Consider the following 72089-nt stretch of genomic DNA (forward strand, 5'->3'; position numbering starts at 1 on the left):
AAAAAGGAAATCTTTAAGAAGCCTCAATTCAGACATGCTTTAAGTTAATGCAGCAATAAGATGGCTGGTGTAGTTTTTTATTTTTTAAAATACTACTTAGTTTTTATTTTTCTTTTTTTAAGTTCAGGGGTACATGTGCAGCTTTGCTACACAGGTAAACTTGTGTCATTGGGGTTTGTTGCACAGATTATTTCATCACCCAGATATTAAGCCTAATACCTATTAGTTATTCTTCCTGATCCTTTCCCTCCTCCCACTCTGGTACACAGTTTTAAGAGGCAGAATATGTTGACAGAGCTGACAGCTTCCTCCATAGTGCCTTCCCTGACCTCTCCTTGACTCCAGTCACATCAGCCATTCATCAACCCCATAGGCCGTTGGGCAGGAGTCTGTATAACTTGAGTTGGTTTTGCATATTTTTATGCCCTGTCTGGGAGTTGGAAGGAACTAGAGAGGTTGTTATAGAATAACCTTGATTTGAAGACAGGAAGCCCTTCTCATACAGAGTAGGCATCTCTTAATCAGGCATTAGGTTCTAAAGTCAGCATGTAGGGCAAAATCAGGTGTTGTCAACATCACCTTTGACAATCCTGGCATGAAAGACTTGTAGGAACTGAAGCAATGAAGGTGGGGGTTGGGTGGGAAGCAGAGCTGTTTCCCTGGTCTCACTCTTACCCTTGGGCATAAACAGCCTTATAAGTGGAATGGCAGGGAGGATCATCTACACTATTTAAGTTTTAAAAAATTTTTATGTCAAAGTTACTCATGTGTATTTTATTAAATTAAACGATTTCACCAGGTTTGTCACAAAAATTATCAGCTTCCCCACCTTCACTTTCCCTTTCCCAGAAGCAATGATTTTCAGCTGAAATGACTGTCCATACATGGTTGTATCGCTACTTTTGGAGTTTTCATTTTTCGGCATTATTTATTGATTTCCTACCATGATGGAAGACAGAGAATTTAGTTCTCTTTCATCTCCCCTCCCACCAACCACCACACACTTTTCAGTTTCCCCATCCTTCCATTACAGTTATAATTTTGGTTAAATCAATATTCAGGGTTTACATTTTTATAACTATATAAATGGTTTCCATAGCTGAGCCATGTTGTAAACATTTTTCCTTTCCTGAACAACCTTTTATTTTCCCTAGACTTAATAATTATTTTTGGTCTTTTTGCTTGATTTTGATATACTTACATTAAAGTAACTTCAAACTCTTCACCAATTGTCCAAATCTCCTGCCAATATGTTCAAATATATTGATAGTCAGTCAATTTCATCTCAGAGAATCTCCTGGGGCCTTCTGGCCTGTTCCTATATGGTCTGGTATTATAGCTGCTGTCCTGGCTCACCCTTCCATATCATCCTGGGCATATCTTTGGCCTTTATCCTGTGTTGGATCTTCCCTTTCCTGTACCTCATATCCATTTCTTTTTGGCTTAATCCCCTGTTTTGATGGAGCACGCCCTACAGAAACTTCTTAAGAAAGGATTGATAGTAAGTACATTTTTTGAAATCATGCATGTCTGAAAATGTTCTTATTCTATCCCATTTTACTCATGGTTTGTCTGAGTTAGAATTTCAGGTCGTAGATTGTTTTAGCTCAGAATTTTGAAGGCATTGCTCCGTTGTTCTAACTTCCAACATTGCAACTGCAAAGTATGATAAAATTCTAATTCCTGTTTCTTTGTAAGTGTATTTTCCCTCTGAAACCCTGTTGTATCTTTGTCCCCAGCATTCTAAAATTTCATAATAATTTACATTGATATGGGTATGTTTTTATTCATTGGGTTGGGCACTTGGTAGTTCTTTCAATATGGTAGCTCATGTCATTCAACTCTGGAAAGTTTTCTTAAATAATTTCTGTGTTGATTTTCTTCCCTTTATCTGTGTCACCCATTGTTTGCATATTGGACTTCTTAAACTAATCTATTTTTTCTTTTTTTTCTTCTATTTTCCATCTCCTTATCTTTTTGCTCTATTTGCTGAAAGATTTCTTCAATTTTATCTTTCAATCCCTCTGTAGAGTTTTTTAGTTTGATTCTCATATTTTTAATTTCTAAGAGCTCTTTTTTTCTTTATGACTGTTTCTTTTTAATAAAACATCCTGATGTTGTTTCATGATTGCAATATCTTCTCCCTAAAGATATTGATATAGGACTGGAATGTACATATACAGTCATGTGTCACTTAACAACAGGGATATATCTGAGAAATGTGGGTGATTTCATTGTTGTGAAAACATTGTAGAGTGTACTTACACAAACCTAGATAGTATAGATTACTATATACCTAGGCTATATGTACAGCCTATTGCCACCTAGGCTACAAATCTGTACAGCATATTATTGTACTGAGTACTGTAGGCAATGGTAACATAATAGTGTTTGCATATTTAAACATATTTATACATAGAAAAGTTACAGTAAAAAAATACATAAGCATTATAATCCTATGGGACCATAATGACATATGCAGCCTGTTACTGACCCAAATGTAGTTATACAGCACATGATTGTACTTATACTCTTTTCTCTTACAAAATCTTCACTTCCTCTAAATTGATTTATTTATTTTTTGTTTGTTTCCATCCAACAGAAGCAGAATACACATTCTTCTCAAGTGCACATGAAACATTCTCCAGGATAGATCAAATGTTAGGCCACAAAACAAGTCTCAACAAATTTAAGAAGATTGACATAATATCAAGTATCTTTTCTAACCACAACGGTATGATAGAAGTTAACAACAGGAGGAATTCTGGACAATTCACAAATATGTGGAAATTAAATGACATGCTCCTGAACAATCAACCAATGGATCAAAGAAGAAATGAAAAGGAAAATTTAAAAATATCTTGAGACAAATGAAGATGGAAACACAACATACCGAGGGTTATAGGATGCAGCAAAAGCAGTTTCTAAGAGGAAAGTTTACAGCAATATATGCCTACATTAAAAAAGAAGAAGGATCTCAAATAAATGACTTAATGTCATACCTCAATAAAGAAGAAAAAAGTAAAAATTAAACCCAAAATTAGAAGAACAAAGGAATTAACAAAGATCAGAGAAGAAATAAATGAAATAGAGACTAGAAAACAATAGATAAACAAAGTGAATAATTGGTTTTCGAAAACATAAACAAAATTGACAAAACTTTAGCTAGATTAACAAAGAAAAATAAGTAAAATTAGAAGTGAAAGAGGGAACATTACAACCGATACCACAGAAATACAAAGAATTATAAGGGATTACTATGAATAATTACATAGTAGCAAATTAGACAACCTAGAAGAAATGGGTAAATTCCTGGAAACATATAACATACTAAGACTGAATCATGAAGAAATAGAAAACCTGAACAGATCAATAGTGAGTAAGGAGGTTGAACCAGAAATAAAAATATTCCATCAAAGAAAAACTCAGGGATTGCTTCAAGGCTAAATTCTACCAAACATTTAAAGAAGAATTAATACCAGTTTTCTCAAGCTCTTCCAAAAAAATCGAAGAGGAGGGAATTCTTCTAAACTCATTCTACAAGCCAACATTACCCTGACACCAAAGCCAGATGATGACACAGCAAGAAAAGAAGATTACAGGCCTATATGCCTAATGAACAAAGATGCAAAAATCTTCCACAAAATATGAGCAAACCAAATTCAGTAGCACATTAAAAAGACCATTCACCATAATCAAGTGGGATTTATCCTTGGGATGCAAAGATAGTTTGACATATGCAAATCAATAATTGTAATGTACTGCATTAACCGAATGAAGGAAGAAAACATATGATTATCTCAGTAGATGCACAAAAAGCATTTGACAAAATTTAACATCTTTTCATGGTACAAACTCAACAAACCAGGTAATGTACTTCAACACAATAAATGCCATATATAACAAGCCCACAGCTAACATCATACTAGTGCAAAGTTAAAAATTTTTCCTCTAAGATCCAGAAGAAGACAAGGATGCCCACTCTCACCATTTCTATTCAACATAATACTGGAAATCCTCGCCAAAGCAATTAGGCAAGAAAAATAAAAGGCATCCAAATTAGGAAAATGTTAAATTGTCTCTTCTTACAGATGACATGATTTTGTTTCTAGGAAACCCTAAAAATGTCACCCCCTCAAAAAAAAGTTAGAATAAATGAATTCAGTAAAGTTACAAGAAACAAATCAACATACAAAAATCAGTAGTATTTCTATTGCTCACATTAGAAGCTTTCCTCATATGTCTGATGGTCTTTGGTTATGTTTACATATTTGAGGCACTAAAAAACTGATTAAAGGCTTCAAAACATGGGTGGGTCTTGTTGAATATGAGTTTCTTTATAGGGCGATCTGGCTGGAACTCTCAATGTCAATATCTTAAGATGTTTCCTCTTGAGCTAGTCAGGTTTGCCAGAGAAGGTATGTCCAATCTTCTGCCTGTAAGGTGTACTCCTGGATTCCAGTGTTCTTGCAGCTGATTGTTTTGGAAATTTTGTAGTGTAAATCCAGTTCCCTCTCTGCTTTCCCAAAGCTGCCCAAAGATGTAGTTTTCTCAGGTTTGTTGTTATTTACCACATGCTTCCAACACATTGCTATAATTGTCTCTTTTCTCATTCTTCTCACCCTTGATTTAAAATATCCAGGAGTTTGGGATGGAGTGAAAATAGCAGAATGCATTCAATCCACCATCTGAACCAGAATTCACAATTTGTGTTCTCTCTTCATTTTTGGCTTAACACAAAAATTTGATTCATATAATTTATACAGTCATACACATTTTCTTTCCAGGGGTTATAGTGATATTTGTTGAGTATCCTGCAGTTTATAATTTTTTTCCACTCTTGATCCCATTTGGTTTTTACTATGTCCTAGTGTTATAGAAACTATTATTCCTCATTTTTAAGTATGAGAAAACTCAGGTTTAGAGAAGCTGTACCCTATTCAATTTTCATTACTTGGTAAGGAGTTGAGATAAGACTCCAAAACCAGATTTTCTGACTCCAAATTTGACTTTTCTTTTGTCACCTGCATCAGGCATTTTTTTGTGAACAGTTTCTGTGAGTTGAACTAGTCAATCTGCAAGGCAGTCTTTTTTGCCAGTGGATGGATGGTATTCAGCTGTCATGGATGAAGCATAATGGGGTTGTAAAAGTTGAGGAATTCTGAGTCTACGATGTTTGATGAGTGTTGAAGTTGTCCTTGGTGATGGCAGGTAGCCTGTGAGTGAGATGCCAGAACTCCCAAAGAAGGATGGTGGTGACTGATGGGAGGTCAATAGATGACAGCAATGAGGCAGGCAAAAAGAACATGGTGTATCTGAGCAGCCTAAATCTCAAAGGAGGAAGAGATCTTAGTTTGGGTAGATAGTAGATGTGTAAAGAGAAGACTGGTGCAGGCTGACTTTGCAAAAGGCTGACCCTCCCTCCTGGTCCCTGTAAGAATGAGGTCTGTCACAGAATTAGGTCTTATAGAATCCAAATAAGACAGGGAGGGGGAGGAAACATTGGGTATATAGACTGAAGATGTAGATGGGATAATGAGAGAATGAGGTTTGGAAAGAATTGGGATGAGATTTAATGAAAAGAAGAGTTGGGAGAAAGTAGGTTCAGAGCAATTCAAAGTTGTGTATGTGACCTTGAGTGAAATAATAAAAAACCTTGCAGCTAGGGTAGTTGAGGATAGCAGCAAGGCAGTTAGAGCTTTGTTTCAGTCTCTTCCTTTTTCCACTGGAAGCGTATCTGTCTTCACCTGTAGCATGTCCTGGCTTGCCAGCCTGGCCCATAGGGCTCTTTCTTGTCTGTGACCGCCAAAGGCATTGCGTGAAGGATTTGGGCTGAAGCCAAAGTAAATAGCAGCTGAGAGACACACAACAGTTGGTGTCTGGCTCAGATGACTCTGGCGCCTTCCTAGACAACCCTCCTCCCCACAAAATGTCTGCTTGGTTCAATGAAAATGAAAATTAACATTTGTACAGTGCTTTGGGGTTTACCAGCCACTTCTACAAACAGCACTTCATTTCATCCTCCCAACTCTACTGGTGGTAAGTATTATGATTCCCATTTTACAGGTGGAGAAAGCCTCAACTCCCTCCATTATAACTGATTGACATTCAGTAATTCAACAACTCACCCTGAATATCAGCTTTCTTAGTAATAAAATGGAGATAAGACCTATCATGAAGTTGTTTTGAGAATTAAATAGGATTACATGTGTACAATGCTTACACACAGTTGACATTCCATAAATGTTCATTCTATAGCCCCACTTAGATGAGTCATGCCAATTGGAGTCTCCATCTGCCCTTGCCAATAAGGAACAAGCCATTTCTAAAGGGTGAAAGGAATAATTTATAAATATGCAGCTTTAGTGACTGTGATATATTATGAGGATGGCCCCAGAAATTTCTTCCATTCCTAGATACATACTTCTTTGCAATGTTAATTTGTCATCCAATAAAAGGCAGAGTCTATTTCCTCTGCCCCTTGAATTTGGGCTGCACTATGATGTGCTTTGATCAATGGAATGTGGCAGAAGTGACATTGAGCTCTCAGTGTCTGCTTTCACCTTCTTGATGCCCTGTGACTTCCAGGCTTAAGAAAGCCCAGACTGGTCTCCTTGAGGATGAGTGATCACATGGGGAGAGTGTCCTACTCCTCTCAGTAGTTCCGGCCATCTCCACTGAGGCCTGAGACATGTGATGGAGGCTGGCTGGGACCAGTTAGTCTTTCTCCAACTCCCCACCCCTTCACCTGCCAACTGACTGCAGTGTACATGACCTCAGGTGAGACTGGCAGAGGAACTGCCCAGCTGAACCTCGTCCAAATTATAGAAGCATAAGCAAATACATGGTTTACATGGTTGCTATTGTAGGCCACTAAATTTTGAGGTAGACTGTTGTGAGGAAATAGATAAGCAATAAATGATTAAGGTGAGACAGAAGGAATACACTTAGAGGCTAAGATTGTGCAGATACTGAACAGGGGTAAGAAGGGAGTTCACAGCATCTTTCTCCTGTAACTATGGTTGATTGTTATGAACCTAATGAATTTGTGAAGACCTACTGCTCTGACACATGTAATTCTTCAGATAAACAGATATACTATAATCTTACATCCAGGGAGTTCCAAGCTGAGAGTCTCATTAACTTCCACCTCATCCTTATGACCAATAAAGGGTCAGACCATCTTTGTCTGATAGAGGGTCTTGGGAATATCCCCGATATCCTCAGTCAAGCTTGGGGCCAAACCTCTCAGTCCTTGATCTCTATCAATCCTCGCGGCCATGTGGTGAGAGCATGCTCACCTCATCATCATGTAATCAGCTCCTCAGAGATCTCTAAATGGTTCTGGAGGAAATAATGCTCAGAAAAGTGGATATGGAAACAGGCAGGATAGAAATAAGGTATTTCAGCATAAGCTGAACTGATTATTCCAGACCTGACCCTGTCTGGGCCAATTTAAGCATTTCAGAGGAATTTTGGTCTGAAGAGGCTGAGATGATCCCTGAAGTCCTTTACAACCAAAGTGAAACGTCAGAAGCAGATTGTTCTTCTCTGAGCAGGGAAGGCCATGGTGTAGTTCTCAGAGTATCTGGTAGTTTCTACCCTAAACTTGCCCACAGACAGGGAAGAAGGCCGAAGTGACTTCGTGCAGTGAAAACCAAACCTGAAGATCAAAAAAAGAAGCTGGTTTCTGAGAAGTTAGTCCATGGGCCAATGGGAAAACACTAATAAAATCCACATGCTTTGGGACGCAGGTTGCGTGTAGATTCTAAGAGTCCTCCCTTCCTTCTTAGGTTCAGTCCCAGTGCCACCATCCCTAATGCACTAGGATCCATTTTATTAGGTTGGTGCGAAAGTAATCGCGGGTTTTGCCATTACTTTTAATGTAACCCATGATTACTTCTGCACCAATATAATAGTTAAATCTCTCTCACTGCCCCTCTTGTTCTCTTTGTCAACAGCAGAGATGAGGTGAAGGAGTCAGGGAGAGCAGAAATGGCTCTGGTTTCTGAGCTCTGCTTTCTCCACACAACTTCAATGTCCGTGAGTGTGGGGAGGAGAGAGGGTGAGACTGCCAGCTGAACCCACCACTGCTCAATGCTAAGTGCTTGGAGCGTGGTACGCAGTCCACCTATGTGCCCCGTCAGCAAGCCAGCGTCATTTATAGAGGCTCCCAGGGGACTCAGCCTGCTGGAAAGGACACCAGGGATAAGGAAATCTGGCTCCAGCACGGACCTGTTGCATGAATTTAAGCAGGTTAATTAAATTAGCGTTTCTGAGGCATGCCACAATTTACATTATGCTTTCAAAAGTACTTTTGAATGAATCCTCTCAAAATTCCCAACACATATGTGACATATGATGTATTTTTTTTCCTATTTAAAAGAGTAAGAAACGGAGACCCAGAGAGGCAAAGTGGTTTTCCAAAGTCACCACATGTCAGATACCATCAGAATCTGTTGCCTCCAAGCCCTTTGCTTTTCACACCACACTGAGCCACCTCTTGTGCATTTACTTCTCTGAGCCTGAGTTCTACCATCATTAAAACAACAACAATTTTACTGTGTGAGGTAAGCATGTTACCTGTGTTATCTCATTTAATCCTTAAAATAACCTATGGGCAGAAACTATTTTTATCCCTGTTTTACAGGTGAGAGAACTGGGGCTTAGAGAGATTAGAAACCTGCCCAAGCCAAAGCCCATACTCCTAGCCATCTTGCTATATAAGTTCCCCTCTTTCATATGGAATCCCTACCCACCTCACCAGGTGATACTGAAGATAAAATTAGGTGGTGCGTGGGAAAATGTTTTTTGGAAGTTAAACATGTGTAGCATAAATATAAAGAAAAATAAAAATCTATACTCCTGAAGATCTTATAACAAAGCTCAGAAGAACTCCCAAAAAACTGACACAACCACACATCTTCACTGACATTAAGTAGCAGAGACAGCTATATAAACAACCTGCAACAGGAGGGTCCTAGAGCCTGGAAGCATTAGTCCTGGAGGACTTCCTGAAAGAGGTGAGTTTTGGCTAAGTTCCTGGCAATGATGCTGGCATAGTACATAAGAGAGGGGCACAGTGGCTCATGCCTGTAATCCCAGCACTTTGAAAGGCCAAGGCAAATGGATCACCTGAGGTCAGGAGTTTGAGACCAGCCTGGCCAACATGGGGAAACCCCACCTCTACTAAAAATACAAAATTAGCCGGGTGTGGTGGCGGACGCTTGCAATTCCAGCTACTTGGGAGGCTGAGGTAGGAGAATCGCTTGAACCTGGGAGGCGGAGGTTGCAGTGAGTCGAGATCACGCCACTGCACTCCAGCCTGGGCAATAGAGTGAGACATCGCACCACTGCACTCCAGCCTGGGCGAAAGAGTGAGACTCCATCTCAAAAAAAAAAAAAAAAAAAAAAAAAAAAAAGAGACAGAGAGATGAGAAGAGAGGCATTCCAAGCAAAAGCTCTGGCCAGCAGGGCCACACTGCTCTGTCGAGCAGGTGTCCGGGCAGGAATGGAAATTCTGGTAAGAGTGGGTGGAAGTAGACCAGGCTCTAAGGCCATAGAAATATACGTGTGTGACAGATAGAGCCACTCGGCCCCGACCCTCTGCAGCGTTGTACACAATAGCTTCCACATTATCCTAAACACAGACCACAACTCATCCGCCAAGCATTTTTTTGCTGCTACAATCCTCAGTCTCCTCAAAAATCAAAATACACTCTCTGATTTTGGCACAAACACTTGCTCTCACTTGTGGGCCTTTTCCATGGACTTTTATGTCTCTGTTTATTTTGTGTGTTTCATGAGTGGCTCATGCCTTTAAAGGAAATGCACTAACCTTGGCCTGTCATTATGGTCCTGTGCTCACCCCGCTCCTGGGATGGGTGAGCCTGGGCTTTTAATTTGCTGTGATGGGAGATAATTGTTGCTTCAGTTTCTACCTCTGAAAATAAACCGGGGTGGTGCTTCCCGGCTGGAAATCCACAGAAGCAAGCTTACCCTTGGGGCCTGTGCCAGAGGAGGCTTAAGCCAGGGCTGGAGTGACTGATCTTAACATCCCTCACTCTTTTCCTTTTCTGGATTTCAAAACATACAATTAGTGTTTTCTTTAAGAGCACAAGATGGCAAAGTTACAAAAGTTCAGCGAGATTTTTTGACATTGTATGCAAGAATTCTAGAGGTGGGACTCTGGGCAACCGGTAGCATATTTGATGGTGGAAACTCTAATTCTAGGTCATTGTGTGAGGCAAGGTGGAGTGGAGCCCCCAGCCAACCTGCACTGAACATTTAATGAGACTGAGAAGTAAGCTTATCATTAGCTACTAAGATTTGGGAGTTGTTTGTTGCCACAGCATAAACTAGCCTACCCTGACTATAAAAAACATGAAGTGCTTAGCATAGTCTCTAGAGCATCGCAGCCTCATAATAAGTGATAGCTCTTATTTTGATAGAGCTGTCTTGAAGTAATCACACAGAGTCTAGCACAGTTCTGAGCAAATGCTTGCATACTCTTTTACAATGACAGAGGATGAGTTCAAAGTCAGTAGAGGCTATCAGAACCCAGGAAAATACTGTGCCCAAGAAAAATGAAACCCTTACCAGAAACGGGAGAGGACTGCTATTTGCTCAACATGTAGAGTCAAGTCATCATATGCTATAGTTTTCACTAACTAGAAACTCATTCCCATTTCTACTCTCAATGAAGCTATTTCTGAGCGCTGAGTCTGATGCATTCTCAGTTCAGAATAACAGGTAGCAGAAGCTAGATACCTGATCCCCAAATTTATCATTGATTACTTAGTGGAGAAACCAAGATGTCATAAGGGTATTTTTTTTTTTTAATTTCACTCAGTAAGTTATAAAACTCTAAGAACCTCAGTTATATTAGAGTAAAGGCAGCCACAGTTTAAAAAGCTGACCATTGTTTCCAGGGCAGTATTTAGTGCCAAAAGGAGTTTATCACATTGATTACAAATAAGAAGAGGCAGTGCAGGTAGAAGTTAAGAGTGTGGTCTTGGGTGCCCACCCACAAGATGTAGGCTTACATTCTAATTCCTTAACTACAAGGTGGTATGTGTTTAAGTACTTAGAACTATTCTTTATGCATAGGGATCACTCAGTAAATAATAAGCCTCATCATACACACTAAATTGGTTGATGATTTTTAACATTCATATTATTGTTTTAGTCATTTATTTTTTCAAAAAATATTTGCTTCAAACTTTCTCAGTGCCACTAACTCATTTAATCATCTCAGTGACGCTATAAGATCAGGGAAATTGCTCTCACTTTATAAGTAATTAAACCAAGGCACAGAGACAGTAATTTTAAGACCACGTAGCCAGTTATGTGGCTGGGTTTAAACCCAGATCTTAAATAGGAAAATCCTACAAAGTCTTAGTTCATTGGGAAGTGGATTTTGTGAGTCAATTCAAAAATGTTCACAGCTTCTAAAAAGGGGGAAGAGATTGTTCTAATACCGCCCAGCCCACTCTGAGGTCCAGTTTGTACGTGATAGGGATATTTAATATAGAAAGGTATGCTGACAAGGGTGTGAGTCATCTGCTGAAGATAAATACCATCTGTGCATGGAACATGTGGTTAAATAAGGGAAATGCATGTCAATAAAGAGTGGCCACTTCCCCTGAAAGCTGTGCAGACCCAACACGGTAGCCAAGGGCCACTATTCATTGCTCTCTCACCAAGAGGTTTCTTGAAAAAGGATGCAGAGTTGGACCTTGAAATCAGTCATTCAACACATGTCCATATCTTTTCCAGTAAGTTAAACCCTCTCTCAGTCATCTTACCTTCATATAGCTTCACTGCATGAAAAAATCATGGATAAAAAGAGACTTGCATGTTTAGACTCTAGTCATTAACACACGCAAAGAGCTACTGTGATCGCCGGTGTTTCCTGGACCAAAAAGGGGCAAAGAGGGCTGAAGTGTTTTATGAGTTAGCCCATTCCTTGATCACTTCAGCTTTTAAGCTTTGCCAGCTGCTGCCAAACTGAAGAATTAGATGCATTGTATTTCATTATGTTTCATTCATTAATTCAACCAATATTGCTTGAGTACCCTCTAATGAACCTAATGAGTGTGGCCAGGCTCTGTGGGCAAGGCAAAGATGAATTCCCTGCCCTGGGGGAGCTTGTAGTCTGGTGGGAGACAGAAGTACCCCAAAGGAAGGCTCTAGAAAAGCAGGGTCAAACACAAAGTACTAGCTGCTGTCCAGGAGTGGAGTGGAGTCGAGTCTGGACTGGAAGATGATGACAGTATTTGAGTCAGGTTTTACCAAAATACCTGTATTACTGGTAAGCTCAGTGTGCATCTCTGGCCAAGCCCTGAGAGGGTGGGAACTGGAGTCCTATGACAGAACCTGCTTCCCTGCCGCTGGGTCTCTAGCAGATGCTGCCTCTGCGTTCAGCACAGAAATGGGAAGTCTGCCCCTCTCCGCCAGATCTCACAAGATTCCTCATCAGTGGGGCCCGTTCAGCCTCTGACTCACCCATTCCAGGGCTCAGTCTGAGGTGCCTATGAGAAGAAAAGATCCAAGGCTGGGTGGGCGCCTTTCCTCTCTCTCTAGACTCAACCCCACCTGCCTAAGCACAGACTTTTTCTTCATCTAAAATGAAAAGCCTCCATGTACATCCATTCCTCGAAACAATGCCTGGGGCTAGGGAAATGATCTACTTTAGAGTGGCTGTAATTCATCATTCCAAACTGAGACACTGTAGAGAGTGGCACATGCAAGCTGGAAGGGACTCTAGAACCATAGTCCTAAGGACCATCCCCGGAAAACTGAGATCTGTGGCCATTCTTGTTCCCAATTACATCCAGTCTCTGCTGGCCCTGCCACAGGCTCTGGGGACTCAGTGCTTTATGGGTGCTGCATTTATATTTGCTGGCCAAAAGATGCAAAATAAAACCACAGCCAAATTTCAATTGCCTGCCTAGAAATATAAGACCAGTACCTAGGAATTTGAATGAAGGAGCTGGTTTAGGGGTTTGAACTTCCACCAAATTGACTCAACCACCACGTAACTGGAGGCCCCAGTTTTTGGGAGCTAGCTGTCTATAGTCTGGTTGGTGACATTTTTCAGGCAGAATAAGGAAATTCTCTCAGTCTAGAATGCATTTGTCCTAATTTGTACTGATTTGCTGCTGCCCATTCAAAGGATCTTATTTAAGACCAGAGTAATTTGTTTTCTGTGCTGCCTTGAACAAAACTCCTCCCTGCACCTGACTGTACAATATTTGTAGACATTTGTCTTCAGGCTAGTGTAGTAATCTTCCTTGTATGCAACTGGGTTTTCTCTGAAAAGACAGTTGTTTAAAGTTCAGCCCAACGTTTATTGACTTTTTTTGTGCTTATATCTACAGAGAAATCATAGTCACTGGTTTGAATGGACTAATCAAGACCTATGAACTGCTGTCTGCACTAATATCCACTTTCCCAGAGATCAAAGCCACGTGGCCGGAGAGAGAGACTTTCAGCTGCTTTTCTTGCATCCTTTTCTGATCAGAGTGATTTATCACTTGAATGCCATCATCAGGTCACAGGCTTTTTACTTCAGATATTTGGTATCAGACTGTTGAGTATCGGATGATTTAGCATTTGAGTTTATGCTTAATCTGTCTTATAAACAACCGTGTGATTTAAAAGAAAAAAAATATAAAACCTGTTACATGAGAAAAGCCTTGTCTACAGGACTGTAAGAAATGGGAGGCGGCAATACTTAGGAAATCCAATAGGCCTCATTTAATCTCTTCTTCCTTTAACCCAGGGATAGACCTGCATGTTGTGATGAGGACGTTCCATCCCTGAGCCAGGGTGAAATGGTGCAGGGTGAGGGCATAGTTCCTCACTGTGCAGGGAAGAAGAACAGGGATCCTTCAGCCCCATTTTTCAGAGGGAGAGGCTCTGAGATTCCTGGCTCCTCTTGACCCTGAACTCACCGTTGTATTTTTGGGAAGAATACCCACAGTACTTCCACAGACAGAAAAACCTCGAGGGCAAGGCCCAAGTGTTATGGTTCCTACGATCTCTCTACTAACCTCAAAGAATAAACTACAACATTCTAAGCAAATGGATCTCTATGTGGCCCCTGCCAGGAAAATTGTCTGAGTCTGGTACCAACCCTTCAAATCCAGAAGAGCTGGGCCCTAAGGTGGTGCTGAGCATGTAGAAGAGGGGTTGCAAACCAGCTTTCCTAGTTGCTATGGCCACAGATCCTAGGGACCTCTTCAGTGTTAAGTTTCTCCCCAGACCCCACTGCTGCCCTTTGAGTTTGCTGGATATCTCTTCTTGCACCAAGGGCTGCCTTCCCTCACCTTTGCCCTGCCGTTTGATGTCCCAAGTCTTGACCAGGCCTGCGTGGCCTCACCTTGATAGCAACCTTCACCATAGTAAGTATTCAGTATCTGGATTAGCAGACCACCAGGCGGGCCCAGTGAGATTGGCTGGTACCCAGTAGCAACTCAATCCATACTCCATGGATGAATGAATGAATGAATGAATGAATGAATGATTGAAGGAAGTATGAAATTCCAGCCATGCTTCCCAGGGGAGGGTCTGCAGCCCCGACTCAGACATAGACGGTAACAGGAGCAGTTTGAACCAGCCATCACCACTCCAGCCTGGAGGCTCTGTGGGAAGAGACCAGGAGCAAGGGAGAAAGAGTAAGCCCTTGCTCTGGACAGATCCTCTAGTGCTGCTGCTGTGAGGCCAGAGCAAGGAGCCCTTGTAAGGATGAGAAAGGAAGAAGTGTCTCCTCTACAGCTCCGGCTAAGTCCGAGCAACCTCAGCATTTCTTCATTCACAACCTTTGCTCAGCCTCGGATGCGTTGAGGACATAAAGAACGAAGTGACGAGTGCTCCCCTGACTCTCAGGGGTTCCAAAAGGGTCATCTGTGGTCTGACGATCCTCCTGGCGAAATGGTTCCTCCAGCTGTTGCTTAGGTTCAGAAGAAAAGGGGCTTCCACACACCCATACCTCATCTGCTAGGATTAACAACATTAAAAGATAAGGCTAGTGGTGCTGCAGCCTCCTGACATCATCCTGGTCAGTCCACCTTAAAGATGGAACTTCACAGAAACAAAGGGGTGGAGAGGAGTTGTGTGAAACCAGACATCTTCTGAATTCTGCAGAAAATGCTAGGGCCAGATTCACTGTACAGATTCTGATAAACGCCAGAGGTGAGAGGGGGGTTTGGATGTGGTCACAGTCAGTCATAGGGCTGCAATACAGCCCATATGTCTCTGGCTTTTTTAAAGATTAATTCACAAAACAAAAAGTCCTCAAGTGTGCCTGGTAATGACAGGAGTTCACTAAATAGTTGTTGATAGACTGACCCAGCATGTCCCTAGCTGCCTGTATACTGTTTGCGTAGAGCCATTTTCCCGGAGGCCGAGGCAGATCTGAACCATGACTAGAATCCACGCAGGTGGTGATGTACACATGGCAGCCTTTCCATTCCACTCATCCATAGCCTGTGTTGGCCAGAAGAGAAGCTCTGAATAGTAACTTCTCTATATTTTTGCTGTTAAAAATAACAAACTTTGGGCACTAGATCAGGAGCTATTTCTTTCCTTGTAGACAAGTAGGTCCTGCATGGAGAAGCAAGTCTCTTCTGCCTAGAGGATCCATAATCAAATGCTTGCAGAGGAGATTATATTCTAGAAGCTCTGAAATAGTCAGAAATGCCCCCAGGCTCTCTGAGGGACGGATTCATTCCAACCCAAAAGGATGGCTCTATACAGGCTGGTGTGAGCACGGGGTAGCTAAAGGAGTCTTGGGCAGAAGCACCTGCACACCTGGCAAGGGCCACGGTGACAGGTGAGATGGGTCTGAAGTGAGGGCAAAAGGACGTGGCTTTATGGAACCTCAGGCTGACTTCAGAGACACCCACCTCCTGCCCCTGCCAGCTGCTCAGCCTGGCCCCCAGGGCACCTCCCCCAAAAGCTTACCAGTCATTCTCCAGCGATGGTATTTGTCACACACTGGCATTTCCTACACTCCTTCTACTGAGCACATCTCCGGGGACTGCTGGGGGCCCACTGACCAAGCTCCCGAGGATGTGAGTCAGCAGGCCGGCATGCTTAAGAAAGGGGTGTTTGGTCCTGGCTTGAGAGCTTCCCAGACCCCGCATTCCTGCTCCCCTGCTGTATCAAAGCCCCCAGATCACCATTTCTTAGAAAGATAAGAAGGGCATTCCATCCAGTCTTGGGCCTATTTGATGTTCCTGCCCCATTGGTGGCCCCAGAGGGAGAGCATCGCCATTATTCCTTTCAAACGGCACTGGATGAAAACAGAAGAATCACTGAGAAGCTGTTAAACATTTAGATTCCTGGGCCCCACTCAAGACATTCTCTGGGGTGAAGGGTCAGAAGTAGGAAGCAGCAATCTGCATTCAAATACATCCTCCAGGAGCTTTCAAGACCCTGCCAGGACCAGGAATCACTAAACATTAAAGAGTATAACAACTTCAAAAGTACATTAAAAATTTCCTTTTTTTTTGGCTAAGGCCTTTGGAAGAGGAATTTGACTCAGAGATAATTTTGTTTCCTGATTACTGCAAAAGTAGCTCTCTCTTTCCTTAAAACAGGGAGACCCTCTGGGATCTCTGTATATCTGAGGCCAGCAGGAATCTGAGATCATCTCCAACTCAGTGTAGGCTGCAACTCGCCTTCCTAGGAATTCCAGACTCCCACAGACGATGCAGCTCCCAGCACGTTCCTGACTGCCAGAGACAAGTGAGGCTGTGAGTTTCTGCCCAGGGCTTACCAGATGCTGAAAACTTCTAGAAGGGATTTTCCTGGGCTATCAAGCACTGACACCTAGAAAGAGGTAAAACTTGATGTATCTTGCAGGACCGATCCCCGGAAACCGCTAAACTTCCCATATTATACGAAGGGCAGAGATGTGTCTTTAAAAAGAAAAATCAGAGTGAAGCCAGAACACATGCTGCCAACAAGACTGAATTAGGTAATGAGAAGACAATGTTTGTTGCCAGGACTGAGGCAGGAAATAAATCGTTTTTCTTTAACGAATCTCTCTGTTTACATTGTGTTCTCTTTCCTCACAGGACTGGCTCAGAAAAGACCTGTTTTTGTTTTTGTTGTTGTTATTTTGTTTTGACTCCTTGGCCAGTAGGATTTGGTCCCATTGAGCCTCAGCCCAGGAGGGACCCACAGCTGAAGCCACTGTTGTGAGTCACAGCATATTCGAGGGGATGAGGGGTGAAGCAGCTTCCCCGCTGGGGTGGCACCTGCCTGCTGCTGACGGGGCCCAGGTGGGGATGGCCTAGATGCTTGGAGGTCGGAGGGGGTCATGACTGACTTTCTCACATTTGTATCCTTAGCTCTTAGCGCAGCACTTAACCAACACCTAACACAATGACAGGATGATAAACGATTGATGGCTTCGAAGGTGGGCAAGACAAATTCTCTCTCTCAATCTCTCCACACACTTATACATATATACACACTGGGGAGAAGGAAGGAGGTGGAGGAAGAGAAGGAGAATGATAGATGCATAAGGTATTTCATAGGTCAGAATCATAGATGACTGCCTGGGGGGGTAGGGGGAGGACTCATCCCTGTCACCATAGCTCAGAGGTTCCAGACCCATCAACAGCCCATTGCATCTGTGTCTGGAATGTTGCATGAAGAGGTAGGAACAGGCCATGATTAGAAGGCCCCAGAGCAGAAAGCCCATCTGTACCCACTTTGACCCTCACACATGGTCTCTGGCCCACAGAATACCTCCTGCAGAATCATGTGAAGTGCTGCCCTTGTCCTGGTTGTTTCTCTTTCTCTGTATCTCAGAAACACACTGGTTTCATCTCTGGTTTCGCCACATCATGACATTACGTGCACGAGAGGGCTCTACCTCTTCACAGCATCATCAGCCAAGGGTGAGGAGAGAAGCCCCACTGTCCACAAGAAAATGAGGGTGGTGCCACTGCATTTAACTCCTTCCTTGCCCATCTGCTCTTTCCCTGGGAAACGAGTGTCATGACAATATCAACCCTTATTCCACGAATAGTCACGGTTCTGTGGCATCAAGGACAGATGCCTTTGATGACAAAAGTGGCTGGTTGTGTGTGCAATAGAGAGATTGTACTTCATATACATTTTTCTGCCTTAAAATAACCAGAAGAAAATCGCTGTTCTTTTGGCTCAAGCAAAAATAAAACTGTTTTTTTGAGAGCCTTATTTAAAGGGTTCATTATCTTGCAGTCTGCTAACTATATACTCTGTGCCACACTCAATAAAAGCTTCATATAACTGTCTTTGAAATTAACAGCCACCTCTTGTGCTTTTCAAGTTATTAAAGATGTTGGCATGGTGGAGAGATTGTAAACTTTCTATACTGGTGATTAGTCAGCGGGACCACATCCCACCAAATCCCCCAGAGCGTTCCTAACAAAAAGTTCCTTGTGACCGAAGCGCCAATTTTTCTTTCTTGTCTGTTCATTCTAATTCCACTCAATTACTCCTGAGCAAGCTGTTTTATTCCTGTCAACTCATGTTATTTACTGGAGCCTGTCAAGAGGACCGAAGTGGAGGCTGATATTATGTAGGATGTTTTGAGACTCATTAAAACACTTTAAAACAATCACCTATTGTGATATTCACAGCCCTATGTGGGGTGGCCTTGCCTGGACCATTTGGAGCCTGGATCACTTTGTTTATTTGCTATTAAAAGCCTCAAGTTAGAATGGCTTTTCTTGCTGCAAAATTTTTGGACGTCGGGATGCAAGGCCTGGTCAGGGTTCCTGGAGATTTCTGGGCAAGGATCTGAAAATAAATGGATTAAGTGTGTGTGCAGTGGGGAGGCCGGGGGGAGGACTCCTGGACCAGCTCTATATCTCTGATGAACTGATGAGAAATGGGGGCCAGCCCCAACTCGCCTGAGAGCTCTTCCTCCTAGAACTGGGCAGATTTCCTTAGGAAAGTCGGTAAGAGCAGTTTTCCTTTGAAGATGAAGTTCCCTGCTGTGTCATTTTTAGTCCATCATTATTCATACAATAATGAACAATCTGTCTGAACAAGGCACCAGGCTAGATTTCCTGAGAGTGTAAAGCAGGTAACTCTATAGTCCTTAGATCGTTAGCTGAAGAGTCCATTTAATTGATGCTATATAGAGTGTCAGGTGCCAGGTGGGCCACATGCAGCCTGAACTCTAGGCAGGGAGGGGCCAAGGCAGTCTCATTCTGTCCACACCCTTCCCAGCCTCCTCTTGCTCCCCATTCTTGTCTCCCATGTGCCGGCTGCCCATCCTCCCACCTGCTACCAGCATCTACCCCTGGCTGAGCGTTGCTAGGAACTCAGCCTTGACAGCCCCTGGGGTCAGAGGTTGATTCCTGTTCTAAGCTCGCTCAGAATGCAACAAAGAACCTGTGTTCAAGCTGGGGTGGAAGTTGAGGATTCTTGATTTCCAAGTCCCAAGATCTAGAATCTCTTATTTCTTAAAAAAAAATCCTTGAAAAAAAGGCCTCCTTTCTTCACTGATTCTAAGATACTCTACGATGGCACCGTCTCAAAGCAATATTGAGAAAAAGGCCAAGTCACCTGGGCCACTGCATGCATCATTTCACACACTTCTAGAACATGGTTTTTCCACCAGTGTCTCATGTGTTTACACGTGTCATCGCTACCCCAATCTGGGGGTGTAGGATCAGGCAGAAGCAGCACAGGCAGAGGGGAATGAACCGGGAGGTCCAGAGCCTGTATCATCATACAGGTGTGAGCTAGGCCAGTGCTTCCCACCTGTGTCCCTCCAGCAGTGGGATGCTAATCTCTAAGTGCAGATGGTTCTGAATCATATAAGCCTGGGAAGGACTGCCCACTATATCCCCAGCTCCTATGCTGGTTCTCACTACCATGAGTTTAGAAAGTGCTAGACTAGTTGATTTCCAAGATCCTTCCTGATGCTTGAAATTCTAGGAGGCAATGAGTAGAGAATGTGAACACACAAAAAAATTTATAAGGCATTTGCCTAAGGCATGGGTTTTCTACCTTGGCTGTGTATAATAATCACCTGGGGAGATATATAAAAAATAAAAGCCCACAGGCCTATGTCCTTAGTCTGAGGACTAGGATTCATCAAGTCTGGGGTGAGCCCCGGTCTCTGCATTTCTAGCAACCCTCCAGTCAGTTTTGATGAACAGCAGGCATGAGAGCTGAGAAGCTGGGGCCAGGGGTAAAATCAGACACCTTCCCAGGCACTGAGATGAAGGAAGAGCTGACGCAGGATTCTAACATGCCCACTTCTGTTCATGGAGTTTGGCCCACGGGTGATTGTGCCTAGCACATCTTTCGAGATACTTCTCCAGAAGTCAACCATTAAAGATGCAGTGAAGCAGAATTTGTTTTGTTTTGTTTTAAACCTCAGACTGACACTCAAACCACATCCCAAGGGCAAACATCTTACAGCTTAATTGATAGATAGCCGCCAGCCTTAGCCATTGCTCGGAATCAGATGGAACGCAGTGCTGACTGCCCACCCTAGGAGCACTGGGGACCTGAGAGGACACGGGCCCCTGTAAGTGGTGGCCTCCTCAGTGTCCTCTGGCTGCAAGCAGAGCTGACCCAGCCTTCTGTTCAAAGGTCTCAGCTTCAGGACGGAGAGGCTGGCCTGGGTGGCGGGGTAGGACAGAGACAGCAGGAGTTCAGTAAGTGGATCAGAACAGCTGCCCAGGCCAGCGAGGTTCGTTCTCATAAACCAGGCTGAGTTCCTGGGTGAGGAGGACACTGTGGCCCCTGCATCATGGGTCCTCACATGCACACACACAGGACAGCAGTTCAGCAGCCTGACTGCTGGGCAAGTGCTGCCTGTTCCCTGGGAGTGTCTGCTCCTGCTCAGGAGGATGAGCCAAAAGAGATGAAGCTTACAGATGACTGGAGTTTAGGGTGAAGTGCAAGCCCAGAAAATAGGTCTCATTCCTGCTACTCCCTCTCATATATTCTGCAATTCAGACAAACTGCATGAGTCATTGCTGTTTAAACAAATCCTCTGCTTCTCCTCTTTTGTGCATTTGCTCCTGTTTTTCCCTCCCTACCCCTGTCTGCTGGACTCCTACACATACTCCCAGGCCTACGTCAAATGTCTCTTCTGCTCAGCTCCCCACTGGGTGCAGTGATATCACTCCCCTTGGGAACTGCCAGAGTATATTGCATGTATCTATCATCTGGCGTTTCTCTTACACAGCCGTGTTTCTTATCCCCTCCTATTACAAGCACTCAGAAGGCAGAGACTGGGTCTTTGTCTCCCTTTGGCCCCAGCCTGTTTCAATATTGTGCTTTTTATGTATTATAGCAGGCACCCATGAGTGTCTATGGAATGGAAGTTAATTGTGGGCTGACAGTAAATTGCAAAGCATCATGGCCCTTGCTAGCTGTCATGGGAAGGCAATCCTGGGCACTGTCTGCATCACTGCTGTCACCAAGTATGTAGCATGATGTATGAGTCCATTCTCATGCTACTAATAAAGACATACCTGAGACTAGGTAATTCATAAAGGAAAGAGGTTTAACAGACTTATAGTTCCACATGGCTGGGGAGGCCTCACAATCATGAGGGAAGGTGAAGGTGGAGCAAAGGCACATCTTACATGGCAGCAGGCAAGAGAGCATGTGGAGGGAACTGCCCTTTATAAAACCATCAGATCTCATGAGACTTATTCACTTTCACGAGAGTAGCATGGGAAAAGCCCGCCCCCATGATTCAATTACTTGCTACCTGGTCAATTCAAGATGAAATCTGGGTGGGGACACAGCCAAACTGTATCACATGGCATCAGCAGATGGCTAGACCTCCTGAGCAGAGCCAGGGACTTACCTGGAAGGTCCAGACCCCTCTGAGTTCCAGCCTCCCTGTGGAGTTGAAAGGCACTCCAGTGTGTGTTAAACTTGGTATCCTACTCAAGAAGTAGTGAAAAAAAGGACATTTACACCACTGGGAATGAAACTTGGGTATACACATGGTTCATACTTTACAGCAGATGGGTCAATTATCTGATTAATATGACTGATCATTTATCATAATGGAACATACTATTTCACGTGCTTTTTTTTTTTTTGAGACGAAGTCTTGTTCTTGTCACCCAGGCTGGAGTGCAATGGCATGATCTTGGCTCACTACAACCTCTGCCTCCCGGGTTCAAGTGATTCTCCTGCCTTAGCCTTCTGAGTAGCTGGGATTACAGGCTCTTGCTACCATGCCCTACTTGTTTTCGTATTTTTAGTAGAGATGGGGTTTTTTCATGTTGGCCAGGCTGGTTTCAAACTCCTGACCTCAGGTGATCCACCCACCTTGGCCTCCCAAAGTGCTGGGATTACAGATGTGAGCCACCATGCCCAGTCTTACATACCTTTCTTATGTAGAGTTTTTATGTTTATAGCTCTTACCTCCTTAAGAACAATTAAGTTTCCTGAGAACAAAATTGGTAACTACAGCGGTAGAAAGGATACGGGTTTTGGAGTCAGACAGAGCTAGATTTGAAGCTTGGTTTTATCATTTCATGGCCAGGTATTGCCATGACTAATTTTATGTGTCCACTTGCCTGGGTCACATGGTACCTAAACATTTTGTCAAGCATTATACTGGATGTTTATGTGAGGATATTTTTGGATGATATTTGACATTTGAATCAGTAGACTGAGTAAAGCAGATTGCCCACCATATGTAGGTGGACCCCATCCAACCAGACAAAGGTCCAAATAGAGCAAAAAGGCTGACCCTTCTCTAAATAAGATAGAAACTATTCTGCCTGATGACCTTTGAACTAAAGGGAAAAATTGGTTGTTTGCCGCCTTTGGACCTGAAGTGGAATATTGGCTCTTCCTGTACCTCAAGCCTGTTAGCCTTCACACTGTAACTACACCATTGTCTTTCCTGGGTCTCCAGCTTGTCAACTCACCCTACAAATCTTGGGCTTTGCCAGCCTCCATAATTGTGTGAGCCAATTCCTTATAATCTCTCTCTCTCTCTCTCTCTCTCTCAGTAGTTCCTTTTCTCTGGAGAACACTGACTAATACAGGCACTTCTGTATTAAGAACTTTCTGAACAGCATTACATTGCTAGGGCCCTGCAACGGAAGGCGCCTTCTCAGTTTTATCACCTGGAACCTGCTCATCCACATGATGCAGAGGAGGTACATGTGACGTTTGTCCACCTGCTGATGCCTCTGTCACGGTGTCCCATTTTCCATGGGTACTTCTGTCCACATCCTCTCCTAGGGTGTTTGCCTCAGAAGTGCTTGAGGGGATTAGCATCCAGCAACGAGTAGGCTCTGCAATTAAGGCTCAAATTAAGAAAAACAAATGAGCTTACACTGGCCTCGGGTATTTCCAGTAGCTGGAAAATCCCACTGCTGGAAACCTAGTGAAGTCGTCTCAATATAGTATTTTATAGATCCTGCAGCAGGAGATGAATTAACCCAAGAGGACCAGAGTGGCAGGTCAGAAAGAAAGTCTGTCAATGACCAGATCTTTTTAAAACAAAATGGCGGTTTCTGTTTTGGTGTGTGTGTGTGGTTGTCTTTATTTTGGATGTTAAGGTGCGTTTCTTTTTCCCACCACCGAGAGTTTCAAGAAAAGAGAGCTCCATCTTCAATTCACTAACCAGGCAAATAACAGTGAGCATGGCTCCTCTTCCAAGATCCCACTCCAAAAAGCTGACATCAAGTTTTTGACACAGACTGCCTGTGGGCACACTGTAAAGCAGTGGACCTTGTTTTGACGGGGGCCTGTGGAAGCGGACTTGTAGTCCTCAATCCCTTAAACAGATAGTGTTATGAATATGGCTTTGACGATTGTTAGCAAAAGTGGATTTATCACACAGCCACGAAACCAGCAGCTGTGTCTTTGCCACAGAGTTTGACCCCGTCCTGCATGTAGACATGCATCGTGTGTAATTACTCAGCATTTGCCACACAGCACAATAAACTCGGGGTCTGCCCACTGGGGACGTTTATGTGTTACAGTGGACTGGATTAGGCCCGAAAAAGAATAGTTGTGGTGTATGCTCCATCCCAACTGCTCATTCCCTCTCCTTGACCTACCCTTTGTGGGAAGCCAGGAATGCTAAATATTTCTTGTAGCTCTGCCCAGGCCTCTACTTTATTTACACTCCCCCCAACTCCCCAGCCCTAGCCCTGTCTCCTCCTGTGGCAAGCTCAGGCCTTCTTCCCTGAGCTGTTGAGCGACTACATCTTTTGTCTGAGATGATACATCAAAGATATTTCAAATAAAGAAGGACAAAAACATAAAATGCTGTCTGCTGGACAGCCAGCCATGCTCTGGCAAGGATAATTTGCAATCTCACTTAATGGACTTCCTGATATTGACAAACTCTACCAAAGTTTCTAGACCAGAGATAAAACTACTTTTTTCAAAAAGTCAAATAAGATAGAGGCAGTTGAAGAAACAGGAGGTGGAAGATTGATGGGGAACATTTTTAAAGAACCCATGGGCCACTCTGTATGTTTGTTTCCTGAAGGGCAAAATTAAGCCCTTAGAGAAGGTCTTTCATTTTTTGGTTTCTTTTCTAATTCTAGAATCTCCTCTAACCACAGTGGGCAAGACAAGTGGGAATGTGACTTCCCCTAGAGTCATTGCTACACATTTGTGAGGACATTTTCTTCAACAAGTTTGTTTTGCCCCAAAATACATTTCCAGGCAGTATAACCCTGGAGGTGGAGACTCAGGGAAGCTACACATGCTTCAAGTGTGCAGTAATTGCAAATTGCTAAATAGAAAAATACAGGTATGGCCATGTGTCCGAGTCTTTCTGGGGCATGCTCCACTCATGCCTGTTGAGCTGGCATGATTATTAATAGTATTCTCTTTCAAAAATGTCCAGTCTGGATAATAAATTCTATGAACATCCTGACTTTCACCCAATGTACCATTTCTGAGTTCCATTTCAAATATGGTGTACAAATAACAGGTTCTGCAGCCGGTCTGGCGGTCAGCCTGGCCCTGCTGAGGGGAGGGATGTCTTCTGAACACACAGTCAGGTGGCACTGTAGTCTCAGAGGCTCCAGTGCTGCTAACCGCTTGGCGTAGGTCCTGAGCTTTGCACCCCCCCCTGCTGACTGCATGTCACAAGCGAGATTTTTGTTTTAAAGAAGCCCTAGACTTGAAAAATCAGACACTTGACTTTTGAATAGAAGGCAAAGCAGACATCTGGGTCTCTTCTTCCCCACCTCAAGTCCTCATTGTCATGGAGACTCCTCAACATCTGTGAGTGGATATGACCCCCCCAGCTGAGGCAGGCTTCTCGCAGCCCCATTCTCCCTCCATGATGGGTGGAACATCCTTAAGTAGAAAGAAAAACACCCAACACACTTTTACCAGCAAGTATCAAAAATGTATCAGAGAGTTTTCTCTGATGTTCATGCTTATCCAGTCAAGCTATTTGCAATTCCATGTGAGTCTGGGGTTGGAGGTAGGAGGTAGATTTTGGAGACTGGGGAAGAGGAGCAGAGAAGGGGTTGATTTATGGTGTATCCTCAAGGCACTCACTAAATATTTGACTAATGAGTATGTGAATAATTGCATCTGTGGAGGAGATTTTTGTCCACTCAATAAATTTTAGCACATGAGAGAGTTTTGCTTATCTTTAACAAAAATTCATAGTAACATATGCACTCATTTCCAGACATTTTCTCCTAAAAATACTACATTTGGGTGTGTTTCATTTTACTCCTTAGGCAAAGCTGATATATAATTCTGACAGTGCACCTACAAAATTAACATGACAAATGCCCTGTTTGATTTGTGTTATTTTTTATTTTAACTGGGATTAATTTTAAATGAGCTGAGAAGTGACCTGTGATGTTGCAAAATGCCTCTTTAACTTCCAAGTTAACCATGATATTGATGGACACAAGATAGATGCAGGGTCTATAATTAAAACTTGTCTGCTAAGTCCCACTCTGTTGAATTTGGGGTGATGCTGCATGGAAGAGATGGTTTTGGTTAAACTCTAGGTCTAAAAGAAAAAGAAAATAACTTAATTGTCAAACCTATCCACATCTATTTGCATATACCATATGATATCTAAATAAGGTAAGACACAGGATCATTTGAGGAAATAAAAAGCCTGTTGGGAATGGGAGAAAATTTTTGCAATCTACTCATCTGACAAAGGGCTAATATCCAGAACCTACAAAGAACTCAAACAAATTTACAAGAAAAAAACAAATAACCCCATCAAAAAGTGGGCAAAAGATATGAACAGACACTTCTCAAAAGAAGACATTCATACAGCCAACAGACACATGAAAAAATGCTCATCATCACTCGCCATCAGAGAAATGCAAATCAAAACCACAATGAGATACTATCTCACACCAGTTAGAATGGCGATCATTAAAATGTCAGAAAACAACAGGTGCTGGAGAGGATGTGGAAAAATAGGAACACTTTTACACTGTTGGTGGGACTGTAAACCAGTTCAACTATTGTGGAAGACAGTGTGGCGATTCCTCACGGATCCAGAACTAGAAATACCATTTGACCCAGCAATCCCATTACTAGGTATATACCCAAAGGATTGTAAATCATGCTGCTATGAAACACATGCACACGTATGTTTATTGCAGCACTATTCACAATAGGAAAGACTTGGAACCAACCCAAATGTCCATCAATGACAGACTGGATTAAGAAAATGTGGCACATATACACCATGGAATACTATGCAGCCATAAAAAAGGATGAGTTTGTGTCCTTTGTAGGGACATGGATGCAGCTGGAAACCATGATTCTCAGCAAACTATCGCAAGAACAGAAAACCAAACACCGCATGTTCTCACTCATAGGTGGGAATTGAACAATGAGATCACTTGGACACAGCAAGGGGAACATCACACACCGGGGCCTGCTTTGGGGTGGGGGTAGGAGGGAGGGATAGCATTAGGAGATATACCTAATGTAAATGACGAGTTAATGGGTGCAGTACACCAACATGGCACATGTATACATATGTAACAAACCTGCACATTGTACACATGTACCCTAGACCATAAAGTATAAAAGAAAAAAAAAAAGCCTGTTGATTTTAACATGGGTGTATCTTTCTTCCCTGTTTTATGCCTGGGATAATGGGCCAATGGTTAAACAGTAGAATATTTAGAATTGGAGAAGTTATCAATGTACTTAAAAAATATCTCTGAATCTTGTAATCTACTTTGGAGAGATCCTCTGAACAGAGGGCATAAACTAATTCAAATAAGGAATGACCTCAATGAGAAGAACCGAAATAAAATTCAAATAGTGAATACTCACACTCACACATTGGTGAGCTAAACAAACTGAAATTCAGTTTTTGGCAGTTTACAATCAGAGTATATTTGTTTGATAAACAGTGTTTGGACAGCAGCTTTTCATATCTTCTTTGCTAGATACTTCATCATCTATTATCTCCTCTTTTCAAAGAATGCCTCCATGCCATTGCTGTGGAATTCAAGACACAGCTCTGTTTACAGAGTGAGTTGGTGCTGAAGGCCTGCCTCCTGTCGACTCCTCCCCTTCCTTTCGCTAATTAACATTCTTGACATTTGACTTGACAGTCGTATTTTAGAGGGTTCAGACACAACTCTTGTAAACAAAAATAATATTCTTGCTCTTTTAGAAGAAAGAAACTGGTGCTGTTTCCAAACTAAAACAAATGCAGTTGATTTTTGTCAGTTACAAGTTTCTAAGATTTTTGTTGTTTTCTTTCTATTTGCTTCGGAATGCACCAGAGAATTTCTCTGCCATGGTCTGTTCTTTTAAAAGATAGCTCCTTTATGAAACAATCAGGGTGTATTAGAGGTTTTTAAAAATGTATTATAGAGTGTTTTGATACATGGTGTGGCATAGATGTCATTTAGTCCTGGAACCAAAATGGATGTGAAGAATAATATAACTGATAAAAAGTAGAGTCCTCCTCTTCCAAGGAAACTATTTCAACCTAGACCAAATGGGCTTTCCTTTGATGCGTCAAAAATACCAGGCTTAAATCACTTCCAATACAGATTATGTATCTGTCACATTTTGCTAACGTGGAGACGTAATCCACTGTTCTGATTCCTTAATTATCCCTCTGGTCAAATAACAATCTTTAAATTAAACTGAAAACATATTAATAATTACTTTAGACATGTAAAATGTATACAAAGTGCTTGTATAGAATACAGAATTGCTTTGGTCCTTGACAGACCAAACATTATCAAAATATTAATAACAGCAGTGACAGTATATTGCTGACATTATACATTTACATCAGCAAATTTCTTTCCCAGAATATCCTGGAACTCTAAAACTATGAATCAAAGTCAGCTTATACCTAATAGCAATTTTTATTTACTATGTTCATTAGTTACTATATTTTAACTGTTCCCCCTTTCTTTCACAAAGAATGATAGGTTTTCCATTTCAAAAGTAAGATAGATCAAAGTGGGACTTTTTATTTATACAATTAAGCACAGTCTTATCCCTTTTCAACTATATTTTGAAATAATTTTAGACTTAGTTCCCAAAATAGTCTAGAGAGTTCCCTTTCACCCTTCACTCAACTTCTATTATGAACATCTTTCATGACCAACCACAGTACAATGATCAAGTCTGCTTTAACGTTAACCCAATACTAATAATCAAAGACCCTATTCACATTTTGCAAGTTTTTCCACTAATGTCCATTTTCTGATACAGGAGCCAATCCACGATCCCATGTTGCTCTTACATCCTTTCAACATGTTCCCAGCCTTTTCTGAGCACTTCCTTTCTGCCTGTTGAGCTCTTTTAAAAGAATGACTCAACTGTTTTTACAAAGTTGGTACATACTCATTACAATAAATTCAAGCCATACAGAAAAGTACAAAGAGCAACAGAAAAATTATACAAACTCTTGCTGCCAATGAAAGAGCAACTATTAACACTGGGTAAAAATTGTCCTGTACTTCTCTTTATACATCCATACAGTTTAAAAAATAAAAAGTTAGAATTTTTGTGAAATAGAATCCATTTTTATAGTAAAAGTAGAAATTAGACATACAAAATGTGATTTTAAATAAAAGGTATTAAATATAAGTTTCCTTTAACAGAAGAAAAAGAAACTGAAATGTAATTGGATACGCTGGATTTCAGGTAAACATTTCTTCACAAAAGATATTATTTTCTAACTTCTCTCTCTAAAGTCAAGAAAAAGATTATGAAAAACATTTAGACATTCATCATATTTAGCTTTTGTTGATTTATAAATCACCCCCAAAACACTGTGGCTGGAAACAAACACCATTAATCATTGCTGCAGACCTGCAGGTCTGTAGGGATGGTCCTGCTGATATGGCTTGGCTGATCTTGGGTGAATGAGTTAGGACATGCGTCAACTGGAGCCTGGCTGGCCTAGAATCACCTCACTTGTGTGGTAGTTGATTATCTCTTGGCAGGGAAAGTGGGGGTGACTTGGCCCTGCGATCTCTCATACTCCAGCAGGATGGCCCAGGCTTGTTCAGATAATGGCAGCAGGGCTGTGAGAAAGCGAGTGAAAGTATGCAAGGACTCTTTGGGCTGTAAGCTCAGGGCTGCCACGAAATAATTTTCACCTCATGATATCAGTCAAAGCAAGCCATGAGACTAGACTAGATTCAGGGCTGGTTGCCCATATTATTTTTATGTACTGGTGTTGATCATTCAAATAAGTTTTCATTAGAGCATTATTCTCTCAATCTGCAGACTTAAGCATTTGTTCTGGGATTGGTTTTCCTATTTTTTAAACATATTTTCTGTTTCTTTTGTTCATTTCTTCTTTGCAAACACCAATTATGTATTTGTTGAATATTCCTTACCTATCATTCATGTCTTTTTCCTTATAATCTTTCTTTTTTATAATAATATGTGCATAGAATGTCTCCCCAGATATTTGCAGGTCTGAATCATTCATGATGTTATACAGGTTTCAGATAAAATATCCTGCAGTGAGAGAGACTTCCATGGTCACCCAGTAACTTTCATACCCTATTATGTCATTCTGTTTTACTTTTTTTATAGCACTATCAAAATTTATTCTTTACTTTTTACTATCCCCCATCCACCCTAGGTTGTAAGCTCCATGAAGGCAGAGATGTTGCCCACGTTAGACGCTGCTAAGTTCCCAGCATCAAGAAGCACTCTGGGCATGGAGGGGGTATTTACTAATTAGTTGAATGAATTAATGAATTAATACAAGTCCTGTCTGTTTTATGTTAGGTTTATTCTAATTTTGGTTACTTGTAGTATGGCATTTTTTTTTTTTTTTTTTTTTTTGAGATGGAGTCTTGCTCTCTCACCAGGCTGGAGTGCAGTGGCACCATCTGGGCTCACTGCAACCTCTGCCTCCCAGGTTCAAGCAATTCACTTGCCTCAGCCTCTTGAGTAGCTGGGACTACAAGTGCATGCCACCACGCCCAGCTCATTTTTTGTATTTTTAGTAGAGATGGGGTTTCACCATGTTGGCCAGGATGGTCTCGAACTCCAGATCTCGTGATCCACCCACCTTGGCCTCCCAAAGTGCTGGGATTACAGGCGTGACCACCGCGCCTGGCTGTAGTATGGCTTTTTTTCTGTAATATTTTTATTTATACTTTTCTCCTATAATTTCTTTGAGATTATAGAGAACTCTGCCTGAACTCTTCATTTTCTTAGATGATTTCTTTTGTAGTTCTTTATCTTCATCCTACATTCCTTTCTTATTTTCTCTCTCATTTCAAAGCGTGTCTGTGGGATGGTTCTTTCAGATTGTCATTCATCTTGTATACTTGCTAAAAAATCATCCACAAAGGAAGGGGAGTAGTGGGGGATGTTAGTAAAGTTGAACACAGTATATTGCCTCCTATAGCCTCTCACCAAATCTGTTCTTTTCCTTATTCTGGAACTGCATATCACCACTCAATTTTTGTCATTGAAAAGCTTGGTAATTTGGAAAATGCGATTTTCCTCCACTTTCTCTGCTTTGGTCATTCCCACAGCAAGAGAATGAATATTGGATAAAAATCAGGTACTACTCTGGTTCCTCTGCTTTTCTGCCTGCCATGTTCTGTGGTATCAAGTTGAGTCTAAAGGGAGAGTCCTCTTCTGCCATGGCCCTGGTGCCCCTGGATCTTACCTCCCTTGAAGAATCACTGGATGGCATTTCAGGGTAATCTCACTTTCTTTTGGGGGAAATGTCCCTCTTGCCCAAGGTCTGAGGATATGTTGTTAGTTTTTAGTGTTCTTCCTCATTTTGGTCCAGATTTCACAGCATTTGGCAGGTTTGCTACATAGTTTGTGGTTTAAGATTGCAGTCATATCCTTATTTCATTGGCAACTAAAATATTTTTCTGTTTTTAGTTCTTTTTGAGATTTTTGAAGAAGGGGAGGGTGAGAATTAATGCCTGTACACCATGATCCTTAACCAGAAGTCATTTTGTGCTCTTTCAACTGCATTCTGCAAATTCGTATTCCACATTGTAGGAGAGATCGTAAGTGCCACTCACCCACCAGGTTTAGGACTTAAGTCTGAAGTTTTATAAAGTTTATTTTCATTTTTGTTGCATAGCTTTGCATCTATCACTTTTCCTCTCCGTTCTCTTTGACCTACCTCCAATCTCTAGAGTTTTCTGTTTGTTTTGTTTCATTCTGCCTTTCAGTGTACCCGCAATATTCTGTTTCCCTCTTTGTGGCAAGAACTTTCTTAGTTCTTCGTCTCTTTAGCTCCTCTAAGTTAAACTCCAAAGTTGTCTGGCCTCAAACAAGTAGTGGGTTGATAACAACCACTGCCACAACAGTCACCACTCTTATCCTCACCTCTGTTAATCAAATATTTACTGTATGCCAGTAATGCCACTAAAGCTAGTCCATGTATCATCTTGTGTCATCCTTCCAATGACCTCAAAAAGCCAATATAATTGCCTACCATTTAAATGCAGAGATGTGAAAAATAACTTTTTACTAAAACTGGCTCCAGAATCATGTTGAGAGATGCCATTGTATTTGTTCAAGAAAATACTTTGAAAGATATTTTGGGGTTAGTTGAGATTTTGTGATGTCAAAAGAGACAGGGGCAGGAGAAAAGAGAAAAAAGTTGTTGTTTTGTTATTGGAAGGAAAAGGTGAGAGAAATAAAAGAAGAGGAGAGGGAGCCAGAAAGTTAGAGGCTAGCCCTGAGAAAGAGCCAGAGAATTCCTAGCACTGCTGTATGGGAGCTGTCAGCCCTATAGCTCCTATGCAGGTTGGCTGTTTTCCCCTCAGGTCTCTCTTCAGCCCCAAATCTTCAGCTCATCCACTATGCACACAATTCCTAGGAAGGAGTTTCTGTGGTTCTTATGAAAGGGTCTGGGTTTCCCATTGCAGCCAAAGCCTCAAGAGACAAAACTATATATATGGGATCGGGAACTGGGAAATCTTTGAGAGGCAGGGGCTTTGGAGTTTTTTTATTTTTTATTTTTATTTTTATTTTTTATTTTTCTTGAGACTGAATCTCACCCTGTTGTCCAGGCTAGAGTGCAGTGGTGCGATCTCGGCTCACTGCAACCTCCACCTGCCTCCCAGGTTCAAAAAATTATCCTGCCTCAGCCACCCAAGCAGCTGGGATTACAGATACGCACCACTATGCCCAGCTAATTTTTGTATTTTTAGTAGAGACAGGGCTTCACTGCGTTGGCCAGACTGGTCTCGAACTCCTGACCTCAAGTGATCCGCCCGCTTGGGCCTCTCAAAGTGCTGGGATTACAGGCATGAGTCACCTCGCCCAACCAAACTTTTATTGGCTACAGGATTGTAGTGAGGGTGATGGTTGGGGAGATGCATTAGTGCGATATTTCCTCTAATTTGAGAGCAAAAGAGGCCACAGTTGACATCTGAGTTTTATGTAGGTAAGGAAAACGAGAGTCAGAGAAATTACACTACTTTCTTAAGGACACTTAACATATAGAATGACTTCTTGCTATTTAACGAACATGCCCAGTTCCTTTCTGCTCAGGAGATTTTCTCTTTCTATGTCTGCAATCCAGAATATTTTCCCCCCAGATCTCTTCATTTTCAGCTCCTTCTTACCTTTAAAATCATCTCCCCAGAGATACTTCCATTTCCTATCAAAAACAGTCACCATGATACATACTCCTGACACACACTCAATCTCTATCTCCTTACCACATTTTATTTTTCTGGAGAATAGTATTTACTACTACCAAATATAATATTATGCATTTATTTTTAGTCTAGCTCTTCTAGCAGGACGTAGCTTCACAAGGACAGGGATTTTGTCCGTCTTATTCACTACTGTATCCCTGGTGCCCAGTGCAGAGTTTATAACATTTAGATGGTACTCAATAAAGATTTGATAACTACCCTCAATAAAAATTTATCACCCTTCTATGATACAGGGTACAGTCTCTTGACTTTGTAATTTCAACATTCAAATACAACCCAGTCCACTCGTTTCTAAGCTAGTCATGCAAACCACCTGTTTTCTTCAGAACTGAGACAATTATGCACTACACCTGTTCTCACCAATAGCTGTGTCTGCTTACTGACTTACTTTGAAGACAACTTCAGGGAGCTCTTGTTAAGAACCACTGCTACTTCAGTCAGATACTTGTTATCTCAGAAATGGTCTTTTCTCCTGTAGAGACCTCAGAGCCACTGAGCAGGCCTTCTAAAGGTTCTTTCATCAGGGCTAAGGAGGCAGTGATTCTGAGCACACAACAGTGTAAGGAAGTGCTTGGAGGGTCTCTGCATCCAGCTGTGTCAAATCCCAGCCCTGTGACCTAGGCAGTCACAGGATCTTCCTGGAAGGTCAGTTGTGAAGAAAAACTTGTCAAGACCATGTGCAAAGCAGCACAGCAAGGGCAGAGGATCCAAATAGAACACCTGGTGAGCCGACCAGCTGAGAAGGGACTCCTGACCAGAGTTTCAACGAAAAACCAAAGCATGCATTGAGGGAACAGATGGCAGTCTTGATGGACAAGGAAAGGAATTCAGATTGGGCACTGAAAGCCATGGTGGACTACAGAAAGCATTCATTCCACAGGCGGAGTAACCTAGGCTGAGCCAGGTCCCTGTCCACACTTGTTAGGTGAGTAAACTCAAGCCAGCTTCATCCTATCTGAACCCATGTTCTCATTTGTTCATTGTGATGCTGGTAATCGAAACCTGTAGATCCACAGAAAGGCTAAACAATGACAAGTAATGTTTGTGAAATGATTCTAAATGATAAAGAACTTTCCTAATGCATATTGCTGATGTCTGAGCCAGTAACCTGGTGGTGCAATAAAGAGCTCCAGGCAGGATTAGAAAGACCCAAGCTTGAATGCCTGCCCCGCCACCTATGAACTTTATGGCCTTGGGCTGATTATTTATTCTCTCTGAGACTTGCTCTTTCATTTGTAAAAGGCAAATGGATACTTGTGAGGATTCGCTTATATCTAAAGAGACTAGTCAAGCACCTAGCACATCATCTCCACCACCACCACCATTGTCATCATGGCCAAGGTTGGTTTAAGCACTCGCTGTCTGCTGAGCATTGTTCTAAGAGATTCAGGTGCATGTAGGTAGCTACTGTTATTCTGAGGCCTATGGAGGTTAAGTGGTAGAGCTTGGATTAGGAACCGAGCAGTTAAGCACAGCACATGGGGGTAGTTTTTGACAATAGTACAAATCTACTACCAATGTAGGCCAATTTTTAGAAAGTCCCTTTGTGAAGTAATAGACTGTCAGAAGAATTCATGGTTTCTAAAGAATTTGATCATGGAAAAAGAGAAATCCCTTAGAATGGTCCCTAAATCCTTATCACCTGCTATTTAAAAACAAGAGTTGATTCTGCTAGAGAATATGTCATTGATTCCACTTCCAGGAAGAAAGGATGTTGAATTGACAATGGAAACTGAAATCCCTACCTCTGAGCTCTTCTCCCCTATTTGTAAAATCCCTGAAAACAATCCTGGTCAGCTTTGGGGTTGTCTGTATCAGTGAAGGAATTCCTCTAAGCCCATGAAGGAGGCAATGGGATGGAGTGAAAACATGATTTCACAAGGGACTAACCTGATTTGCTTCCTTGAGAGGGTAAGAAGTTGCAGCCCACAGCAGAGGTTGCTGGTTCACCCCGTGGTGATCTGCTGTTGCATTTCTCCCATCCACATATGAGGCCATAAATCCACAGGGCAGGAAAAAGTTTAGCCCCATGACTTAAGCTTTAAGCAATATTCTCTGAGAAATCATATGCCTATTTATACATTTTTTTTATCCTTGCTCTCTGGGTCACAGTGCCATCAGTGGGTAGAAGCTACCAGTCTGACCTTACAAAAGATTTCTCCATTCTTTGGCCAAAGTAGAAAGGCATCCAAAGGGAAAGAGGCACTCCACTTCATGCCAGGATTTTCCCCTTAGATATTTCTCACTGTGTAAAATACCAGCAGTAACGTTAGATACACAGATCTAGCTACAGACCTTTTATCTATGAGCTCCAGCCACATCACCTCTGAGGAGCTGCAATAGCAATGCTTGATTCTTTGCCAACTTTGAGACCATGAAGTATTACTTAAACTTTCCTTTTATTATCTTATCAAGATCATCTCTCAGTCTGTGAAATGGGTCTTTAAATTAGCAAGATTTTGAAACACCATGTGCCCAGAGAATTCCTAGGAAGAATATAAAAATAAAATCATATAAAAATAAAGTCATAAAAATAAAATCACACTATTTACCAAAAAAAGGCAACAACAACAGACACAAAATCATAAATTAAGGCAATAAACTGCATCTATTGGGAATGACTGGGGCAAGACAGAGGGTCCTTTCTACATGCCTAACTGAAATGTTCTATTAAGTTTTAAGCAATCCTGTTTACAGCAGATATAAATTAAAGTAACAGTGAGGCCATAAAATAGAGCAGCTGTTCTCTATCTTCACTGATGACATAACAAGAGAAAAAGGCTAGTCAGAGGTAAGGAAGACTTCTTGGCAGAGAGACCTGTAATGCTAATGGGGACAGTGAGAAAAGATGGAAGTGTTGAGAAGTCATCTCCTTTGATACACATTTAAAGGGCACAGGTTAAGTGAATTTTACATGCACCTTGAAGTCCTTCACACTTGACCAAGGTTCTATAACAACCCTCCATTTCTCTGTACATTTAGCTATTCTACTCTAAATAAATGGAACTCCTTACCAAAAATGCCACAAGAATACAATTGCACATATAAGACAATCGTGGAAACTAATAAGCAACTGGTAATCCAAAGTGAAAATGAGCAATGATTTCTTTGCTGAAGTAGCTGGGTTTAAGGCCAAAAATTGAGTGATTTAAGGAATTTCTGACCCCACAGCCTACAAGCCTGCGTGATTAACAGCTGAGTTAACAAGACACACATAATGCCTGGCTCACGCTTGCCTCTACTTGCTGGACTTGCCTTCCCTAAAATGCTGCATTTTTAGGGTAATCCAGAGTATATGCCATGCCCACCAACTCTGCACTATCCCTAATAGCCCCTACCCCCCAGGGATTTGGAGGCAGCAAATGGAAGTGCAGGTAATGGGGAAAAGAATGTAATATTTGAAATTATGGCAGAAATTCAAAGATGTTCTATAAGCCATGTTGAATCCTGCTTGTCTAATAAAGTTTGATTCATCAGAATGACCTAGTCATTTTTGGTCAATTCAGATGTACTGTATCTGACAACATTCCAAACATAATAATTTCTTAAAATTACAAAAACATCTTCAATTTACAAAGTTATCTCAGGGACTTTATTTTTGTTTCTTTTTTATTTGGTTGGTTGTTTTATTGCTAAATGCTTTTAATACAGTGGTTTTTAGGGGGTATGTGTGTGTGTTTCTAGCAAATATAAAAAGACTTATATACCATGACCAAGTGGAATTTATCCCAGGAACTCAAGAGTGGCTCAACATATAAAAATCAACCTCTCTTATACACTAAGTCAGTAAAATGAGGACAAAAACCACATGACTATTTCAATAGATGTGGAAAGGGCATTTGACAAAATCCAACACCCTTTCATTATAAAAACACTAAAAAAATTAGGAATAGGATGGACATTCCTCAAACTGATGAAGAGAATCTACAAAAAGAAACACAACTAAATTACATGTAATAGAAAAAGATTAAAAGCTTTTTCTCTAAGATCAGGAACAAGACAGGGATGTCTACTCTTGCCACTTGTATTTACATTGTATGGGAAGTTCTGGTCAGGGCAATTAGGCAAGAAAAGAAAGAAAAGCCAAGCAAAGTAGGCAAAAGTTGATATTGCAGTTTTGAGTGTAAAAATTGTAGGGTAGGCCAGCAGGCAAAATACAGACACAATTTCTGCGTAACTGTCTTGAGGCAAAATTCCTTCTTCTCAGGGAGACCTCCATTTTTGCTCTGAAGGCCTTCACTGATTGGATGAGGTTGACTCACATTATGCAGGGTAATCTCTTTTTCTTAAAGTCAATCAACTGTAGATGTTAATCACATCTACAAAATACCTTCACAAATGACTGGGTACCGTAGCCTAGCCAAGTGACACAAACAATTTAACCATCATAATAAGGGTACCAAGACAAGTCAATGTAGAAACAATAGTCTTCTCAACAAATGGGCTGGGACAACTGGTAATCCATGTGCAAAAATGTAAAGTTGGGCTCCTATCTCACCACATATACAAAACTTAACTCAAAGTTTTTTCCACTTAAAAGTGGGAGCTAAAACTATAAAATTCTTAGGAGAAAATATAGGAGTAAGTTGTGACCTTGGATTAGGGAATAGTTGGTCAGAAACACCTGTACTTTTTAAAAATAAAAACAGGCATGAGCCACCGTGCCCAGCCTCTTTTGTTTTTATGAGTTTGCCTATTGTTGTTGATATTTCATATAGATGGAATCATACAATATGTGGCCTATTGTATCTGGCTTCTTTCACATGGCATAATGTTTTCAATGTTCATGTATGTAGTAGCATGTATCAGTACTTCATTCTCTCTTATGGTTAAATAATTTTCCATTGTAGGGATATGTCAATTTTGTTTATTTATCAATTGATGGATTTTGAGTTGTTTCCATCTTTTGGCAATTGCAATATAGATATTAGGAATATTCATGTACAAGGTTTTGTGTGAACATGTTTTCAATTCTCTTGAGTGTATATCTACAAGTGGAATTGCCGGATCATATGGCAATTCTGTGTTTAACTTACTAAGGAATGTCCAATCTGTTTTCCACAGTGGCTACACCATTTTATATCTTCCCAGCGATGTATGAGAGTTCCAGTTTCTCCACATCCTCACCAACACTTGTTTTATTTTCTTTTACTATAGCCATCCTAATGGGTATGAAGTAGTATCTCACTGTGGCTTTGATTTGCATTTCCCTGATGGCTAGTGATGTTGAGCATATTTTCACGTGCTGAAATACTCAATGTTAGATTGTTTAAATACATACCTACAAATACCCCTCCCATACACACACACATCACTAATAAGCATGTTACTGACAGTCATTTAACACAGAACCAGCAAATTTAGAATACTTGCTTTTTGTGTGTGCGAAAGAAAAATGCATACAACTCATCTTTAAATCTGATAACTTGAGAACATGTTAGAAATGTAAGATCTCTAGCCCCTCCCTAGATCTACTAAATAAGACTTTGCATTTTGCAACAAGATCCCCAGGGGACTCATATGTACAATGAAGTGTGAGAAGCCCAAGTCTATAGGAATTTAAAAGCCAACTTAAAATTTGTGTATCTAATTCAACAGCCATATGAGGGCTAATGACAGTACCTACTTCATAGAGTTGTTTTGAAGATCAAATGAACCCATGCATATGAAATTCTTAGAATGGCACCTAGCAGAGTAAGGACCATGTAAGTGTTCACTATCAGTATTGATTTGTATTGACTGTTGCATTGATTTTGGTTGATTATAGTTTTCTAAGTGCTTTATTATATCTCTTCCGCCTCATAAGAGTTCAGGGAGATAGGAGAGAAATATATATTGTTTTCCCAATTTTATGGTATAGGAAACTGAGACTCAGAGAGGGTAAATGACATGCTTACCATCACATATTACTTTTAATTACCTGCTTTTGCCCCAATTTCCATTACTTTTAATGCCAAAAACCACAATTACTTTTGCACCAACCAAATAGCTAATAAATGGCAAGATTCAAGCCCAGGAATTTCAATACACTGTCTATGCTTAACTTTCAAGTATATATTACAAAGAGTTATTCTGTTGCTGGAGAGAAGTCTTAGCTTAGATTGGCATCTCTCAATGGTAGAGAGTAAAACCTCAGAGTTTGGTGTTGGTGTTTCAGTGTGCCTATACCATTAAAGGTAGGTCTGAAGATCTGTTTCCACTTTTACTCTTTAAAAATCGGCAATATAACTTTTAAAGTACTTTCTCTCTTATTGGAATGGGTCAGGGTGTCTACACAGAGGTTGAGAAGCCCTGGAGGGTGCAGGTTGGTGAGCATTGGGGAAGGACGGCTACGGCTTCACCTTCACCCACACTCAGCTCAGCTCACTATCCACTTCCCGGGTGGTTCTGACCATCACACCCAGTTTACAGTTGTGTTTATTCTTAGTCTCACACAACTTAAGTAGACCTTAGTAAATTATTTGCTAAAACCAGGAAGTATAAGGAACACTCACTTTAAAAACAAGCCAATAACAAGCATAAAAGAGACAAGCACCCTGCAAGTTTCCCTCGCAATGCTAGTTACCAGATTTGATGATGTTCATCTCTTCAAATTCTCATTAAAAAGTCTGCAGGATTTCAAAAACCAGTGTTGAAGAAAGAAAGTCTACACATGATCTTGGGGAATGATATTAACAATGTTAAGGGCTGAATTGTGTCCCCTAAAAGTAATATGCTGAAGTCCTAACCCCTAGTACCTCAAGACGTGATTGTATTTGAAGATAGGGTTTTTAAAGAGGTAATTAAATTGAAATGAAGTTATTAGGTGGGTCCTGATCCAATAGGACTGGTGTCCTTATAAGAAGAAATGCAAGCTGGGCACAGTGACTCACACCGATAGTCCCAGCACTTTGGGAGGCCGAGGCAGGAGGATCACTTAAGCCCAGGAGTTCAAGACCAGCCAGGGCAACATGACAAAACTCGTCTCTAAAAAACAAAACAAAACAAACAAACAAACAAAAACAAAAACATAAACATAAACAAAATTACCCAGGCATGGGGGTGGATGCCTGCAGTCGCAACTACTTGAGAGGCTGAGGTGGGAGGATCACTTGAGCCTGGGAGGTAGAGGCTGCAGTGAGCCGTGATTGCGTCACTACACTCCAGCCTGGGCAACAAAGTGAGACAGTGTCTCAAAAAGAAAAAAAAAAAAAGGAAATTTAGGCACAACAAGTACAGAGGGAAGGAAGGGAGAACCATGTGAAGACACAGGGAGCAGGCAGCCCTCTACAAGCCAAGGAGAGAGGCCTCAGGAGAAACCAAGCCCGTCGGCACCTTGATCGAGTCCTCTGGTCTCCAAACTGTGAGAAAATTAAATTCTGTTGTTCGAGCCTCCAATCTGTGGTACTTTATTAAGGCAGCTCTAGAAACTCATACAATATCTAAAATTAGGCGGTGTTCGCTATATTCTAGGTACTTTGACACATGTTTACAAGGCATTTTCTCATTGAAACATTACAGCAACGCTGTGATGGATGTTTCTGCTATCCCCTGATAGTACTGTTGAGAAAATTAAGGCACAAATAAGGCGCACAGTTTGCTCTACGTAAAACAGATAGTAAATGACTGTCAAAAACTGGATATGAATCCAGGTTTGTTTTTTTTTTTTGAGATGGAGTCTCCCTCTGGAGTGCAGTGGCGCGATCTCGGCTTACTGCAAGCTCCGCCTCCCGGGTTCATGCCATTCTCCTGCCTCAGTCTCCTGAGCAGCTGGGACCACAGGCGCCCACCACCACGCCTGGCTAATTTTTTTTTTTTTTTTTTTTTTTAATTTTTAGTAGAGATGGGGTTTCACCGTGTTAGCCAGGATGGTCTCCATTCCTGACCTCGTGATCCGCCAGCCTCAGCCTCCCGAAGTGCTGGGATTACAGGCATGAGCCACCGCGCCCGGCCTGAATCCAGGTTTTCTAATTCCACAGACCATACTGTTACCCAGGAATAAGTTTATTCACAACACCCATGTGTCATTTCCAAAGAAGAAGTTTCTTTGGAATTTGCATTCCAATCTGAAAAAGTCTTTCTGATCTTTCCATTTAGAAACAGAAATATTAAGAGAATCTGGTTTTCGTAAGAATTATACAAAAAATAATATTTCATGGTCAGAAAGTATTTTATAAGAATATTATGAAAAAAAGAATATTTCAGGGTCAGGAAAGTATTTTGATGCCATAAAATAAAGTTAAAGTTCAATCTATGTTTTAATATGCATTCATGACTCAAATTATGTTTTCTGACATAAGCATCAATTGAAAAGTGAGAAAGTAAAAATAAATGAGCTTGAAAGTATATGTTATATATGATTTCTAAACAGTAGCTTAAAATAAACATTGTAATAGAAATTGCCATATACTTCTATCAAGTGAAAAATTGCATACACTGAATCATATCATATCCAAATAAAATTAATCCACCATTCATTTCACAAATATTTGCTGAGCTCTAACTATGTCCCAGGCAGTAGACTAGGCACTAGGAATAAAAAATCACAAAAAAGATATGGGTCCTGTCTTAGTGGAGTCTGTTGTCCGAAACCAAATAACTGCAGGTAAGCAAGCCAATTTAATCATTGCAAATTGTAAAAGTGTTAAGAAGGGAGTGGGTCAGGATTAAGAGCAACAGCAGGGTAATTTCCTCTAGACATGGTGGTCAGGAAGATTTTCATGACACTTAAGCTAAGACCTGAAGGAAGAAATAGAGCTGAACTGAAAGCAAGAACATTTTGGGTGAGAATGAGTGGTTTTGAGCCACTGGAAGAGAGGCAAGAGTGGTGAGAGAAGTTGGAGAGGTGTCCAGGAGCCAGGTCACGCAGGGCCTCAGGGCTATCATGAGGAACTCAATGCAGTGGAAAGCCAGAGGGTGTTAAGTGGGGAGTGAGGAGTGACGCCATCAGGCCTGTTTTGGGAAAGCACTCCTGTTGCTATGTAGAGGTGAATTGCAGGAAGCCGAGCCCTTGTGGAGAGACTCAGTGAGAGACTCAGTGAGAGACTCTTGCAACATTCCAGGTGTCAGAGTTCACTACAGAGGCAGCAGCAGACATGAAAAAGAGATGAATTTCAGATCTATTTTGCTGGTAGAATTGATAGAATTTGGTAATAGATGGAATATACAAGAGTAGAGGGGATGGTAAGAGAAAGGGGAAAATCAAGGATGACTCCTAAAGCTTTGGGGAAGATGGCAGTTACGTTTCCTGAGGTGGAAAAGTATGTGTATATGTGTGGGGTGGGTGGGTGAGGGGACCGGTGGATGCAGAAGGAGGTAGTCTAGGTCTGCTGCTGGAGACACATCAAGTCTCAGGCTCCTATCATTTTTCTGTTTCCTCATCTCAGTGCATGACTGTCAATCCTCGTTGTCACAAAATGGCTGCTGAATTCTAGTCTCACACTCATGTTTAAAACAGGAAGATAAAAAAGGGAGCAAGATGGTTTCAACTCTCACCTGAAAAAAGAAAGCTTTACTGGAAATCCCCACAGACTTCTGTTTATACCTCCTTAGCTAAAACTGTACTCCAAAGCTAGTCCTTGTTGCATGGAATGCTGAAAAGTATAGCATGGAAACTGATACAATTAAGTCAATTACACCCACCCCAACAAAATCAGGGTTATCTTATCAGTATGATACAAGAAGGGATATTGGGTAGACAGCCCGCAGTGTCTGATAGACCGCCCTGTGATTGAGTTAGCCTGTGAATATGATTAGCCTGAAGGACAAGATGGTTTTAAGTTTCTTCATGAGCGAGCAATAAGCATAATGAGCTCTGGCAAATCTGGAGCTGTCCTCTTTCTGCTTAAAAACAACCTTTAATTTGTCAAAAGAAAAGACCAGTCTTCCACCATTGACCTCCCCACTGTCTCCCAACTGTATCCCTAGAACTCTTCTCTTCTCCTAGGGATTGTGTCATGTGGAAGCATTGCCACTGCGCTTGGTGTTCTGCCACTAGTATGTTCACACCAAATGTCCTGAGAGTATGGCGTGGCCAAACTGAATGTCCGCTCTTTTTTCCTGCATATTGCCTTTTGATCCTGGGAAGGTGAGTGCTACTTCAGCTCAGGGCAGCCTCCTCACCTTAGTCTCCAGGTCATTCTGGATGACTCTGGTATATCAGTCAGTTCTCAGCACTTCTCTTTGGAATGCTGCAGCCTTTAGTCTCTGTGCATTATAACTGAACCTTCTCTTCCGTAGCAGAAAGTAGGGGTCTGTCTAAACACTGTAGTCCATTATCCCTGTATAAAGATAGACTGTACTCTGCTGGAATTTAATCTGGAAATGTTTAATACATTTGCAGCACAAGTGCCAGCTACTTTAAGAGGAGAGATGATCACTTTTCTTCTCTTAAAGAGAAACTTCAAAATGAATATAAATCAACTTCCTCAATATGCTCATCATACGTGATAATGAAAACAGTCCTCATTGAGAGAAATCTGTGGTCTCCTGGGAAGAACTTTGGCCAACAACAAAGAAAAGGGGAAAGAAAGAGGGGAAAAAAAGAGGGAGGGAGAGGCTCTAACTGTGTTGAATCAGAAACCAGTCTTTATCTGGAAGAAATTCAGCAAATGAGTGCCTTGACAAGCTACTCTAGTGGAAACAAGGACAATTAAGACAGCACAAACCATCCCCAAATGCTTGCATTTGGGACTTGCTGAACATCTCAAGCTATTTTCCAAATGCTTGGGGTTTGGCACAGTCCAGGCTCATGGTGGGAAACTTTCCTGAAGGTCTGTCTAAATGCTCCTATTTTTATTCCATCTCCGTGCAGTTAATATCCGGTTAATTTGCTCCAAATTCTGCATTTGATATATGTTAGATATCTTCAGACCCTGGCTGTGCCCATTCTCCTTCATGTGGTTGCCAGAAATTTCAGAGTATTATCTTCATGCCTGGTTTCCAGAGCAGACAGTCATTCCTTCCTCTTTGTCCACCATTCTTGGGGATTAGAAGGACTGTGATGAGAATGCAGAAGGGACCATGATGTGTGTGGTACTGCAGAAAGATTTGGGAATGCTGGCTTTGAGAAACAAAGCCTCAGGGAGAAGCGATAGCTGTCTTCACAGTTTTGAAAGAATAGCAGATGGAGAGGGATTAAACCCATTCTGTATGGCTCCAGAGGGGTGGAGCTGGGACCAGAGGCCTACATGGGCTCTATACAAGAAAGACTTTCTCATTTCAGAGCAACCAGAAAGAGAGCTCTGCCTCTTCTTCACCAAAGTGAAGTTGTTGGAGGTTTTTAATGATGCGCCATTAATTTTTGGAGACTGAAAAATGATTTAATAAAGCTATTCAAGTACAGACTGAATAGTTGAATATAAAGACTTTGAAGTGCCTTTCTTTAAGTGCTGGGCACTGCATACCAACACAGCACAGTTGCCTGGCGTATAAGAGGTACTGAATAGTAATTTGTTGAATGTGCAAGTAGCTGATGGGATGAAAAGCTGACAGTGTTATTGGGAGTATCAAGCATTGATACACCCTTGAAAAATTGGGTCAGTAGGAAGGAAGCCCTGGATATATTAAATGTAGCCATCTTTTCTCTGAGCAGGGCCATTGTTTCCTGCCTCTTTAAAGCTTAAAGAAGACAACCTTCCTGACTCTAATTCCTTCTTCAGCGTTTCACCAAGGCCCAGGTTGAAACTGCTCTTCTGCTGCCATCCAATATGGTCTCTAAACTTGCATCTGAGGATGAGTAGGAAATAGTGACCTCCAAGTTGGATTAGGCTTAAATGACACTCATATTCTTTGTTAGCCTTCAACGAAATATAAATAAAATCATCATGTTACAGAGCCCACTTGAGGGGGTCCTGGGTTATGAATTAACACTCAGGCCAACTCTGTTCTTTTATTCAATAACTATTTTTGAAGGTTGGCTGATCTCCAGCTGTGTGCACCCTGGGAAAAGGTGCCCCTGCACTGATAGGCTGGTGAGGCCGCCTATCAGGGGAAGGAAAAACTGCACATGTCCTCAGACAAGGTGGGCAGAACGTAGGGAGCTCATCGTTTCAGCAGTGAGCAACTGTGTATTTGGCTTTTGAAGGCAATGAGAGATATTCAAGAGCCAAGTCTATGAAGTACAGGGAGGAGAAACTGCATCAATTAAGCAACTCTGCTTATCAGTATTATTTCCCATGAAATCTCATTTAATAGTCATAAGAATACAATAGATTAGGAAGGTACAGCCCTACTTTACAGGTGAGGAAACAGGATTGGCACAGCAAAGTGAGTTGCCTGAGTTTGTTCTGCAAATACCAGCAGAGTCGGGGGCAAGCCAGGGTGTTGGCCCCTAAGGCTTGTGTTCTTGCCCTGACATCACGAACAAGAGATATCAACATACTTGTCTTTTTCCAGGTTATTTGTCGTTATTGTTTGTCTGGCAAACAACCTATCCCAGCCTTTGACCTGAAGCTGCCTTTTTTTTTTTTTTTTTTTTTTTGAGATGGAGTCTCTGTCATCCAGGCTGGAGTGCAGTGGTATGATCTGGGCTCACTGCAACCTCTGCCTCCCAAGTTCAAGCGATTCTCCTGCCTCAACCTCCTAAGTAGCTGGGATTACAGGTATGTGCCACCACACCTGGCTCATTTTTGTATTTTTAGTAGAGATGGGGTTTCACCATGTTGGCCAGGCTGGTCTTGAACTCCTGACCTCAAGTGATCTGCCCACCTGGGCCTCCCAAAGTGCTGGGATTACAGGAATGAGCCACCACATCACCTGAAATATTTTTTGCTCCCTAAGATTGTCATATACAGATTTTAAAAACTAAAGGAGGAAGGCTGAGCCAGTCATTTCCCAGTATATCCCAGTAGGAGCAGGAAAGGAAACCTCTTCAGGGGAGGAAGCATTATGGGTCTGAGTTTGTAAACAGCCACCTATTCATGGAGGTCTGAGCCCATTTCCACCCCCTTCCAAAGGTGAGTTCTCACTGCATCCTCAAATTTCTGAGACTTTATTAACTTTGTGTGTCCATGAAGTACCAGATCACTGCAAATTCTACTCCATTAAGAGTAATTCTTCTTGGTTGAAAGATGAGCTCTATCCCAGACCCACCACTTAACAGCCACATGATCTCGGGCAGCATACTTTGCTTTGGATGGTCAGTTTCCTCAGGCGTCAAATAGAAATGGGAGTCTAGGTCCCAGTGACCTTAAAGAACTGTCATGGGACCAAGTAAAAAAAAAAAAAAAAAAAAGCATATGAAGACATTTTGCAACTACAAAAGGCAATTATAAGAATAAAGTTAGTCATCATTGTTTGTTAATCCTTTTCTATGGGAATTAAAACACCTTTGTTTTGAAGTTAGAAAAAAGAAAGCCATAAGCTGAACAGATTGACTATCCTTACATAAGTTCATTTTTTAAAACAGACAATTTTTTATAGTATGCTATGTTAAAATGGAAATTTCATACTAGGTCTCAAGAATTCTAATTGAGCTTGAAGGCAGTTTCCTAAAATAAGAACTGACTCCTTCATCAATTGGCTCCAACTAAATTATGCATCTCAAAAGAATCAGCCCCTAGTTCCAGAAACTAGAGAAAGAAAGAAGTCTGTAGCAGCTTCCAGTTTTCCTTGGGTCATTAGTAGGTGCACTACAGAATTTCAATATTTTTTTCTATGAGCATAGCTTCGGAATTACACAAAGCTTAACCCAATTACAGCTGCCACAACCCAGAAGGTAGGGAGGAGTGGGAAGAGGAAAAGGAAAGCCAATAGTGAGGCCAGTCTCCTATTTTCCTTTTGTTCCAATAAATAATAAAGTATATGACTGTTTCAATGAGAACCTGCAGAGCTTGGGGGAAATCTTTTTTTTTTTTTTTTTTTTTTTTTTTTTTTTTTGAGACGGAGTCTCGCTCTGTCGCCCAGGCTGGAGTGCAGTGGCCGGATCTCAGCTCACTGCAAGCTCCGCCTCTCGGGTTCACGCCATTCTCCTGCCTCAGCCTCCCGAGTAGCTGGGACTACAGGCGCCCACAACCGCGCCCGGCTAATTTTTTGTATTTTAGTAGAGACGGGGTTTCACCGTGGTCTCGATCTCCTGACCTTGTGATCCGCCCGCCTCGGCCTCCCAAAGTGCTGGGATTACAGGCGTGAGCCACCGCGCGGAAATCTTGAAGGTTGGCAGGGTGGGGTATCTGAAAGGTGGGAGAGGTGGCCTGTGAACGTTATGGGCGGGCCTTAGGGGCGCTCCAAATCACTGATGGGAAGGTGGTTTTCTATCTCATGATCATGCAACAGATGTGAGCTGAGAAGTTAATTTCATAGTCTTTATTCTCTCTTTTTTAAAAAATTTAATTTTGTTTTTCTTTCCTCATCCCTGTGATCACTGGGAGATAAGCCTTTTTTTTCTTTCTCAATTGACACATAATAATTGTACGTATTTATAGGGCATATGTAATATTTCAGTACATGCATACAATGTGTAATGATCAAATCAGGGTAACTGGCATATCTATCAGCTCAAACACTTATCATTTCTTTGTATTGGGAACATTCCAAATCCTCTCTTCCAGCTATTTTGAAATACATAATAAATTATTAATTATAGTCACCCTGCTATGCTATGGAATACTAGAAGTTAGTCTTCCTGCCTAACTATATTTTTGTATTTGTTAATCAACCTCTCCCTGTCCCTCTTCCCCACTACCCTTCCCAGCCTCCTGTATTTTACTTTCTACTTCTATGAGATCAATTTCTTTAGATCCCACATATTAATGAAACATATGATATTTGTCTTTCTGTGCCTGGCTTATTTCACTTAGAAAAAATACTCACCATGGCTGGGTGTGGTGGCTCACGCCTGTAATCCCAGGACTTTGGGAGGCTCAGGCAGGTAGATCACGAGGTCAGGAGTTCAAGACCAACCTGACCAACATGGTGAAACCCCGTCTTTACTAAAAATACAAAAACATTAGCCAGGCTTGATAGTGTGCACCTGTAATCCCAGCTACTCAGGAGGCTGAGGCAGGAGAATCACTTGAACCTGGGAGACAGAGGTTGCAGTGAGCCGAGATTGTGCCACTGCACTCCAGCCTGGGCAACAGAGACAGACTCCATCTCAAAAAAAAAAAAAAAAAAAAAAAAAGAAAAGAGAAGAAAAATGAAAAAAAGAAAGAAAAAAGAAAAAGAAAAAATACTCACCATTACTAATCAAGAAAATGCATATTGTCAATTCTTGTTTGACAACAATTACCTGAAATCATTTTGAGAATAACGTAGGCGAACTCAAGACCTTCTACCAGTTGATAAAGCAAACAGTAAATACAGTAAATATAAACTGCCTAATATGTTTATACTAAATAATTTGGTTTAAAAAATATGCAAGCCAGCATGCAAACATTAAATTAATAATAATAATAAATGTTGGTCATTCATTCCTTCTTAAAACAAATCTATTTGCTCTACTGTCATAAAACTATCATTTATATTTAATTCATATTTCTTTAACATAAAGAATACATTTCAAGCACTCAGAAATGCTTAGATAGCATCTTTTACTTCAAAACTGCAGAGCATTTTTGGCCACAGTATTTTGTTTTCATAATTATAAATGAATATAGTTACATGCTTTAGGATCACTTAAGTTTGCACTTTTGGGGACTCTCATGATGTTCACCACTTCAAACTTTCTTAATGAAATATCGTTAAATATTGTTGACTGAATGAGTAACCAGGTTAGTGACCCTGTCATGAGTATCTTTTTTTGTTCACTGAGCTATGACATCACTGGGGACCCAAGAAGTTCTCATTTGGGGATTCCTTTCCTGCTTCTGAGAGCTGACAGCAGAAAAGATCCCTAGAGGTAAGGTGGGGAGTGGAAGCAGAAGGGACTGAGATCAAGAATGGAAATCTCATCTCCACCTCCCACAGCAGTGTCCAGAGAGATGAATAGAAGATTAACAGCTTCACAGCCCTCTGAAGACGCAGCCAAGACCAGACCCTCAGAGCCTGGACTTCCACCCTATCCCATACAGCCAGGGAGTTTGGGGGAGCCATAGCAGGAGGATTTATCTTCTGGGAGCTCAGGGAGAAGTTCTCCAGCTGCCCACCTTATGATCTGAAGACCCTTCCCTCTGGCTCCCTCACCTCACAGTCCCTCTCACTTACTGCCCCCTGGAGTCTCCCAGCCGGATGGTCCTCCTCAGACTTCTCTTGTACCTTGAGCTTGACGCTGCTCTGCCCTGCTAATCTTGCACAAAGAACCATAAAGAACTGTGCTCGCTAGAGTTCCTGATAATGTGACTGTCACCACAGAAGAAAGAAGGATCCGAAAGATTCGATTGGCTCAACCATAGCCTCGTCTGAGTCCCTCATTGTACTTTAAATGGCACAAGCCACATTGGAGATAAAAGGGCACTGAAGAAGAGTAAGAGACAATGTCCACTTTTCATGTTCATTACCAATGATGACAATGAGAAGCACAAATTGGAACTCTTTCTGGGATTTTTTTTAACTGCCTTCAGATGCCCAGCCATCATCACCACCATTGCCACCACTACCGTCATCACTGTCTTCATTATTATCATCATTATGATCATCACAGTTCACATGTACTGACTATTTATTATACAGTGGGCAATATTTTAAGCCCTTGTATATTTAAATCTTCATAGTAACCCATAGTAACTTTATATTTAAATCTTTCATAGTATTTAAATATACATAGTAAGCTCTTGTATATTTAAATCTTCATAGTGAGGGAGGTACTGTCAACCCCATTTTACAGATGAGGATAGGAAAACACAGTGAGTTCAGGTCATTTGCCCAGCTAGCCAACAGGAGAGCCAGGATCTTAAATTCCAGCTAGTCTGATTCTAGACCTGGAATCAGGGTTCATAGATTCCACTGCTATATTTTATTGTCACAAAATACACATAGATTTTGAACATTTGATATTGTTTTTGCATTTAAAAAAACTTTTCCTCATTTACTGTAATTTCCAAAAGAGCTGAGACTTTGTTTTTCATTATTATTATTGTTGCCATTGTTTTAGGAATTTTAGATAAAATGTAATTCACCTTTAAAGCAGATTCTCTATATTTGGGTGGAAAGGACCAGAAAGGGCACTTTAATTTCACAAAGATAAAACACATGCTTCTATTTTTCTTGGAGAAAATTGAAGCTATTATAAACCCGGATATAGATGCTGCAGACCTTTTAAGTTCTGTTTTGTAATGTAAATGGAATGTATTTTTAAGATGACTATATCCTTGCAGAATTAGAGCCATTTTTTTTTTTGCCCCTTAATACGGATGGGAGCCGTGTGTTTGGGATGGCACATGAAGTGCGATTTAAGACTGAATAAGCCAGCATTTGGAGGGCAGAGCTCACCATCTGGGTAGCGGCAGGAGTTTCCCGGGAGGAGATGGACGTTTCTACTGTGGGTCATTCTGTGATAGGAAGAAAGCTGGAGACCAGGCTTGTGAGGTGGGGAGAGGCCTGGAGAGGTTCAGTGGGGGCTGGGCTGGGCTTATGGAGACAAGACAGAGAGCTGGGGTAGTGGAGTAGGAGTTCAGAGGTCAGGAATTGGTCTGCAAGCCCTAAATGAAACCTCTGGTGGTATTAACTATGTTACTGTATTAGTCTGTTCTCACACTGCTGTAAAGACATACCTGAGACTGGGTAATTTAGAAAGAAAAGAGGTTTAATCTACTCACAGTTCTGCAGGCTATACCGGCTTCTGCTTCTGGGGAGGCTTCAGGAAACTTAGAATCATGGCAGAAGGCAAAGGGGAAGCAGGCACATCTACATGATGGATGGGGAGAGAGGGGGGTAAGGTGCCACACATTTAAACAACCAGATCTCATGAGAACTCTATCACAGGATGGCACTAGGGGGATGGTGCCAAACCATTAGAAAGCACCCCCATGATCCAATCACCTCCCACTAGGCCCCTCCTCCAACACTGGGAATCACAGTGCGACATGAGATTTGGGTAGGGATGCAGAGCCAAAACATATCAGTTACTCTCCGTTGTTCTTGGACTATCCTTGTTTTTTCAGTTAAACTCCAGGGCCTTGTCTTAACTGTGCTTTGGACATTTGAAAAACAGGCCAGTCCTCATAATGGGATCCACCAGGGCTCTGGGAACACCTGTAGCTGGGGGCAATAACTAACAAGGACATGCCAGCTCCAGGCATCCCAGAACTTACAACACACAGGTGCCCAGTAAAATAAGGCGTGCCTCATTTGAGAAACAGGCTTGGATTTGGTAGTCTGAATATTAAAGATTTAATTGACCAGCCTGGCCAACATAACAAAAACCCATCTCTACTAAAAATACAAAAAAAATTGGCCAGGCATGGTGGTGCACACCTGTAATCCCAGCTACTCGGGAGGCTGAGGCAGAAGAATCACTTGAACCCAGGAGGCAGTTGCAGTGAACTGAAATCATGCTGCTGCACTCCAGCCTGGGTGACAGAGCAATACTCTGTCACAAAAGAAAAAAATAAAAGATTTAATTACAGGTTAAAGAAGTCTGGGGATAAACTTCAATTGTGTTGAAGTAATTTATGCTGTTGAACAATAGCAGAAATCTAGGTCAATATATAGTGGAATATGTGGTGCTTCATTTTGCTAATCAAGGATTTCTTAAACTTAAAAAGCAAATAGACCTTTTATAAAAAGGAAAAATTCTTAAAGATTCTCAATGTTATCTTTTATTATAATATTACTGAAATGTATTCAACTATAAATCTAGGTATAAAGTCCTTTATTTCGTATATAACCATAGAACCAAAACAATTCAAAGTTAATACAGACTTACAAAAGCACACTATTTAATTAATAATAGCAAGTTAATGGGACCGATGATGTTATTTTGATAAGCAAAACGACCAAAATGAGGTTTAGGAGCAGAAGTAGGAGGCTTGGCTCCAGTTCTACATGTAATTCTGTTCTTGAATTTTGACCTCAGAAAGCTACCGTGGTGAGTATTTATTAGGACAATTATACTATAAAAAAATTGCAAAATTCAAAAGTTTTGTTTTCTAGTTCAGGATAAGCAGACTTCAAATTCAATTTTTAAAAAATCTGTCAGTAAGCCAGCCTCAAATGCCAATTTTGTTGATTTGGCATTTGTTGACCTTACAAGGCTGCCTTACATATTCAAAGATGAAACTACATTAGAGGAATTGTTGAAACCTGCACTTTATGGGAATCTAATGCAACTAACTGTGGTGTGAATCAGAAACAGAACATTTTCCATTGTGTATTTCCTCCTCACTGCAAGCTGGTCTGAACAACAAGGCGGTCTGGGTAATGTATCTGTTCACCACATACATGAATACACTACTCACAGCTCAGCGCTGGTTCAGCATGCCTCTATCATCACGGCATTGACTAGCTCAATTCTCCCACTCCTTTTTCTACTGCAAAATCTACATTCAAGCAATATGCTATGTCTTCATCCTTTATTTGATGCAAGCATAAACAGAAAGCAGAACTACAAATGCAAGCTCTGAATTATGTAGTGGTATTTCATGATGATGTGGTCATCCAGATGGTGAGTAGAGATCCAACTTTTTAAAAGATTTTCATCAAAATGATAACCCCCAAATAAATTCCTGAGTGGAAAACAGCAAATCTCAAGGATATATCCTGGGGCTCTAGGTGGAGAACCAAGGAGGTGCTCAGGCTTCCCAGACATGGATGTGAGAACAGGGTAATGATACCAGCCGTGGGACAGGGCTGCCCTGGCTTAGCCACCATCTACTCTGGGTGAAGTCTACCTGCCCTCAGATTCTTTGAAAAGAATTCTGGGTGTCCCAGATGTCTCACCTGAACTCTGAGAACAAGTTCTCACAGTAGTGTCCTTTTTTTTTTTTCCTCCTGGGACCTCCCCCTGCATGCTCTCTCTCCTGCCACCATGTAAAAAGTGATCTGCTTCCCCTTTGCGTTCTGCCATGATTGTAGGTTTCCTGAGGCCTTCCAAGCCATGCAGAACTGAGTCAATTAAACCTCTTTTGATTATAAATTATTCAGTCTCAGGTATTCTTTATAGAGGGTGAAAATGGACTAATACACCTGGAAACTCTTTCAAGGCAATTGCTAGAATAATTGTAAGGCTCACCTTGTTTCTCATCCCTCAGGGATCTCTGTCCTTCATTGTCTGATGTTCCCTGTCTTGAAAATTATAGTTTCGTCTAATTTATCAGATTTTTCTTAGGTTGCTTCAGGCAGATAATTTCAGTCCCTATTACTCCATCTTGGCCAGAATTGGAAGTATCACAGTAGTGTCCTTCTTTTCTCCTTTTGCTGTGGCAATGCCTCTGGTCATTGCTGAGGAAGAAAAGCGTCAGTTCTCTCCCTTGGTGCCCATTAATGCCATCACCTCAGCTGCTTCTGCTTAGCAAGGGCATCATTGCTGTTGTCTGCTATCATTGCAATGTCAGTGCAAAGCCCAGATGATGTGCTAGTGCCTGAGCTGAGGCGGTGGAACCTGCAAATTCCTCCGCAGTGGCTGCCATCGGTGATGCTGATGATGCCTCAGCTTCTTTGTATCTTATGGGAGTTCATGGAGAAACAGCTTTCCCAGTTGCTGTAGGGCCAGGCTGGAGACTAGGCCAGATTTAACTTTATTTCCAGCTTTCCCAGTAGCTCTAGGGCCCAGGCAGGAGACTAGGCTGGATTCAAGCTTTGTTTCAAATTACTGCTCCCTTCTAACAGGTCCATACTTTTCTTAAACAAGGTGGTAGACCACAGCTGTCTTTACTTTTCGACCTTTTTAATCTCAGGTGGTCCTTTCACTCTTCCACGTAAGCAGAGCTCTGAGACATTGCATCTTGCAATTCACCAAATGCACCCAAACAGGCCTGAATCCACAGGTGACCTCACTGAGGCTCGTATTAGCGAAGTAACTATTTTTTAACTATATTTTCTTATTTTCCATATTTGTGATGCTCTGACATTTGGGGTTCAACTGACCAGGGAGAGACTGACCCTCCCAGGGTTAACTAATTCCTAGAGGCGGTAAATATTTGCCTTGGAGCATGTCTTTGATATGCAAACTGACCAATCCTGAGTTTATACTCACACCTGCCCCTTTACCTGGCTCTTACATTCCAAGAGGGCAATATTCCTCTGCCTTAAGTATCCCAGGGCCAGGGAGGACACAACAACAACGAGCCACTCTGATAGGCCAGAGCTTGCAGAGGTTATTCAAACCCCCTAAGCCTGCTCAGCTGCGTACCTTGCTTCATTCATTCTTTCCATTCTTTAAAGTCTTGCTTTAAAGATTTGTTAGGCAGGGCCAGAAAAAATGTAGTCTAGAGATAATTATACTCCCCACTGTGGAGTTAAGATTTCTGAATAATCTACCCAGGACCCTGCGAATTGTGAAGATTTCCAGTCTGGCTGATTTTCTTTCCATGAAAACGACAAGCAAGGCTTTGCCTATGTTTTCTCCTGGCTCCTTCTGCCTCCTGACCAACCCTGGTGCTTCCCCGTGTGGACCACTGTGACATGGCATGCCCTTCTTGGGAGCTGTAAGTTACAAACTATCTTTTTAATGGCCATTGTCTCCTGACATTTTGGTCTCACTATACCTGAATAATATCAAAATTCCAGGTACAATTTAAAACAACTGGGAACCTGCTATGGTTGCAGAGAAGGATGCTGAGCTCCTAAGAACAGGGGCCTGGTGTCTGTTGTCTTTAAACCCAAAGACCTAAAATAGCATTTGGAATGGTTGTAAGCCTAAATCGTGCTACCAGGGTCAACAAGATGGGCCCTAACATACTTGTACAATTACAACTGCTGAACAAGACAATCCAAAATAAAAACCATGCTGGGTCCACAAATCTAACATGGAAATGAATATTCCCCATTATTAGGGTAGAGGGACAGGGCTGCAAGATGTGTGGCCATCTCTGCAATCACCCACAAGAATAAAAATCACTTTCCTTCCTGAATGAAAGGAATAACAAAGTTTAGAATACATAGGAAAGAAATAATTGGGTTTTGATATATAATCTGATGAATCATGTGTCATATTAAGTTCTACCTTACTAGCAATGTTGTCACTGATGGGTTTGCAGTGGTTTTAAACATGTTCTCAAATTCTTCAACACTCTTCACATCAAAAGGTGGTGTCTGTTTCTCCTCCTCTTGTATTTTCCTGCTTCTTTGCATGACTAGTATACTTTGATTGGATGCCAGACATTGTGAGTTTATCTTGTTTGGTGCTGGATATTTTTGTATTCCCCATAAATATTCTTAGGCTTTGTTCTGGGACACAGTTGAGTTGTTTAAAAACAGTTTGATCCTTTCAAGTGTTGCTTTAAAGATTTGCTAGGCAGTGCCAGAAAAATGTAGTCTAGAGATAATTATTCCCTACTGTGGAGGGAAGATCCTTCTGAATAATCTACTCAGTATCCTGTGAATTGTGAAGATTTCCAGTCTGACTGGTAGAAACAGGCATTACTACCAGCCTGGTGTGAGTATGAGTATGTTCCTTCTAATCCTTTCAGATAGTTTTTTCCCCAGCTGGCTTTGAGTAGTCTCTCCACACACAGGTGCTGGTCAGTACTCTGCTGAGTTGAAAGGGCCCGCCTAGAGATCTCCGTGGTTCTCGCCCTGTGCAGCTCTCTCCTCTCCAAGACCCTGCCCTATCAGCTCAAGTCTCCCCAGACTACCAACTCTATCTCCTCAATTCAGGTAGTCTGTTGGGCTCTTCCTGGGCTACCTCTCCCTGGGATGTTGCCTGGTGATAGGGTTTGCCTGTGTCTCCACCCAAATCTCATCTCGACTTGTAATTTGAATTGTAATCCCCACATTTTGAGGGAGGGAACTGGTGGGAGGTGATTGGATCATGGGGGTGGTTTCCCCCATGCTGTTCTAGTGATAGTGAGTGGGTTCTCAGGAGATCTGGTTGTTTGATAAGTGTCTGGGACTTCTCCCTGCATGCTGTCTCTCCTGCCACCATGTAAGACGTGCCCTGCTTCCCCTTTGCCTTTTGCCATGATTATAAGTTTCCTGAGGCCTTCCCAACCATGCAGAACTGAGTCAATTAAACCTCTTTGATTACAAATTATACAGTCTCAGGTATTCTTTATAGTAGTGTGAAAATGGACTAATATACCTGGAAACTCTTTCAAGGCAATTGCTAGAATAATTGTAAGGCTTACCTTGTTTGTTTCTCAGCCCTCAGGGATCTCTGTCCTTCATGTGATGTTCCTTGTCTTGAAAAACATAATTTCATCTAATTTATCAGATTTTCCTTAGGTTGTTTCAGGCAGATAATTTCAGTCCCTATTAGTCCATCTAGGCCAGAATTGGAATTTCTCAAATTGTTTTTTTGAAACAAGTTCCTACTCGGTCACCTAGGTTGAAGTGCAGTGGCATAGCCAGAGCTCACTGCAACCTTAAACTCCTGGGCTCCAGTGATCCTCCTACCTCAGCCTCCCCAGTAGCAGGGACTACAGGTGCTCTCCATCACAGCAGGCTAATTTTTCTTTTCGTTTCTTTTCTTTTTTTTTTTGTAGAGATGGGGTCTCGCTGTGTTTCCCAGGTTGTTCTCAAACTCCTGGGCTCAAGTGATCCTCCCACCTACGCCTCCCAAAGTACTGGGATTACAAGCGAGAGTCACTGCGTTTGGCCCCAAACTGTTTAAAAAATAGGAGTTGCTGTATAGGAGTTGCTACTGCTCTACATCCTTACCAATTCTTGTTTTTTTTTTTTTGTTTTTTTTTTTCAGACTTTCTAATTTTTTAAAAAGGATTAACTAGTTCACACAAGAGATTTAATGTGCCTTTCCTCCCAGATTAAAATTAAAATTAATTCAGATTTAGATTAAAATTAGGACAATATTTAAGCTAAAGGAATAAATCTTCAATCATGACATTTCAAGCAGTAGGGTACCAGATGGGAGGAATACACAAGGACCAGGGGAATTTAGTTCGATATTCTTTGCCATTGGAGTATTTCTATTTGTTTACTTTAAGTAAAGCAAAGTCCTTAACTCATTAAAACTAATGGGACTGTGAATGGAAGTAAAGTTTAATGCCTCATATAAATCATAGAATCCTACAAGCATTTAATTTCATGAATATAAAGTACTCTAGAGAGTCTTGACTACAATTTCCTACTCAAAGTCCAGGGAAAGACACAAAGATTAAGTGTCTGCACACACACAGGATATTCTGGGTCAGAGGAGCAGCATCAGCTGCCACTTGGGTCATGTTATGAAGCCCCCTTCCTCTCCAGGGACTGTGTTGCCACACTTAAAAGCATTTTAATTGTCTCTGAAAAATGGCTGTATTCTCCAGAGAAAAGTGAAACCTGCATTCAGCTCTCGGAAGGAATCTAATTATCTTGAAATTACTGAATTCTCTAGGTGACTTATTCTGGATAAACAGGATCCTTATTTTTACTTTTTTTTTTTTAGGAAAGATGGTTTGGTATTACTCATAATAGACTGTTCTGTGCTTCCCCTCCCACTTTGGTTCGATGAGAGAAGCAGTGGAATTCTTCAATGACTCCTCTACACCTGGCCTTCATCAAACTGTACAAACACCCAACACTGTGTTTAAGTATTTGGTTTTATTTTTTTAAAGCAAAGCTTTGGTAGTGAGCATATTCATTAAACTATAAAAATGTCTCTATAATCTTCTTTTTATTTAGCTCTTAGTACTTCTACATCCATGGTCTTCATTCTGAAATAAGGTTTGTTTTGTGGTTGCTGGTGGATGTGATGAAATGGTCTAAAATCTGCATTCCACAATGCTTTACAACAGACCAAAATAGCATTCTTGTTCACGCTAGGATACCCCAGTGCTGGCACTCACTCCAGCTAGCTAGAAAAGAGCTAGAAGTTAGTTCCTGAGTGCCAAAATAGAGTCTTTATGGCTTCAAACTTGCTCCTTCTAAGGAAGAAACAAAGCTGCTTCATGCTCCCCTTTTTCTTGGTGTAACTGAAAGGGTGCACTTCATGAGAAGTGGGAGACAAGAGTAGCCACACCTTTGTTTCTGGAAATCAAATGGTCTTATTCCCTTGTGAATATGAATTCCAAGAGTTCACCGACAAAAATTAAGTAAATGTTTTCCATCAGAGGTCTTTATTTTGGAGGCTGTAAGACCCAAACTGCCAACACATCTTCCATGTAATAAGCTGTATTTTGAAGTTTTTCAGATATTTTTTTAAAGGATGGTAATTTATACTTTTTATGTATGCCTCAAGAAACATTTGCAGCAAAAAGAGGTAGTTCAAATTTGGGTGACAGTATTAGAGTTTTTGTCTCCCACTCATTACTGATTAAACATCAGGAATGAAATCAAGGGTTCAGGGATATAGTTAAAACAACTGTTAGGTCTCATTCAATACCAAACTTGCCTCTGAGAAAACTTCCCAAATCCAAAAATAGGAAAGATCTTAAAAACGACTTCTCTAATCATGGCATCTCCTTTCTTCATGAGAATTCAGCACATTTCAAACTTGGTTGCAGAGTCTTGCATTAGAAGGAAACTACTCAGAATCTAATAGCTACATTCTTGTTGTCAAATGAATTTGGAAGCTACCATATCACTCACTGCCTTCCTCCCAGCATCTGGAAGAAAACTTGGGATCATCTCCAATGTACGCTTCCCTTCTCCCCAGTCAATCAACCAGCTTTAGAAACACCTCCCGCCCATGCCCACGGTGAGATGCTTTCTTCAGGCCCTAGCATCAGGCCCCAGTGGGTCTCCCTGCTTCCTGTCTGTCTTTGTTCCCAACTCCACAGTGCTGACATGTTGACCTTTCAGAAACAAACACGCAGCACTGGACCACTTCTATGCTTACAGTGCGGTCCCCATTTCCTTCTAGTTTGGCTTTCAGATGGCCTTCTGTGGGGAACCGGAGGGACTGAGAAGATTGAATCCCAAGCTCTCTCTTTCAACTTCTAAGAATCTGCTCTGCATCCATCTCTTTTACACTTGAGGGCTCGAATTTTTCATTGAAAAGGAAGCATATTAATCAAAACCAAACAATCAAACCTACAAACCACTGGCTACAAGATAAAACCCTAATTCCTTATAATGGCATAGAAGGCCCTCCTCCATGGGAAGCCACATCTGCTGTTTCTCCTGGTAACTTCTGCTCCAAGCTCTCAGAGTCCCTTGAGCCTCTGATACACCAGGGTTTTGACACCCCTTAATGGGACTACCTTTCCGATCCTCCCACCCTAAACAACTACCCAATCTCAAGAACGCAGCTCAAATGTTACTTCCCCACTGAACCTTTCTCAACTTCCATCTTCATACTCCCCAGTACTAAAATCTTCTCTTTTCCTTCTGTTTTTTTTTTTGTTTGTTTTTTGTTTTTTGTTTTTACAATCTTCTACAATCTTATGTGTCTTTTTTTCTGGGACCATATTCATCTTTGTATCACTGGCATTGAGCACAGCTTTCTTGGCACGTAGCAAGCATTCTCATGCTAATTAACACTCTCATGTTGCATGCCATTAAATCTTTTCTCCATCACTTTTATTAATGCTTGTGTATGAGACCTTCCAAATTTAACCTTTAAAAACAGAAACTCAAACAAACAGAAACCCACTTAAAATACACGTACTAGAAAAATAAAAGAACCTTTGGAAAGCGGGAAGAATGTAGGAATGACTGAAGGAAACTAAGAACCATAGCTGATTCACTGAATCTATACTAACAGTTCTGAATTTTGCAAAGGTCTGCTACTTGTGCACATGTGGAAACTTTCAGGGGCTTGAAAGCACCAGAGTGAACTGGTTTTGGAGGCTGAGACTAAAACTTCTTCCCTTTATTTTATGTACAAGTAAGCCTCACTCATTCAGACTAAGGGGTGGGACAACGGTTCGAATTAATGAAATTCTATATTATGGAATGCACTAAATGTAATTGCCTTTTTTTTTTTTTTTTTGGATACTTTAGACTTAGTTTACGTAAACACATCATTTTGGCTTTCAGATGGCCTTCTGTGGTGAGCCCGAGGGGCTGAGAAGATTGAATCCCAACCTCCCTCTTTCAACTTCTAAGAATCTGCTATATATCCATCTCCACACTCAAAATGTGCACATTCATCATATGCAAGTTACCTTGTTGATCACTTAAGAGTTCAGCCTCCGGCCATTTGTTTGTATCATTAATTCCACTACAAACATTATATTTCAAAGTTCAACTTCATGATATTTGTTCAGATGATCACAATTCTGATCTAGGGTCTTATGAATTAATAACATTTAAATTGTCATATTTCAGCAAATATGCATTAATGCATAGTATTCCTGAGACTGGAATGAAGAACTGGGCTAGAAAGAGGCCGCTCTGTACTCTCTTCATGTTTCCAAATTATTTTCATGGTGAATTTAGCCAGTTTTCCATGGCTCATGAAACTCCAAGCTGGCTTGAGTTTCCTGCTTCCTTCTTTGGCAGGAGTGTATCAAACCTTTTCAAGAGATGTGTTCTTACTTTAGAGGGAAAGGAAATATCAGATCCAAGCCATTTTACATGCACCAGATGCCAAGCACCAAACAAAAGCAGCTCAGCTTTTCAAAGATTTGCAATCTTAACTGTAGCCACTTGAGTCAAGACTTGGTCCCCAGAATGGCCAAGTAAAATAAGGCAGAATTAGGGCTAAATTGATCTCCACATCTACTGTTCATAAATCTGCATGAAAAAGCTCTGAATCAAAGAAAATAAATTAAAAGTGTGTAATGCTGGTTCACATCCAGCAGAGCTGTATGTTTTGGAGAGGACACATGTGGCTCATTTTTGTAGTGAAAACTGTCTCTTCTCAGTGGAGGTTGAGTTTGGGGCTGCTTATGATGATGGAGCCAAGAAAATCCTAAAATTCTAGAAAACAGCCCCTCAGTAGATCACTCACTTGGAATCTTCCCCTCTAAATGAAGAGGAAGAGGGAAGAAGTCTCATACAGATGCCTTGAGAGCCATCAGAGTGGCTTTCAGGAAGGGAAACATGGAAGATCCACTGCCTCTTCTATCACGAGATGCTCATCTCAGACACAAAGATACAAAACTGTAAAGAAGGAGACAGGTCTTTTAGGTCTCACAGGTTGGCGGAATTTCAGGCGCTGAGTGGAGGAAACATGGCTGCTAAGGTCTGTTAAGTGGGAGGGAGTTGTATTGAGGAAAAGATTGACTTTCTAGCAACTACAATTAGTTAGCTAGATATAGTAAATGCCTTTTGGCTATAGCTGACAATAGTCCCCCTTACCTGAGAACTATCTCCAGGCAACAGTAGGACCTCCCATTGCACAACTCCACTGGGCATAATGCGCACACAGCAAAATATGAGTAGTGCCCCCTGGAGGTGTGCAATGAAGAGTTATTGCTCAATAATCCACTCTGGAACAGAGGACCCTACCTCCCCCACTGCAGTTGGTTGAACCAAGGATAAACCCTTGACCATACTGAGCCAATCAGAGCCACCAGATTATCTCTTTTAGGAATTTGGAATTTGGATTGAAAACCTTCCAATTAATGTAGGCTGTTTCCTTACATGAAGATAAGGCAAACTTTAGTCATCTGGAGCAGGGTGTGTGTATGTGTTGGGCGGTGGTTGGGAAAGGGGGATCTTCTACCTGCAGTTGCATATTCTGCAGAGAGGAAATAATATAAGCAATAATCAGAGAGAAGTAGCAGTAAGAAGAAAGAGAGAAGGCCCCACCAAGGCTCCTGACAACTTTTCTCCTCCTAGCCGCAGACCTCTCCTGAGGTCCAGCTGCATTTCTGTTCTTGGGTTTCATAAAATGCCTCTGTCCTTAAAACCGCTGTTGCTGAAACTCACTTAAGTTGGCTGTGGTTACTAGCAATCTAAGAGTCCTAAAAAGATACTGAACAAAATAGTCACTTATGGTAAAATTGGCCCCTGTTTCTAGGAGAGTCTGCCCTTCTTTTTAATTGATGCTAGGCCCAGGTAGGTCTATATGCAAAAAATACCTATAAAGCCAGGCCATATATATTATTGATTTATTTTTAAGTACTCCTAAGAGCAGTCAGATTAATGGCATAATCCAGTCCTGCATTTAATATTTCTCTTTATGGTAAAGTTATTCAAATTCAACCTGTACACTCCTTGCTGCAACTTCAGCCTCCTCATAGTGGTTCTCATCTAGGTGAATCTGGAGAATAAATGACAACCAGCCACTCTCTGGATAATAACTTAAAGTGCTAGACATAGAAAGAGGCAGAAATTCTTACTTGGTTCAACCCTCTAATTTGATGAATGAGGAGACTGAAGACAACAGAGACTTATGTGATTTGCCTGAGGTCACATGTCTAACTGTGGCAAAGCAGGGAATAGAACCCAGATTACAAACTGCCTCAAAGCCAACTGTTATCCAAGAGAAATGCCAAAGGCATAGCCAGTCATTTTTCTGGTCATTAATTTTAATTTCCCAGTTATTTCATCTGGATAGCTTCTAACTCTGAGACACTTTTACAGGTAAAAATCTTGGCAAATAATTAAATGGTTTCTCTGTTTAATTATTGACTCAATGGTATGTAGTAAAATCATTGGGCTTTTAAGGTGATCTTGACAATGTTGTATATGTCAGAATAAAAGGAACCTTCTGAATTTTTAGTTTATAAATCTCATTAAAGGAGTATGTAGTCAAGGTGTCAGTCAAATTTTAGAAAAGTAAATGTCACATGAAGTTAAAATTGTTCCAAACAAAAAAAGAAAAAAAAAGAAGGAAAAAGCATGTATACTTAACTATGTGTTAATAGTGTGCTTGTGAGTCATGACCAAGTCAATTTTCAGTATGAGTTATAGGTGGAAATGGTTCTTATTATTACCATTTAATATGATGTAGGTTTCAGGTACAGTACAGAAACACATATGTGAGGCGATTTAATCCTGCTAAGTCTATAATGTTTCTCTAACATTGCATTAGTCAAAGAAAATGACAAATCCTGGGCAGCTAAATGCATTATTCTTCATTTAAAGAAATTGGTTGGGTCATTAGAACCCAGTTAAAATACCCTTCCTTTCAAATCAATAGGGGTTATTATATTTAAGGCCCCTTTTTACCAAAATAAAAATAAAAGAAGAGAAAAATATTTAATAATATTTAGAATACTGGTTCAGTGGGAAATAGAAGAGAGACAGGGCTGGTGGTGGTGGTGGTGTGTATGTGTGTTAGGCTGGGCCCTCAGTGGACAGTGCCTTTCCATAAGAGGCAGGTGCTTGGCTCAATTATGGCTCTACTCTGGTAGGAAAAATGATATCTTCTAGCATGAAAAGAAACAAAACCAAAAATATTATAGATAACATCCATCATAGTGGAAAGGAAGAGAAGGGAAGGGAAGGAGGGAAGGGAGCAGACTCAAATGAAATACCTCGCCATTCCAGCCCTGTCAAGAATTTGCTGCATGACTTCTAGCTGCTCACTTCTCCTCTCTGGTGCCATCTGTGAAGGTTGCACTAGAAGACCTAAAGCCCCTATCCATAGTAGAATTCTATGTTTCTGGAATATGTATCCTGGAAACAAAAAATATATGGCTTAAGAAAAAGCCATAATATGAAGGTGTTACCCTAAAATAGAGTTCGGATACCGTGAACACCATAGTATAGTCTCATGTATACCATATTCGAGTATTATATGTATTATACACACTGGATTTTAGTCTTTGACCAGATCCTTGTCAACTTGATCCCGACTTTCAACATAGGTAATAAGAAATGAATACAAGTCAAAATGACACAAAACTTTCTTTTGAGTAACTTTTATCTGTAAGAAGCTCCTGTCAAAGAAATTCTCAGTGATGCTACACCAGTCAGGGGCCAGTGCCCAGTGAGAGCAACCTTGAATACAATGGCAGATTCTAGCCTTTCTCTTTCTTCAAGTTGATGGCCCTATGTAAGGTTGACTTTTCTACCTGCTCCAGCCAAGCTGCACTACTTATAGCTCAGAGGACAAGCCAGGATTTCTCTTACCTCCATTCCGTCTGCCCTTCTTTCTACACTCTCTAACCAGCCATCTCCAAACCTACACACGCACATGGAGACCACTTATCCTTTAGGTCTCAGTTTAGTCATTAGCATTTCTCAGGAGCCTCCTCAAGACCTTCAAGCCTGAGTTTGGAGCCCCTCATAGATTTGCCTGCAGTAGTCTTAGTGTATCAGTCAACTCTTGCTGTACAAATAAACAATCATGAAATCTCAGTGTGATACAACTAGAAGCATTATTTATCATTCATCCATCTGCAGGTTGGGTGGGATAGCCCTTGCTCCACTGGTAGAGATGCATACGCTCGAGGACTTGGTAGGGCGCAGTGGCTCATGCCTGTAATCTCAGTACTTTGGGAGGCTGAGGAAGGTGGATCACTTGAGATCGGGAGTTCTAGACCATCCTAGCCAACATGGTGAAACCCCATTCCTACTAAAATTACAAAAATTAGCTGCACATGGTGGTGCACATCTGTAATCCCATCTACTCTGGAGGCTGAGGCACAAGAATTGCTTGAACCCCGGGGAGGCGGAGGTTGCAGTGAGCCAAGATTGCACCACTGCACTACAGCCTGAGCCACAGAGTGAGACTTTGTTGCAAAAAAAAAAAAAAAAAAAAAAAAAAAAAAGGACTTAAGCCCAACCTAGCAGGCCCATTTCAAGCCTCTACTTGTATCCCACTGCTCAAGGCAAGCCACATGGCCAACACCAACACCAAGGGCAGGGAAGTACATTCCACCCACTATGAAGCCACAGAAAGGGTGGATATGTAATAGTACTACTTACTAGGCAATCATTCAGTCTTTCCCACCTATACTAACAGTGCCTATCACAGCGTATTGTCATCATCTGTATAAAGCCTCCTTTAGGCTATTACCTTCTTTAAAACAGAGGCTATGTTTTTTTCATCTTTGTATTTCCAATCTGGTATACAACAGGCACTTGAAGATATTTGAGTGAGTGAGTGAATGAATGAATTGGAAGCAGGTAGTATTCTACCAGGCTCTGTTCCTGATCCTTCATAATGCCCCTCCTATGCACCTACTCAACGTTTTTACAGTGGTTACCAAAATGAGAACAAAATTATTATGAATGAACCTGGTTTCTGTAGGGGTAGAGAGTGAGGGAGAAGAGAACCAGATCGTAAGTCACTTTACCTACTCTGGCTTTTGTCCTTGATTGCCATTGGTAGCCTCCCCAAAAAGATATCTAGCCTAAGTGGATCCCAGGCTACAGTAGTGGGACTCTAGAACACATTTAAAAAAGATATTTCAGAATCCTATCTGCTGCTCAGTAATTTGATTTTAGAGCAAACACAGGAAATGGAACACATTTCTAAGCAAATACTTCCCTGATTACTTACACATGCAAATTCATGGACTAAGTTTAGATGCATAATTAAGCATCTAGTTATTTTCGGGCCCATACTCATAGGCCAAATCAGATTCCCAAAGGAGGCACGTGGTTAGTTTATTTCTGTGTATTTGCTTACATCCTCAACTGCAGGCTTTCGCCTGGAAGAAAAAAAAAAAAAAAAGCATTGGCTCCAAGATCTCAGTGATCTGGTTTTGGTCCTAAAAAACAAGGTGAATCAAGGACATGGCAAGTTTTGTGATTTTTAAAGGATACATCTGATCTGAATGCTGCTTCTGTGGGCAGAGAAATGCATGATGATGACCTCCTCTTTGAGAGTGGGAAATAAGGGCAAGGTAGGCGCCATCCTTAGCACAGCTGTCACTCTTGTACTTGTAATGAATGATTAATGGTCTGCTGGCCAAAGCCAACATCAACTTCCCATGTTGCAACTGCTTTTTATATACTTTCATCATCCATATGAAAATGTTAATGCCATGTGATTTTGTGCCAAATGACATGCTCAGATGCCAGTTTTACACATGCAAAACAGATGAGTGGTTTGGAAAGTTTGTATTCATTGTTACTTTACAAACAAATGGCATCACCCCCACACCTCCTGGTCACAGTGATCCACTGTTCAACGTGCTTTTTGATTTTCCTAAAGGCATCATTTGCTTAAGAGTTTCTTCACAAGACATCCACTTAACAACACTTTCACTATGAGCAGGGATTTGTGACAGAGAGCAGAATACCACAGTGAGACAAGACCCCTCTGGGGGCACTGGTGGCCTGCCTTGCCCCAACTTCCTACATCATCATTACGGAGAAAGACCTCTTCTGGCCAGCTGTGCTGGAGCATTCAGAGAATGCCTTGTGCTGTCTACTCTTTTTCCTCTCCACCTCACCTCTCCCACACATTTCCCTTCCATAAGCCTCCCATGGAGGATGGTTTCAGAGTCTGTTCTCTGCTAATTGGGAAAAAAGGTCCTCTGTTTTTAAGGGATTGTAGAGCCCATGATGTACATATGAGCCACCTTGTTTTAATACCATTCGGTGAGAATGTACCACATGGCTAGTTACTATGTTTAGGAACATTAATATGTTTGTACCTCAAGAACAACTCTAACAGCTCTACAAGCTAGATATTATTATCTCCATTTCACAGATGAACTGAAGAAATTTTTCCAAATCCCAAGTAAATGAAAAAGCTGGGATTTAAACCCAAGCCTGTCTGATCACAAATCCCAGGCTCTCAACCAATTCATACAAGCCTCCTCCACAATCCTTGTGGATACCTACAGAAGACTCACAAGGCCCAAGTCTAGTTTTTAATTAAAATAACACTTGTTAATAATGCCTTGCTTTAAAGACGTTTGAGTTCTTCATTGCAAAGTATCACTGCAAAAAGCAATGAACTCAATTTGGCTAAGGTTTTATTTTTTAAATGTATACTTTTCCCTGAATATCCAAAACGAAGATTGCAAATCCCTCCTTGCTTCCACGTCCCCGCTGGGTATAAATAGTATAACCATGTTGAAATCTTACATTCTCTTATCCACTTCATTTGTAACAGGCAGAAATGAGTAATGTGAGAGCCTGCAATTGTAATCTTCATAAAGTATATCACATACAGTTCAAAAACATCAAGTGGCATATTAAATAAGCTTTTGGAGAATAAATTGAGCATGACACAAGAAGAAGAAAAACAGAATCCATGACTTTTCAAAACATGATCTTGCTTCAGATGAGAAAGCTCTGTGCTTAGTTTGCTGTAGGTACTTCTTTGTGTCCATCGTGGCCTCCTATCTAACATAAGGATTCCTTTCCCCAGGTGGTGGACACTGTGGGTAGGAGAGTCTGTCCATATCCCAAAGGTGTGCCAAAAGGATTTATCAAGAAGGGGATGATGGAGGTTGCTCTTCCAAAAGTGTCCAGAGTCACTGAGACCTGACCTGTGTATTTTGTATTCCATCCCTGTCAGGTAAAGAATACATTATTTAAGTTCATCTTCTTGGGAGAGGGAGATGAGAGCTGGGGGCTAACGTCCAATCTAAATGGAAAAGAAAATGTGTTTGTGGCTAAAGGAAGCCTCCAGAAGACATAGCAAGGATCACTCTGTTCCCTTTTGTCAGAGCTTTGCTTTCCCTTTGTCTCCAAAATTCAGGAGCTGGAAACAAGCCTGAGTGTGTGATGTTCTTGGAACCTCTAGGAACAGCTTTAGCTCCAGACACATTTTGTAGTTCCCACATTAACAGTCCTTCTCTTCTTGCTGATGAGAAGTGGTTGAAACACTTCTTGGATAAGCAGTTGCTTGGGGTATATTTACCTTTTCCAACAAACACAAAGGCTGTACCTCTCCTACATAAAGGTGTGAGCAGCACAAACATGACACAGTGCTATGCAGCTGAAATCAATTTAAAGAATTAGAGAATGGACCACAGTCCAAATTGGCCATTATGCTGCTGCTGGGGTCCTTAAAAAAAATGCCATTTTCCTTTGCTTTGTTACTTAAAGCTTATCTTTTAAGCACTGATGTTCTGCACTTCTAAATTTCATGTGTCCAGAAAATTGGCGGATATAATGTAAATGAGATTACCCCTTGCCCCTCCATGACGGTGAAATTGGACAAGACCTCTGTTGCCATTGCTTAGACCCCAAATGCACAAAACCAGGAATTAGTCTCTTGGTTCTCTCCACTCTCTGTTCCTATAAAAACTGTTCACTCTAGGACACTGTCCACTTCTTATCAACAGCATTTCCTTCTTGGGTATTACCGGTGATAATAGCTCAGGCTTGCCTTTTTCTCCGGCACTCACATGAATTTCTGTTGACACCAGGGTGCTGGTGGAGAACATATCTCCAGAGAGCCCAACGGGATGGTTTGCAGAACCATTGTCACAGTTATTTCTTGATCATATGGCTTTCTAATTAATTTCTAACTTTTTCATGAATACACATGAGAAGAAGGGCATTGGAGAGAAACAGACTTCTGTGGAATATTATTTCTCATTTATTTGTATTCCAAAAAATAAGATCCTGCATACCTTTCAAGGCCCAGCTTCAAGTTCACCTGCACCATGAAGTCATCATCCAAATTTAACTCAGCAGTTACCTCTTCCTCCTCTGAGCTGCCTTATCTTTTGGGGGTACCTCAGTCACAGCACTCATCACATCATGTTTGATCATTTAGTTTTTATTACAAATCTACTTCTAGACTGTAAACTGCTGGGCGGCAAAGACTAAGTTCTACTCAACTCTGTCTCTGTATTGAGCATCCTGCATGGTGCTTGTATGTAATATCTTTTCAATAAATGTTTGCAGAAATGTCTGCATCTATGAAATAGTTTTTTGAAATATCACATTCCAGAGAGGTTAAGATGCACTATTTCAGTGGTTCTGAAACTTTATCATGCATCGGAATCACTCAGAGGGCTTCTTACACCAGATTGCTGGGTTCTACCTCTAGAGCTTCTGATTCAGTAGGTCTGCGGTGGATAGGCTGTATAATTTGCATAGCTAAAAACTCCCTGTTGATACTGGTGATGCTGGTCCAGAGACCACACTTGGAGGAGTAATAAATTATCTTTTATTCATATTTTAATATCTCATATCCATCTAAATCTGAAATTTGTTGACATGTCAGTTTAGTTGACAACTTTTTGCTTTTATAGTAGTATATAAAATAATGGTTTTACAATCGACAGCATCTTAGATTAAATGAAATGTGACAGGCTTCCTGTTACATATTTGAATCTGTATTATAAAACATCAATTACCTCATAAATGAATTAATTCCCTCATAAAAGGGCTCAAGGGAACTAACTAGCTCCTCTTTTCTCTTCTGCTCTTCCACCATGGGAGGACAGAGGCATCCTGGAAGCAGAAACCAGGCACTTATCAGACACTGAACCTTGGTCTTGCACTTTCCAGAGTGCGTAACTATGAGCAATAACTTGATGCTGTCTATCAATTACCCAGTCTGAGCTATTTTGTTATGGCAGTAAAAAAGGGACTAAGACACTCACCAACAAATGCCAGCTCTTTTCTCCAAAGCTAACAACAACAAAACCAAGCAAGAGCAATAACACCAGGGAGCCCGTTAAATTGAAAACATTCCAGCAAGTATCCCAAGGTCACAGACCCAGATAGGTTTTGCTAGCCACCTTCCTGGAAGGAGTGGGCCACGTTTTCCATCCTCAGAAAATGCTGTTTGCAAGGAAAGCAGTGAGAGCAGAGATAATCAGTCTAGGCATATCATAGTCAAATTGCTGAAGACCAAAGATGAAGACCAAATCTTAAAAGCTCCCAGAGGGAAAAGACAGATTACATAAGGGGGAAAACAATACAGATGAAGGCTGACTTAGAGAAAAAATGGAACCCAGAAGAATATGGAATAGTATTTTTTAAAGTATTGAAAGGAGAAAATTGTCAGCCTAGAATGCTACAAAAACATCCTTTAGAAATTCAAGTAAAATAAAAGGTATTTTCAGAAAGACAAAAGTTGAGGGATTTATCTCTAGAAGACTTATTGTACAAGAAATAAATTTTTAAAAGAACGAAGAACAATAGGCAGGGTAAATACCTGGGTAAATGTAAAATAACCTTTTCTTTTTAAGTGATATGTATTCATATCAATAAATAGATATAGGTATATATAGACATGTATGAAAATACATACATAATTCTTTAAAAGGTTATTGAATAAAGTAAAAATAACATATTGTGGAATTTATAGCATATGTAGAAGTAAAATATTTTTAAAAAATAGCACAAATGGTGGAGGGACTCTAAATGAAATTATTAAGTTGGAAGTGTCTTCCATTGATATGAAGAAGTATATTATTGAAGGTAGATTAAGATGACTTAAATATGCATAGCAAAATATCTAAAATAACTACAAAAAAATCTCACAGAGGTATTACAAAAAGGTAGAGCTTAAAGGTTGATATAGGAGATTAAATAGGATATTGAAAAATACTTGATTCACCTGAAAGAGAGCAGAAGAAACAGTATAAATGAATGGAAAAAGATGAGATAAAAAAATAGATTCAAAATATACGAAGCAAAACCAAGTAGAATTAATGAGAGAGAAAGACAAATCTACAGTTATGGTTAAACATATTAACATCACTTCCTGAGTAACTGATTTAAAAAGAAGGGAAAAGCGTATAATTTAAAAATATTCGATCAACACTATGAACCAATTTGACCTAATCAATATTTACAAAACACTACTCCCAACAACAGCAAAATATACGTTCTTTTTAACTTTGCATGAACTATTAACCAAGATAGATAAAAAATGCTGAGCCATAAAATAAGACTCATTAAAATTAAAAAGATTGAAACCATATAGAGTACATTTATGGCCATAATGACATTAATATGGAAATCAATAACCGTAAGATATCTGGAAAAAAACAAATATTTAAAAATTAAACATTATATATCTAACATATGGTCAAAGGAGAAATTACAAAGGAAATTTGAAATCATCTGAACTGAATTATAATGAACACACAACTTATCAAGATTTGTGAGATGTAGCTAAAGAAGTACTTAGAGGGAAATGTATAGCATTCAAGTTTTTAAAAAAGGGAGGTATAGCATCAATTATCTAAGCCTTCACGTGAAGAAGCTAGAAAAATAACAACTAAAACCCAAAATATAAGAAAGAAAAATGATGGTAAGAATGTCAATTAATAAAACAGAAAATTGACAAAAAGAGAGCATCAACAATGTTAAAAGTGTGTTTAAAAAAAGATTAATGAAACCCAGGGCAAGACTGATAAGTGAAACAGAAAATCCCATTACCAGTATTAGAAATGAAAAAAAAAGGGGGGGGCATTTCTACAGACCCTATAGTTAGGAAAAAGATAGCAAGGAAATATTATGAACAACTTTAAGTGAAAAATTAAACAATTTAGATGAAATAGAAAAATAATTTAAAAAACACAACTTACTGAAATACATAACAGAAATATAACAACATAAATATTCTTATGTCAATTCAAGTAATTGAATTTATTATCAAAAATTTTTTATAAAGAAAATTTGAGATCTAGGTGACTTCACCAATGAAATCTATTATTTAAGGATGAAATAATACCAACTCAACACAAGTCCTCTCAAAAATAGAGACAGAGAGAATAATTCTCATGAAGCCTGCACACTGCCAATGCCAAATACTGACAATGACATTATAATAAAATAAAATTATAGACCAATATTCCTTATGAGTACAGCTGAAAAATCCTTAACAAAATATTAGCAAAACGAATCTACTAATACATTTCCAAAATACACATCATGACCAAGTGAGGGTTTTTAAAGAAATGTAAGATTGGTTTCACATCTGAAAATTAGCCAATGAAATTAAAGAATAGAGGGAAACTATACAATGATCTCAGTAGATGCATAAAAAAGCCTTTGACCAAAGTCAACCTCCATTCATGATAAAAACTCCTGAGCAAATTAGAAATAGAAAAGAACTTCTTCAAACTGCTAAAAAGGATCTCTTAAAACCTACAGCTAATATAATACTTACTGATTTTTCCTTTTAACATCAAGAACAAGGCAAGGACTTTCACTTTCATCCTTTCTACTTTACATTTAACTGGCAGTTCTAGCCAA

General features: G+C 40.9%; 1 long non-coding RNA gene across 1 annotated transcript; it reads left to right on the forward strand.

Moving 5' to 3' along the window:
- Positions 1-11655: 11655 nt before the first annotated feature.
- LOC144333795 (uncharacterized) lies at positions 11656-18619 on the forward strand. The gene is made up of 2 exons (XR_013402852.1): positions 11656-11777; positions 13383-18619. It is a non-coding gene; the product is annotated as an uncharacterized LOC144333795 (long non-coding RNA).
- The last annotated feature ends 53470 nt before the right edge of the window (positions 18620-72089 follow it).

This window comes from Macaca mulatta, chromosome 13 (assembly GCF_049350105.2).
Source record: "Macaca mulatta isolate MMU2019108-1 chromosome 13, T2T-MMU8v2.0, whole genome shotgun sequence".
NCBI classification, from domain to species: domain Eukaryota; kingdom Metazoa; phylum Chordata; class Mammalia; order Primates; family Cercopithecidae; genus Macaca; species Macaca mulatta.